Raw genomic sequence first — 72,089 nt, 5'->3', positions numbered from 1 at the left:
GATAAAACAACACAATGTTTGGAAGTTTTAACACCAAAGGACACCATGGTTATATATTTTCTTCAACTTCAGCAACCTTAAAATGTCTGACGGATGAAGAACAGAACAGAAGATAGTAGCATGTGTCGTAAAAAAATCAACAATTTTACCAAATATTCCACTTTAATTTGTGTTGTAGCAATTTAAAAAAGGCTTTAATTATATAAACCTACACAATTTTTGGACGTTTTAAAATCGAATGACACCAGGACCTGTATTCATGAAACCGTTCTCATGCTCAATCTGGATTCTGTGCTCAAATCGACTTTCTTCTAACTGGCTTAAATCATGTCAAACTATCAAAAAGTCAAATGTATAAACATTGAAACAGTATTTGGCTTTAAGTCTCTTCAATTTGTTTTCTAAATCACTGAAAAAAACAAGATTAGCTTATTGATTTATAACCAGAACAAGAAATTAGGTTTGAGCACAAAGTCCACGCATGAACAGAACAGAAAAAGCATTATGTGTCGTATGAAAAAAAACCCGGATGCTTCAAAACATACATGTACAACTAGCTAAACGTTGGAGCAATGTCGAAAAGCTAAGGAATAAAACAACACATTTATGAACTTTTTTTAAACAACGAAGAGGACGAGGAGGGGTTTATATAGAACAGGACAAAAAAGGGTAGCATCAATAGACGACTCCTAACCACCACTCGACAGAACACTGACTTCCGTCAGTGAGATGAAACCCGTAAGGGCGGATTCATGAAGGCGCAAAACCCGTCAACCAACCAACCAACCAACCAACCAAGGGTAGTAGCATTTTTCGTATGAAAAATAGGTTTTTCCAGTTTTTGAACAATTGGGAAAGACTATCACTATGTTCAACTAGCTAAATGAAGGATCAATGTGAAAAAGCTAAGGTGATAAACCAACACAACTGTGATGACGTATAATGACCGGAGGACATCGCTGGTATTTAATTTCTTCACCTTAAGCATCCTTATAATGTCTGACGTATGAACGTGTGTGTATTGCTATATAACACGCTGTTGTAATTCAATACTGTTTAAGGACCTCATCGTTCTGTTTCAGCGTCTTCTCCGTGTTTTAAAGGTCAAATTACACGGTTTGCCGTCTTATGTTTGTCGGGAAGCCATTTGGCAAGATTGGTTTTAAAATCGATCAATGTTTTAATCAGTTTTACAGTAATTTTACTATTGAATATGTCTGTTTACACCACAGCGGGGGTATCTAATACCGGAAAAGTTAGATAGTGTGTTTTAATGAATTCTAGGAAGCCCTAATGGAATAATTTTCAAGTCGGAATTTACGTATTTTCCGGATCAATATTTACATGTTCATGTCTTTCAGTTTATGGGTCGAATTAAAGCCGAGTTATATTTCATATTATACGTTTTGTCTATAATTGGATTTTAATTATGTGATGTATAAATGTTTAATGGCATGACACATTATCAGGGGTTGAACCTGGATGTGTAAATTAAAGGATCCCTGTCACACTGCAGGTAAAACCCTGGAGAATTCCACATTCTTCGTATGAGTAATAGAATAGGTTCAACAATATTACAAATGATTATGTCATCATGCTGATCTAGAAATTGAGGTGTTCCGTTACTGATAATTTCAATATTTTTGTGATTTGTTATTTTCGCGTTCGGAAACCAAATACATACCGCACGCATTTACAACACTACCGCTCAAAATAGGAGAATACGACGGGCAGGATAGTTGGTCAAAGCGCCCGTATAATTCCGGAGGTCCTTGGTTCGAATTCTGGTCTTGTGTCGTCTATGTTTCCTCTCCTGTTGAAGTGGTGCCCTCACGCAATCTTTAACATGCTGTTCATCACAATATCGCATGTTCCTTTTGAAGGAATTATATTATTATAAGCTCTAAAATTGTTTCCGTATCCTGATTATGTTGGTACATCTGTGAATTTGCTCAAATTGTGTGTGAAATGAAAGAAACTAAAAAAAATTTTACACTAAGCAATCTTTCGTGAAGAAAATACGCGCAAGTGGCAAAGTGATATTTGGTTTGTTAGTTAGTGGTTTAACGTTTTTCTTCACTGACGGTAGCCGGTGTTTCGGCCGGTGCAAAGCGGTAAGTTGCCGCTTAACAGACCCTCTTGAGATTCAAATAGTCTCAGGCCCATCCAGGTCACACCCAAAGGTCGGACTGCTTCTCAGATGCGGAGAGACTGTCACAGCGGATTTTGTCCACGGATCCATGACCGCGCGTGGTCCCCATTGTCCTCCGATGGCAAACGGATATCCGAACATGTGCTATAAATAGTGTTGTCTTCTGGTAAAAAAAAGGGAGGGAGGGCGTTGCGGGGTGGAGAGTGCATAAAGGCACAAGGATGGGTCACTGCTTATATACAGTGACGGCGGATCCAGAGACTTTCCAAATATAAAGATTCTTTTGTGCGTGTTTTTGTTATAATAAATATTCATACAATTATCGTTATGTATTTCGTTATCTGTGAATAGATATCGTTTTGAAAAAAAAATCAATCATGTCTGGTTTCGAAACAAAAAATAAAATGTAAAAATGAGGAAAAAATCAATAAATTGATCTCTTTGTCTCTAATCAGATATGAACCACATATTTTTGTTGTTATGTAGGTGTTGGAAAAATAACGTGAGTTATCAGTGCTGGCATTGACGAGAAATTCCATTCGGAATGCTCGGTTACCGAACAGATACATTCTGAACACCTCGGGGATTACATTTCTTTAATTTAATTAGAAAACTAATCCATCGAGAAGATTTCGGATACGGATGACAGATGCTCGTCTGTCCTGAGCGGGCAATTATAACACGGAAGCAGATATAGAATGACCGTAGATCAATCAAAATAAGCTCACGGCAAAACTGAAATTGAATTTTTATTGATAGTTGATACAGATGAAAAAAAAATCTTTCGATGTATACGTTTGGGATTATCTATTGAAGTGGCAAGGAAATTAAGACAGATGAGCGTAATAGATTGTATATAACTTGACTGATATTTAGGCTGATGCAGAAGGACGTACTTGGTCTTATTTTACCCTAGGGGGCTGAACGTTATATATCATATTTCAAAATCATGTGGTCGGTTTTTTTCAGTTCTGTCAATACTGTAATATACATATATCTCAGGGTTAAGGGTGCCACTGCATCAGCTAAATTCACAAAGAAGAGTTCCACTCTGAGTTGTTTTTACTTGGAGTGACCTCCCTTCTGTATAAAAAATGAAGCAAGGAGAGTTTTCAAGCTAAAAGTAATTCCCCTCTGACAAGTAGCAAGGGCGTTGTGACCAATATATTTGACGCTCATTTTATTCCTGTACTTTGATAATTCCTGGACGTCAGCATTGATACGGTGTACTGGATTGGCAGGGGGCCAACAGGTCCAGACACAGCTATTATGTACATTTAACCCATTCACCCCTAAAGTCACATTTGAACCTTACCAAATCAAAGACTGGGCAAGTCCGGTCTAGATATGTAGGGGTGAAAGAGTTTACCAGTGTTATTGGAGGGTAAGTCACACTTCTCCTGAAGCAGCTGAAATTCTGTTTAACTCATTCACTCCTGAAGACACATTTGAACTCTTCCAGTTCAAAGGTTGGAATAGTTCATAATGAAATTTCAGGGGTGAATGAGTTAAGTATTCTGTACACATTTCATAGATCCCTTTGGTATTTACCCGTACCAGGTTTCCGGCTATTATCTCCGTGTTTAACATTAGAAGCGTCTAAGTGAATATAAGGCAGTCACCAGATATTTCCGTTTATGTCTGTCTTTGGACCACCGGTGTATTTGTCCCCATGTCCAGTCTTTCACTTTTAATTCTTTCTCAATCGTCTCCAGGTTTCCTTTGGTCTTCCTCTCTTTCTTTTTCCTTGTGGGGTCCATCTCATTGCTATCCTAGGGATGGAATCTGGGCGCATTCTGGAGACATGTCCAATCTACCTCCATCTCATTGCTACCCTAGGGATGGAATCTGGGCGCATTCTAGAGACATGTCCAATCTACATGTACCTTCATCTCCTTCGTTTGAATTCTTGTAAAAGAGGTTTGTCCTCTGATACAATTCCTCATTCGAGATGGTCTTCGGCCAGAAGATGTGCAAACATTACAAGGATGCATCGAGTTTTGAAGATATTCAGCTTGTTCTTTATAACATTTGTTGTCTTCCAGGATTCTGTACCATACAGAAGGACTTCCTGTACGTTGCGTTTGAAGATCCTTACTTTGGTGTTGGTGCTGGCCTTAGATTTCCAGATGTTCCTTAAATATGCAAATGTTCCTTTGACCTTTGCAATGTGGAAAGCGTCTTAGCACTTTGAAATATATACCTAAAGTGTTCCATCGGCGTTACCCAAAACATTCCTCAATATAGGTCGTACCTCACACAGGCTAGTACATTGCAGTAAGGGGAGGCTGCTCTGTCTTGTTAATAAGACTCACGGTTAGAGGGCATGCATGCAATGTCTGCATATGGCCTAACTGTCGCAAAGTTGTTAAACTAACGTGTCAATGTCGAAAGGTACATATACCGAAGCTTATATCTGTCACTAAGACAGGAGATGGAAATCTAGACCAAAAAGGGCCTCGGGGATTTTTACTTGTTTGAAGTGTATTCATCAATTTCAAAAATATTTTATTGACAATACATATATAATGCATACATATAAGTTAACATTTAAGAAGATATTAGAACAGTATTGACAAAAGAATAAGACAACAGGCTATGCCTATATCAGTCTTCTTCTATTTCCGGTAGCTATGTACAATGCTTAAATATATAAAATGTTGTAATTCGTTTTCCTCTCACACACATGCACATCCACAACCACACCAGCTTATGTCTAATACTCATTATTTAAGGGACAAAACTTACCTGAATAATAATAATAATAACAATACATGAATATTAATTTGGAATTTATCTAGCACGTATAAGTAACGAAACGTTTTGTTGATTTAATATAAAAGTCAACATGTATAAGAATAGTTTTATTTAATTGATCAGATGCATTACTAATACCATATAATAACCAGTGCAGATTTAAATATCCTAATAAATTAAAAATGGTAAAGTGTATTCATCCTTGCAAACTTTAAAAAAAATCCCGCATTCTGTCTTTTGAAGCGGGCAATTACCGACCTCATTAATTAAGGAACATGAAAAGACTTTCATTCAAATTTATTGCGTTCATAAAATGCAATTTAAGATATGAATTGTTAGATAGTGTAAATTTATCGTTGTGAAGATGGCACATCAATTACTCAACTTACATACAACTAATTAGCGAGAACGCTAATCACACTAATTAGCCGTAACAAAGTTGCATAAAACTCAGCCACGGAATAAGCCAATGTATTGGTATGTTTCACGTCACTGCAATCACCGGGACCCGATAACTTGTTACGGTTTGTTTGTATTGAGAATAACATGAGGCGTTTTGAGGGGTTTAGATAAACTCTCGGTTACAAGTTACCGAGTCCCTGTGACTGTAATTAGACGCCGTTCATTAACGAGGCAGTATGACCATATCGCATCGTCCATGTAGGAATTTTCATTTCATGATTAACAGTTTGTTTAAATAATTTAATTATCATAAATAAACTCTCATTTGATTGAGAACAAGACATTTTAAAAGGATAAAAAAACGTTACTAAATAATATTTAACCGTACGTGGTACGGACTATGACAATATCGATTGATTTCAATTGTTGTAAAAAATCATGTACAGCTATTGCACGTGATTGTATTCGAATAAATATTCCTACATAGTCAATTATCGGGATCTAAATTTATTGTATGAATGTCATACTGTTGTGTTGATAACCATTCCGAATCAGTTCCTTTAAGCGTTTGTCATCTAACAAAAATGGTAACCATGTACACATGACTTTGTTGCCATGGAAACGGCTTTTAAAACAATTCCGTAGACCTTTTAAATGTTTAAAAAAATCAAACAAAACCCCACAAAAATGATACGAACGTGTCCTTTGTTGTTCTTGAAAAATACAGGATTGAAATGAATTTTTGTTTTAAAATATTTGTAATGGTGTGAAACCTGGTTGCTTACAAACGTGTACAGACTTATCATCTTTAATAGGAATTTATTCTTACTTTTATATTGATACAAAGTTATCTAATTTTCATTTCTGTAATTCGATTCCTTCCAAATAAACAAGCAGAACAAAATAAAACAATCAAAAACATAGAATTTAAGCAACTTTTAGTTTGCATTTCAGCAAGTTATTACATGTAAGAATAGTCGGAGAATATCTCAAACGTTCGGAAATTTGCCAAAGTCTAATGAGAAAAACCAACTCCGGAACTTTGGATAGAACCGTTTTATTATGACACTATGAAAAGCAATTGCCTCATAAGTTAGAACACGAAGGCTACTTTTATTACCACAGAAGTGGAAGCACTATCAATAAATACATATTTATACTTTTTACCCTGTGTATATATTTCTAAAATATTAATATCGGTGGTGTGAAAACAATAACCAGCTTACTCAACGAAAATACATAGGGATTGAACGGCGTTTTTCTAATTTTCATGCCGGCATGAACGTAAATCGGTGACATCCATATTGCATGAAGCCCATGTTTAATATGGATGTAACCGATTTGCGTTCATACCGGCATGAAAATTAAAATAAAACGCCGTTCAATCCATATATTTACATTTTGTGTCATTTTATTTCTTTTTTCTTAAATAATTAATTAATTTACTGCATTTTCTATATGCGTCGTCCTTTAAACGACATTGGCGAAACAGTCCTATTTAGATAAAATTGGCGCCAATAGTTAACCGTAGTCATTTGAACGTTTGATGAAGGGGCATTCTCCATGTTATCCGAAGCGACGTGGCAAGACTCTCATTGAACAAGGTCAATCTATGACGTCATAAGTAAACCATGTGTTAGGTCACAAGAGTTTATGCTTCCATACTCGAATGAAATGCATTTCTGCTGGTAATGATCATATGGTGTGTTGCAGCGCAAATGTAAATATTTAAGCATTGAACTGCTTTCAGTTGGCGCGCTTCATGTTTGATTTGCCTTTGTCCAGTTGGAATTCATATTGCTTATGAATGACAATTGAAAGCAGTTCAATACTTATATTTACCATTTTTGGAATCTGTTCATCTCATAAAAAATTCCATTACATATATTGCTATTTGACATTTAGTTTAGATAATGTATGTATCGTGTATGCTTGTTCATTGAATATAACAGCCATCGCCCGGGGATGGTCAGTGGTATCCAACGAAACAATTATGACGTCATAATAATGATGACATCAACAATCGGTCCATGGCATTCATAGCCTATATGAATGCCAACTGAATGTGGTAGGGCTATATAGTGGCAATGCCATTCGATGGTAAATATAAACTAATAACTGAAGAAATATATATCAAGGTCGACCATGAAAGCCAATAGAATGTTCGACAAATATCTATACTATTCTCATGTGCTAAAAGCATTGATCACCCCAGTGCACGGCTTATTGGAGGTGTCAGCTGATATGGTCTTACATCTGTAAGATGGTGTCCTTGGTTTTAATTTAACTGTCTGGCTGGTAACCAATCGTTTTATATACTGCACTGGAGCAGAACACACTGTATCTGACAAATGGTGTTTAACTGTATAGATGTTATTGAACGTTATCAATTGACCCTGAGAGCACTTATCATACATCTCTTAGGTCTGTCGGCACGTCCGAGTGCCGTAGAGCTCTATTCTGTCCACAGACTTGTATACAGTGTACCAATAAGGGGCGTAGCTAGCCCTTGCTCGGAGTGTAATGATTTAGGAGCAGGTCCAGGGAAGGGCCTTGGTAGGGGGACCAGGGGGTATAGACTGGTCCCCCGTCTCTAGAATATTGAATAATTTAGAAAAAAATAAACTCTAATTATTTTGATCACTTAGATGTCTGATTCTAAAGTTCTAAAGTAGGGGGAGATAAGCTAGAAGTAAAATGCAGCCAGGAAATTCTTCATAAAAACTTAGGGGCTGGTAGCCAGTCTACAGGGGGTACAACAACAGGCAGTGTTTTTTTCGAAAATTTGGCAAATTCACCTGCGTACCAGTTTTTTTCCTGCACAAAGCTACATATTTTTAAAAACAGATCTGTTAAAAGTCCATAAGAATTGAAGAATATACATGCAAATATATACAACATCTGTCTTCTTATACTTAAGTTGAACTGTACTTCATACTTTCATCCTTAGCTATACATTAAGAAAATAATGTTTATGAACTATTCGTTAAGCTAACTAAACTTTGAGAAGATTGGATCAAGCTTAAGCATGGTCTAAGGGGAACAGCATGATGTACGACAAGCCTTGCGTGCACTATGCAAGAACCGCACCCCCGACTCTTTGACGAGTTAATAGACAGGAAGTGACGTCATATCCACAAGGTCAGGTCAAATCGGGAATAAATAACTATAAACGTCATATTTGGCAAACATGTATTTGTTTTGTGTTTGTTATGGTAAACTGGAAAAATGGTTCGTAAGTCAGCGGCAAAAAGGTCGCTTGCATTCATTTATCGAAGAATGATTATGAAAAATTAAATAAATATAATTTGTATACATGAGTGATCATATGTTTATGGTGATGATGCAATCTAGTAAACATAATCTGAATACAAATTATTCACGTGAACAACACATTATCTTATACCGACATCAACGTCACTCAGTTAACAAAACTGATATTTTGTACATGTAGTACACACGAAAAATGTATTAATGTGATAAAACCGGATCTGTCGTGCGAGATTGACGGATCTCGTCCAGAACGTTTCATTACAGCTCGCGAAAACGACATCTGGACAGATTTTATTAATCTCCCGTGAATTCAAAACATCCTGTTTGTAACTAGGTTCGCCCCGATTTCGAACGAAACACAAAATTGCAAAAGTAATTTCAAACACATGAACTGCCAACGGACCTCAGTTATCAGTTATCACACGAAATAATCGGTTTTGATAAACAGCTTTGCCGACATGATGGCTTTCAACGATTTAAAAGAAGATAACTTGGAAATGAGTGGTCTGTTTGAATATTTTATCGTATACGTACACACAGACGCTATCTAGTACATGTACACTACACGTTTATTTAGATGAACGGGCTATCAAAATGTGTCTATTTCAATGCTTTTGTTGATTCAGTATGGACATAACGAAAAGAGCATCGCACTTTTGCTTATAAAATATGAAATGATTTATAAGTGTGAGCGAGAACGCCTTCTACAACACCAAATACAATGATACTATGGTTAGCACCTGATTGATAAACACATGTAAGAGAGAATTAACAAACAAATTGACGAAATATCTCTCTCACTCACGTTCCCCCCCNTCAATTTGTTTGTTTGTTAATGTATATTAGCTTTCATGCCATCACGTGACCTCAATTGTAAATATTATAAATGTTTAGAAATAAGTAAATATGTTATGTATGTTATTTGGAGAAGTCATCTATTAGTTAGAAAAACTTACTGACTAATCCTATTGTCATATTTTATGTCAATAAAATATGTTTAAACTAAACGGAATATCGAGGTCAGATAAGACATACCTAAATCGTATCAATATTTCGATTTAAAACTGCAGTACATTCTTTTGTTTAATTTAAATTGAAAATAAATTTTATTAAACTCTGTACTCAAATTCTTAAATGTTCAACTTTGTTATTGGAAACAAATTTGTTATAGTATGATAGATTATCAAAGGCCGTCTAACTTTTTATGTCTTTCTCTTAACGCTAAGCCAATTAAATCTATTTAAACTTTAAGAGAATCGCAGAGGGAAAATACGCCGTATTTTACTTGAACACTTATTATGGTATGGTGTTTGTCTAATGTCGCTGGGCACGGATGTGTATCGCTTTGTATAAAATACTGAAAAGTCATCAATTTTTTTCTTATTGATTATTTCTTTGGCGGTCGTAAGTGAAAGAGAGACAGTGCTAATTTGTTAGCATGACAAGTTCGTCCTTTGAAATACGTAATACGTAGCGTTCCGTAGTATGGTGACAAAGTGAGGTCTGTAACCTTGATTTGTCATTGTCTGTACGCATCAACGAGACTTCGGCGCGTCAACGAGATTTCCATCTTTTGCAGACGTGCCACTCATCAATCATTCCTCGTCCATTCATCATCACCATGGCGGACGTCTGTCTACTTCCGCGTGTTCTTCGGTAGAGATAACACTCTGTATTTATACGATTTACTGTAAAGCTTACAAATGTAGCTAGTTTTGTGAATCATTCTGCTCCAAATTCCATGGCACAGAAAAACAACACAATTACATGTATTCAGTCACGAATATAAACAAGTCGAAATTAATACTTTCCCCCCACAATTTTCTTACACTACGTCATGGTCAGGGTTGCAACATACTGTTGTTACATTTTGATTGGTTAAAAACTCGAGTTGTTAGACATTGGCACCTAGACCCGCAACACACAGACTGAATCGAACCCAGAATATTCGGTGATATGTGGTTATATGGACCTGACAAAGTGATAAATAGAAACTTCCTCTACCATGAGGGTGTGACAGAGAAATCTCCAACCCGAGGGATGATGTTCTTGATGTCTTACCCGAGGCTTTGCCGAGGGTAAGAGATCCGAGAATATCATCCCGAGGGTTAGAGATTTCTCTGTGACACGCTCAAGGTAGGGGATGATTGTTTTTCTCCCATCCTGTTTCACTCACAAATCCGCCGACAAACGATGATCGCATGAAATATAAGCGTCGATTGTATGCTTTTCCAACAAATCCAGAGTTGTCTCCCATTGTCTGCTGTCCTGTTGACGTGACGTCGTGGATTGATGACGTGACGTTTAAAAGGGAGACACACCTGTGAAGGGTGGGATAAGTTAACATCGCCTTCTTCTTGATTAATATCACTTTATCATACATGTATTCATATAACCACGTATTCACCTCAACAATTCCGTCTTTGCGTATTGCAGAGTTGTCTTCTCTTGGGAGCAGGGATTGATTGTTACGTCATTGGTCTGTGTGAGAAAATTACGTCATTTTCTCAAAATTTGATGACGTTATTCTCACAAACAAGTGACGTAACAATCAATACCTGCTCCAAAGAGAAGATAACTCTGCAATACGCAAAGACGGAATAGGTTACATGTGAATGCTTATATTGTTTTTTCTCTTGAATTGTTCACGAGAACTTACATTGCGAGTTCACTGTAACGTTCTTTGTTTAAATGTGAATAACAAATCAAATGAGGCTAAACAAATTAGAAAATAATAATTGAATGATAAATAAATAAATAAATAAATAGATAAATAGATAGATAAATAAAAAATAAATAAATAAATAAATAGATAAATAAATAAATGAATAAATAAATAAATAAATAAATGATAAATAAATAAATAAATGATAAATAAATAAATAAATAAATGATAAATAAATAAATAGATAAATAAATAGATAAATAAATAAATAAATAAATAAATAAATAAATAAATGATAAATAAATAGATAACAGCAACATTACAAAAGTAATTGAAAAACTCCAAAAAATTGCTGTCTTTAATGTGGACCTAATCTTACCTTAATTACACTGCTACCATTGGAAGTTAAGAAATAATCTATCAAAATCTCCGCAAATCCTCAAGATCAATTGACCGCGAGTAATTAATTAACAAAATGTTAACAAAATATCATAAAGTCATTATTCAATCATTTTTCTCTGCTAACCCCAATCTCCGGCGGAAGCAACAAATACAAACGATTGTCGACAACGCACAAACGATGTCATTTTATCATAATTCACCATCATGATAAAAAAAACATTCATCTTTTCAAAGTTTACAATCACTTTATAAACCATTCGAATAATACTTCTATATCAAATCATTAATCTTAGTCTCCATTTTCATTATATACAAATTATCAATTCAATCACCGCTTACAAACATGATATAAACTTAACACAAAAGTACCCGACCGGCTCTCACAGATGCGTTGCCTGAACTGGTCCGGCACTGCCCGTACCGCATGCAACCCAGGGTCCGCCACCTGGCGGTCAGACTGGCATAGGAAGTAGATTCCCGATAATTCCTGTTTCATTCGCGTGAAAGATGATTTTTTGTTTGCTAACAATCATTTCAATGTTACTCTATTCCTATATTTAGTTAAGCAAGTGCTGTGTTGAAATTTATGATGCTTGCCTGTCATGCTTTGAAACTGTGTTATATATATACACATGACCTATTGCTATATGAACATACATTTATGCGTGTCTGAGTGAAAATTTAATCTTGGAAATCTTGGATTTGTGTGGAACGGCGAGGGTCAAGGGGTGAGTAACTAGAGGTTCGTATTCGTTAAAAGTAAGCAATGAGTCAACAGACAGGTAAATATGATAAAGGACAGGTAAATGATCAAATTATTACCAGGTCTATATATGTCACAACATTTCATACTGTTCGTAAATGAGGAACAAATAGTTTGTCGGTTTCTAAATGTTTCAAGTATAAACTTTGGCGGACCTGCAAAAATCTATGCAGGCATTAGAAGACTTCATCAAGGCTCGTCTGAAAGCAGCATCAGATTACTAAGTCCGACCTTATTTCATAAACGAACAACTCTGTTCCAACCGGTCAAAGCGTTTGGATCGCGATAAACGAAAGCTGTCCAAGTTACGGAAAGACAGTAAACAGCCATACAACTTAATGTTCCGTTTAAAATTGTTTGCTTTGGAAATCATAATGTTCACAAAACAAAATGTTCAATGCAAAGAAAGTAATAATCATGGATTGGAACGAACCTTCAAACTGGTTAATTTATTGGTGCTACGTTACGTTTCAAACAACTAGAAGATACATATGCAAGACTACACACTTGTGTTTTTCTAACGAATCAGAAAGCACTCATTTAATGCGCGGACGTATATATTCACGAGCGCGCGGAGCTTTTATACCTTCCGTATTTGGTAGAGATCGATACAAAGATTTCATAAATTTTAATATTTTTTGCAAATACCGGGAACTTTTTCAGCTCGCCATGACAAGGGAATTCCCGTTAAAAGTAGTTCCGTCTTGTATGGCGATACAACATCTTGTATCACACATGTATCATTCAAACCGACAGAAAACATCAACAGAAAATTGTTGTATTACTATTGCAAGATTACATAGGTATGTGATAAACCTCGGGCACGATCGTCACGGGACAAATAAATCATTTCGTTTACTTACCGTGCATTTAAAAATGTTATTGTTCAGGGAAAAGAGATCCTTTACGCATTTGTTTTTACAAAAGCATGTGATTCAGAATCTCATATGGTAACAATGCAACAGAAATCGATAAGGCACGGAAAAGAGCACCTGATTCGTTGTATGAATCGCTGATTTATCCGGAATCCGTAAAAATCGCTACAATTGTTTGTCCAACTTCTGTCTCTATAGCTTCGTTTTCTCCACCCTCGATATCCAGGGGTTACGCGCACTTTCGCTCTGTACACCCCGGGGATATGTCATGGCAAAATCCATGAACTCTCTTGTGGATGAGACGTGAAGACTGGTATGGTCCGTTGATGTGCATATAAAGAACATCGCGGTCGCGTAACGGTAACAATTGACAGGCTTTGAATTCGGGCGTCGCTCCTTTCTAATCTTCAAAGGACAAGTACCAGCCTAGTGATTATTCAGGTTTTCTTACCTGACACCAATCAAATAGCTAGCCGCGTGCCTTCAATTTCGCCATGACATATTCCAGAGGTGTAGAGAGCGAAAGTGAGCGTAACCCTTGGATTTTCTTACGAATCAGAAATATAACCTTAATAATTGTTCTTTTTGGTGAACGCGATATAACGATCTGAGAACGTGCGTACCCAGTATACCACATAAAAGGCAGAGACAGACATAACAATGTATGCTGTTTTTCAACGGTTAAGATGAGTTTAGCATAAACGTATGGTTGCTCCGAGAACAATTGTCAATCGCCAGTAACAGAAAATCTCTTCATTTAGATGCTTGAAAAGACAGCACGGTTTATTAACTGTTGATAAAAGTACACAGTCTATTTAGAATCACCAATAATCAAGGTCCTTATAACGTTTGGAAGTCATCATGTTTGGTTATATTGCATTTATATGGAAACAAGCTCAGTAATAACAGTCAGTAAGCGTATTGGAGAACTACATCAACGTTACTGTGACGCTTGACTTGAAGAAGTAATAACTTTTGGTTGTACGAGAACCAAACGCCTTTTTGTATTTAACCGTCTAACAGATGTGAGTACCCCGCTTTACGGCGTGTTTATAAGCAGGGTATAACAATTGTACTATTGTTATGACTGAAGGGGAAATAGGTCCATAGCCCATTAACAGTTAGTAGTTCGAGATAAATCTTTATCTGTTTCTGATGAGCTAACATTAAAAGTGCATAGAGTTTCAAATACTAACAATGAACTGAAACGAATTTTTCAACATTGGGGAGGCTATATACCAATTTCTAAGCATCATATGTGCAAGGGTTCCGCCAATACCCACCCGCCCCAGGTTACCACACTTTGTTATACAACAGGTCTTTTATGTCTGTTTGTATTGACCTTCCCGAATTTGATATTGTTCAGATGGAACGGAAATCTTGTGTTAGATTTTTGGTTTGGTTTGTTTGTGTTTTACGTTTTATTAACAGCTATGGCCATTTCAAGACGTGCCAGGTTTTGATGGTGGAGGAAAGCCGGAGTTCCCGGAGAAAAACCACCGATCTACGGCAAGTACCTCGCGACTGCCAAAAATAGGCATCGAACCCGCGACCCAGTGGTTGAGGGCTAGTGGTGGCAGCATGTCAGACGCCTTAACCACTTGTTCCAGATAAACGGTAATATTTATGCAAACAACTTAATCTGATTTTGAAACATGAATATGATCTAGAATCACTGAAAATACACGATGATATTTATTGTGCATATTTAAAAGGAGTTCTGGTGACAGAATGAATGTTTCTGTCTGCCAAGCTTATTGTTAATATATCAGGTGTTAGAAATATTAACGCGGTATCAAAATCGGAGAACATGCGTACAACAGTTAATATACTCAAATCTCATACAGAGACAGCCAGGATTAATGACAAAAGTCCATAAAATGCTGTTTATAGTATTAAGAATTCTGAGAGATGTTTATGTTCGCTCTGAGGACAATGAAAAGACAGCAATCTGTAATAAAAGACCTAGCTTAATCATTCAGACGCTTGACAAACAGCGCGATGTATTTATTGCTGAGAAAAATACAACAGTCGCTTTGGAATCGCTAATAATCCAGGTCTTTATGACGTTTGGAAGTCATCATCTTCTGTACGATTGCATTATATATAGTTATAACGTAGTAATAACTGTCTCAAAACGGTTCCCCTGTACCACGCACCACGTCTTTGCGTATGTGCTGTGCTGACTTGAAATAGGAGTAACCTTTAGCCGTGCGAGTATAAAACTTACGGAGCGGCACTGACGGGTCGTTATACATGTATTACCGCCTTAAAGAGGAATATAATATAGAATAAGTATCTTAAGCCTCCTCTCTAAGGTATGGCATGGTCTAGTACAGGGCCGCTTTCGTTTATCGAACCGATTGAACTAGAGTTGTTCGTTTATGAAATAAAATTGGACCCAGTAATCTGATTCTGTTTTCAGGCGAGACTTGGCAAAGCCTTGAAAGGCCTGCAAACATATTTTATACTCCAAAATGTTATGTTTAAAAACGGCCGTACCGGTTGTGCCGCATAAACGAACAGGCCCCTATGTGTCAAATATATACAATTAGGTCATACTCCCTAATACATTGCTAAACGAACCACTAAAGCAGTAGTTTAACAGCTATTCACATGTAAATCTTCAGGGTAAAGCTTGAAAAGTGAACCGTTACACGAGTGATACGGATTTATCTCATGCGACTACAGTGTATGGTCAGATTGTCGTGATGCTGTTTCAGAAAAAAATACGGTTGTACGTCTCTCTTAGATATAACTTTTAAGACAACTGCTACTGACAAAAACCGCCATCACTTGACAAATTGAAAGCAAACACGCCAACTCCTTTAGAAACCCAACCAATCCCGACATTAAAGGGCCTATCACACCTAGCCGATTTGGGTCGCCGGAGCTATACCGTAGTTTTTTTATTTAAACATATTTTATTGCTAATAATAGATGTTGCAAACGAATCGGACACAAGTTTTGCCAACTTATTGAAGTCCTCTTCGACAAAAATGATTTTTACATCACATATTACGCAATGTTATAGCTACTTAAATATACATATGAAAAAAAAGTTCAGAAAAGATCAAGTCTGATACTTTAGGTTATTGTCTGATCAGAAAGGATCAAGTCTGATACTTTAGGTTATTGACTGATCATAAATGATCAAGTCTGATACTTTAGGTCGTTGTCTGATCAGAAATGATCAAGTCTGATACTTTAGGTTATTGTCTGATCAGATAGGATCAAGTCTGATACTTTAGGTCGTTGTGTGATCAGAAAGGATAAAGTCTGATACTTTAGGTTATCGTCTGATCAGAAATGATCAAGTCTGATACTCTAGGTTATTGTCTGATCAGAAATGATCAAGTCTGATACTTCAGTTTATTGTCTGATCAGAAATGATCACGTCTGATACTCTAGGTTATTGTCTGATCAGAAAGGATCAAGTCTGATACCTTAGGTTATTGTCTGATCAGAAATGATCAAGTCTGATACTCTAGGTTATTGTCTGATCAGAAATGATCAAGTCTGATACTTCAGGTTATTGTCTGATCAGAAATGATCACGTCTGATACTCTAGGTTATTGTCTGATCAGAAAGGATCAAGTCTGATACCTTATAGGTTATTGTCTGATCAGAAATGATCAAGTCTGACGCTTTAGGTTATTCTGATCAGAAAAGATCAAGTCCGATACTTTAGGTTATTTTCTGATCAGAAATGATAAAGTCCGATACTTCAGGTTATTTTCATGTTGACGTCAACAGCCAATGGTCTCCGAAACTAAAAGAAGCTAACAAGACTTTTTTACGAGGAATTCAGATACGAAATTGACACTTCCCATAAAACAGTTCAATGACAAATCAATACACGTGAGGATTTTATCAATCACGTGACAAGTACTTGTCTGGTATGGTGATTAGGGAGGCACACGTCTCAGAAGTGAGTTAGCGACACCTTAACAGGGTCAAGGTCAAATATTACGATGAAATGGAAAAATATACAGACACAAATTTAGATAAAACTTGCCCTTCTTTCAAGTTCGTACTTATGTACTAAAGGTACGCATTATGACGTCATTGATTAGTATTACACTAATAACGTTTGGTGAAGTCACAATTGATTAAGGCACTTTAAAAGTGTTTTGACGATACTACCGATTAGGTACTGTTTTATGGAGTTTTGAGTGGTGCTATTTATTGTGTGTGTTTGTTTTTAGACTTTTGTACGGCCAATAAGCAGTCTTAATAGTTTTGGACCAATACTGTGATGTCATTACTAATAAAGGTAATACGATACATTTGTATGATGACGTCACAAGGTCACATGACACTAATACGTCACGTGACCCCGACAGAGATATTATCACAGCGCACACGGTCAATTCACACCCAACAAGGTCACATGACACATTATACAGTTACGCAGTCCAACTCTAGGGTCACATGACACTATTTACGTCACATATGACACCCCACAATGATGTAATGACATCACACAGGGTCGCATGGCACCCCCACACGGTCACGTGACACACTGCAAAGTCACGTGACACATCAAACGGTCACAAGACAGTACTTTGACGAAGTTTTAACAAGCCACGTTAACGGATTCGTCAATGAAAATCCAACAGAAGATAATAGGGAAAAGAAAAGATTGAGACCGCATTGTTACGATGACGCATCAAAACTATACATTGCTATCAGGGACATCTATATCTTAAACTTGTCAAAAATTACAATTAAGTTTACAGTAAACCGTAACTTTAAAATCATATTAATTGAATACTTTCTCATCAAAGAACTACCTCAACCTTAAAAAAGTAAGATATCATGATCGATGGACCATAACAATCTGAGCATTTGATAATCAGGTCAAGGATCATGCATTTAAAATTAACTTTTTTGAATGTTTCACTTTGAATCTTATATCAAAATGGGATATTTACATGTTTGATTATGTCCAAAAGGAAAGGTTATTTAATCAACATTTGAACTTTAAATACGATCTAAGATAGCATGAAGTTCTTCTGGTCCTGACACCAGACTTAGAAATTTGGACAGTACATCTATTTGTCGAAATGTCCAAGCATGGTGTCAGGGCCAACAGAAACTAGAGCTAGGTATAAGATTGCTTTAAGATCTCGCGGCTAAGCTCTCTCAAAAAACATTTCGGTAGTACGTTCATATAATGTCGATTGCCATTCAGTAAACATCTTGTATCGATACCAAATAATTCCAGATGCCAGATGGGTCTACATTTGTATAATGTATAAACAAATTGCTTGTCGGAGTATGCTACATTTCTGAGAGTTATATTGCGGTATACTATATATAGACTACAGTATTGAAAATAATTCTGTAATACTTTTCATACACATGCATTTAGAGAGAAAGTACTCACATTTCATATGCCGGATTCAGAGTAATAAATTTTCCCAAAGCGCCGGCAGTCCAATCTACCCTGAAATCTATATTTCTATTTGTTTCCTCCTTGAATGCCAGGCGAACGTGAATATTTTGGTAAAACTGCCCTCCTTAATTTAGAAACTCATCTAATGTGTACACGTTCCACTTTAATTAGTGACCACTAGAGATGTCCAGCCCTTGTTTACGGACTTATAACAAGCTCATCAGATACGCTCAGCTCGTCTTATATGAAACGGTTCCAAAGTAAATCTCATAAAAAAAATATCAGATCGGATTGAAATGAAACGCTTGTGATTAGAAAATGTTTCCCGATGGGATATTTCCGAGCAGTATCGCTATACGTTGGAAAGTCCAAACGGCAATTAGCATACCAACAAAACATTCTCGCCGATAAAACCCCCAATCAATAATATTTCATAGCAGGAATAAAGTAATGAATTAATAAGCAGTGGTGTTGAATTATCTGTGAATGGAGTCAATTGATCGTAAAGTTACGTGTTATCAGAAGCATCTATTGTACCCCGGGGACCGCCATATAGGTTTAAAGCGTGTGTGTTGTGATTGTGTGTGAAGCAGACCGAACGTGTTCGTGGCATAAAGTCGCTGTTGTACATAATGCAATTTCTAGTGAAATGTGTATAAACAATATTCTCGATCGACGTCGCAACTTGATCTATAATTAAACAGTAATGTGTCTTTTAATGTCAGTTATTTTTTATAATTTTATATTGGCAAATTGTTTTTAATTCATAAGTATGTATATATATGTAATACTTTTACAGTCTAGAATGATAGGAGAAGAGAGTGTCGCGTAAGTCTAATATAGACTGGATGTAAGGGTGGATGAGTAGACATATTTTAGACATTGTAATACTTGTACCTTTTACATGTGACACTATAATAAACTAATTTGAATTGAATTTGAAATGGATAATCAGAAGTTTGATCATTCATTTGCGTCAGATACCAAACGAGACTTGCAGGTACGTTCAGGTAATTTTTAATTTTTAATTTTTCAGAGGTCATCGCCCATCACGGGGCTCTTAAGGCGATTTTTTACTTTATTTGTGACGTCATAAATAGAGTATTCATACCTAAGACGTCAAAATAATGACGTCATATATATTTCAGGAGAGAAAATTGCATTGCCAGATCGGAATTCAAACTCGGGACCCTACGAACTCAAGACGGGCGCTCTAACCGGGTTGTCGGCGATCACCAAAGTCCAGTTTCGCTTCATTACCTCCCTCCTTTAACAAAGTCGTAGACCCGAAAGACACACGAAACATTACAGTGTATACCACATTCATTTGGCATATTCCACTGACCGCCAAATGTTACGGGAGAGGGACAATATACTGTCAAATCGGGAATCAAACCCGGGACCCTCCGAAATATAGACGGACTCTCTAACCAATTAAGCTACCTAATTGCCGGCGATCGACCCAGTCCAGTTCATATATACAAGGAAACGACAATGGTGGTTGTTATATTCATGTGGATACAAAACTGTTCAGTAAATAGAAAATTATAATTAATACGTGGAAAATGCATCAGACATTTGTTTATAAGAACTGGCCCAAATCAGGATTGTTATGCTGCATCATAATTCTATACAATTCCAGAAATACAGACTTATTCTTCTGGTTTTATGGTTAGTTCATTGCTACTTTTAACTAGAAGAGTAATTCGTTTCTCTCCAATTTTCTCCAAATTTACATGTAACATTTTGTAAATGATTAACATTTGAAAGGTGTTTGTAGATAATCGAAGACAAAAACAACAACATTTTTCAATGTTAACCTTTAAAGTTTTGACCGAGTTACAAGAAATTCGATTTAATCGCAGAAACTATGCTTGGGTATGATAACGACTGCATGAATACAGACCCGGGAACATCCTCGAAACTACATAAGTTACGTGGGTTTTTTTTTTTAAAGTTCTGTGCAGACAAGTTGACTGAGCGTAACCCTTGGTAATTTAATGATGGCCCGGGAGTTGAAATCACGCTCACCATATCACTAGTATCACTTAATATAACGACAGATTCACAGCAATTTCGAACCTCTGACTTCTGATGCATTCAGAGTCATTCTGATACTTCTCATTATGAGGTCACAATGGCCAATTGAATCAATTCACCATTAACAGAACTAGCGCGTGGTCATCCACGTGAACGGAGACCAGTGTTGCGTAGATAGACAGGTAATGAGATGTAAGAGTAATATAAATTTGATCCTACGGTGGCTGATTGAGGACACCCAAACATTTTTTTTTGTTTCGTTATAACGATAAAGCATCCCGTTATAACAAGTAAGTTTCTCGTTATTACGACTTAATATCTCGTTATAACGAGATACAAAATAATTATTTGGGTGTTTTCAATCAGCCTCCGTATGACACCACGTGTCCAGCTGTAGATTAAAGGTTGTGCACATTGATGTATACTTACATATTCCGTCTTTGCGTATTGCAGAGTTATCTTCTCTTGTGCGCAGGTATTGATTGTTACGTCATTGGTGTGTGTGAGAAAATTACGTCGTTTTCTCAAAAATTGATGACGTTACTCTCACAAACAAATGACGTAACAATCAAGACTTCCTCACAAGAGAAGATAACTCTGCAATACGCAAAGACTACCTATTTCATGCATACTTTGTTAGAGTTAGTTCCCTTTTAACATGTTTTTCAACCAGTTGACCTCTTAATTATTCGTCACGTTAAACGTTGATTTCGAGGGGTCTAGAAGTGCTTAACCGACACTCAAATGCTTGCTATCGCGAGTTCATGATTTCTATTTCAAAAAAAGTCGATAATTCACACTTACATTGGTAACTATTATTAGACATCATATTTTAAGACTTCCGATATCAACAGCCAGAACATGGTTAGGTATTCCTCGTCAAGAAAGAACCTGTACATTATGTAATTCCGACATTGAAGATGAATCTCATTACTTATTTAAATGTGAAAGTCATTCAGTTAAATGTCTAAGAAAGAAATATATACCAAAATATTAGTTTACTTATCACAGTCAAAAAAGAAATGCAAGGATTGTTTAATATATTTAATGTAAGAATTTACACAAAAGTTTGTAGATTCCTAGAAAAGCTTGAAAAAAATATTAACTTAATTTCTGTACAAGGTTGTAGCTCCTTCTCTATGTAACTATGCTTTAGTCCATTGTCATTATTTGCAGAAAATGTTGTAATTTTGTACTAATCACGCCATGTATCATATTTACTATATGTATGTGACCTCTTGTTACACACGTACATTCTGTAAGTGTGTCGGAGTGAATGAATAAAACTTGATACATAATTTCTATTAATGCCTTCCGAAATTGTTTAACATCGAATTCAGTGTGGATTACTATTATTTTCATCTCGTTGTGCCAATTTTGTTTATTCTTACACAAGACTTACTCTTGGTTCGTTACAACGAAAATCTGCCGACATTCAACTTTATCAGACAATATCCCAACAATTAATTAGCACTAACGAATCACCGCCGTCTCTCATGTTGGAAATGTATTCCTCTCCACAAATCTCCCTGCCTGGCCGGTATTACATCATTACATAGCGCCTGATACCGGTACTCTCCCTGACCACTCATCCAGTTTGATAATTTATTTATTCTCGGAATCATTTTCGAAGTAATGCATTTCTACCGAACATCTAAATGAAGACTGCGAGATCTCGTAGGAAATCCGTGACTCTGCATACCCTACAAAAATAATGGTCAATTGGTCCCCGCAGAACTACGATACCATCATATAAACATCTTACTAGAGTTTGGAGGTCCGGGGCTCGATTTCCGGTCTTGTTGTTGAATTCATAACATGAATAGTCATAAGTCGGTCGGGAGAGGGAAATATATTGTATTGTATTATACCCTCGAAATTCCAATATTGCGCACATTTATGTTCTCTGCACAGAACTGGAATTCAAGTACAACGTGACCACGAGAGGGAAATTTGATGTGTTATTCCTAGTTTGTGTGTGTGTGTGTGTGTGTGTGGATACATAGATTTCATAAATCATTTTTATTATTAACTTCATGTCAAGGTTACATAGTGGGGGATGCATACAATTAAATTAAAGGGGGACTTGTCTATGATCGCGCGCCATCACGCGCACCTTTTTTGCACACACATTAAAGTTTAACAACACTGAGCTAGCCCTGTCCCTGTCAATCATTAATCCAATCAGATCCACAGTTAGTTATATGCATTGATTGAATAATCACAGATTTGCACTCCTTTGCAGTCACACTGTGCAAAGTTCAAATAGTCACTTCCGGTTTGCCTGGTCATGTTGCTTAACGTATAATGTTGATCACTCAGTAGTGACACAAATGATAGTAAATCTTTTTTATTTTGTTTACGTGACGTAAATATATGTATTTACCAGTTTTATATGCATACATTATTTTCCCCTATAGCAGTCAAGTTCGCAAGGTCAATTTGGACTTGTTTTTTTTAATTATTATCATTGTCGTCGGTTGGCACCTAATATAAGCGACCGTCGAAGTAATTCTGAACGGTTTGCTGTTCTAAAAACTGCACAACTGCGATGCTAAATAACTTTTCTCGATCACTTGAAATTCTAAAACGTCTAACCACGAAAGTACACAGTCAGATACGATATAGGGCCTATCGTTTGAAGTTATCTGAAAGGCGGAAAATCGGCACTCCGACATGTGTTTCAAGGCGATACTTATACTTTTTAATCAAGCATATCGGACGTATTTGTGCTTACTACGGTACTGGAAAAAGTAAATGAATACCATGTACACTAATTTAAATATACTGAACCCGTAAATTTGTTGGATGCAGTGTTTGAACGAGTTTATTAGATCGGCTTACGGCGCCGTCAAATGTACGTGTGCGAGACCACCTATGTGTGACTCGCTTATCAGACTGTTTTCTCAACGTCAAAGGGTCATCCAATTAACTTGACCCCACAGTCCATTACTGCGCAAGAATTATAACACCTTTTGCCATCTGAAGCTTGATAATCGACTTTACAACTTAAACAAAAGCATTAATTAACTCGCAGTCGTACAGCGCGCGCTGATCTGTGACGGCCCTGATTATGTTTACGCAATCAGTGTCAGCCACAATACACACGTGAGCTCGAGTAGACGGATCGTTTTCGACAAAGATACAGAGTTTCCCCATTTTTAAATTACTTAGTAGTCAATTTAGTAGCCACATCGAATTTTTAGTAGCCAATAAAAAATAAAAGTAGCCAATGGCTACTTTGGCTACCGACAGCGTGAGCCCTGCATTTAAAGAAATGATAAATGCAAGTAAAGTGATATTAAATATATACTTTTTTTAACTAACCAAAGAGACTAAGAATGAGTCAAGTTCATTTTTCAATAAAATGCCCAGTTGGCGTATGAATACGTCAGAAAATTAATACGGGGATTAGTCAAATTAAAATGGTATATACTGCTGTTTTATCTTTTTTTTCATTAAGCAGTTTCCGATTGAAACAAACACATGTTTTATCACATACCTGTTGAATCTTGTTATAGTCATACAAGCAATTTTCAGACCATGAAATACAACGTTCTGTATTGCACATGGGCAATAAGGAATGTTGTATTTACCTACTAGCCGGAACTACTTTTTATGGGAATCCCCTTTTCATGGCGAACTGAAAAGTTCCCGGTATTACCACAAAAATATCAAAGATTATTAAATCTTTGTATCGATCTCTACCAATACGGAAGGTATGTGACAAAAGCAAGACCACACACTTGTTTTTTTCAAACGAATCGGAAAGCATTGATTTATTGCGCGGACGTATACAATCACTCGTGCGCTCCGCGCACTCGTGAATATATTCGTCCGCGCAATAAGCTCTTGCCTTCTGATTCGTTAGAAAAACACAAGTGTGTGGTCTTGCATACAAATGTATATAACGTTTAAAAAATGTATTGATAAAACATAAGCTATTATCCTACCGGGACGACGTACATCACTAGGTAAGTTATGACGTCACATTATTCGCGATATAAGACTTGCACTGCAGTTCATTAAATTTGTCTCTGGACGCATTGAGGTTTATTCCCTATAAACCTCGACAGGATAAGCTTTAATCCTTTAATACAATCTCCAAAATGACAGACGAACAGACAGACAGACGATATTTCTGAACTTCAGAAGAAAAATGAATATTGATAATTAACAAAAAATGAAAACTTCATGTTTCAAAGAATCTTTATTTTAAACGATAGAGATAATAAACTTAACAGGGAAGGAATATTTCGTAAATTAAACAACAGTCGTAGTTCATATTTTACAAAGCAAAACATTTCGAAGCAATTCATATTTCCCCACCGGTAATGATTTCTCTTTTTTCAAAAAAATACACGCTTTTAACGTTAAACAATATGTAAAAAGCATGTTTAAAAAAAAGAATTACAAAAGCATATTTCTGAACTCTGAAAAAATTTGTCTTAAACAAAAAACATCGGCAATAATTTTATGAACGTTCCTTAACTTTGGTAAAATAAATAACTTAAGATAAGGATAATTTTCTTAAAATCTTGTATGCTGATCTATTCCGTCTTTGCGTATTGCAGAGTTATCTTCTCTTGGAAGCAGGGATTGATTGTTACGTCATTGGTTTGTGTGAGAATGCGTCGTTTTCTCAAAAATTGATGACGTTACTCTCACAAACAAGTGACGTAACAATCAATACCTGCTGCCAAGAGAAGATAACTCTACAATACGAAAAGACGGAATAGATGATTTTAAGTTAAAAACTTGCAATGATTGAAGGAACGTTTATGAAACTACAAAAAAGTGTAAGACTTTTTTTCTTTAGCTTCGGTCATTTCGATCGTACAGCTCATATGTCATGGACAAAATATATCAATAATTAGGGCAGGAGGTGAAATTACACTGATCTGCATGTGTATATTGATAATAAATTGCATAGTTCCATGTAAAAAAGTGTGGGATTTATGAATATATTCCGAATAAGCATTCTGGACGGAGAGATGGACGGATTAATGAATAAGAATTACGAAAGGGCGGAGTGTACGCCTATATACAATTGTCACCGTTACAGCCGTTGGGGTAAAAACACCTTAATACACTAGCACATTGTACATGTCACAGTTTGCCTGCAAATTGCGCCAATAACAAAACAAACCCGTGTAATTTACATGATCAACCATTTGGAACTTGAACAGGGCACCGATTTGTAAATACTGCACTGTGTCAAGTTATCTATTTCAAACTTTGCACAGTCATAAACTTGTAAAAAAACCTTAGCCCGCTTAATTAGTAGACATTAAAATATGTAAAAAAGGATATGTCTCTTGTGTGTACACAGAATATGCCTAAATAAATAATAGTATAGTAGATTGTGCAGCTTCGTATGAAATTATTTAAAAAGAAGACTGCACACTACGTTTTGGTTTTTATGTAGCTGTAGGGTGGAGGGTTACAGATTTACTAAACATTTGATACATGATCAAATAGGTTGTTTTCGAAGGATCTTCAAGAAGGTCAGATATATTCTCTTTTTTTTAATTACGTAAACAAATTGCACGATTTCCGTGGGAATGACATCATATGCACAGATATTTACTACACAGGGAAGGTTTTATTTGTGCTATTTACTTCCTTTTTGACAGCAGTGTGGACATGATTTCGGACAGACAATTCTTTTTCTGCTCTTGCGTAATATAGTGAATATAAGTACAAGAAGAAGGAATACAGAATATCTCCCCCGGATCTGCAAATTTTCAAACTTTTAAAGAAAATTATGATTAATTTGAATTAATTGTATTGATTCAGGCCACTTCAAACATCAAAACAGGTGGTTTTTCTTTTGGGTGTGGGTGGAGGGTGGGGTATCTTTTTGTAACTGATAAAAACAAGATGTTTTCTACACATATTCGTGTTTAAAACAGCGAAACACTAGTGACTATTCAATGTTAAAGATACATGAGTTTCATTGTGCAGACCGCGTACATTCGTAATTAAATAACTCATAGTTCGTCATAGTTCGTCTGACAGGTGTGTAAAAAGCGAATTTTTAAATACCTAAAATATTAATAAAAATGAAATAATATTTAAAACAAGTAACAGTTTCCAATGATTTCCATTTAGTATATAAAATAACTAATAAATCACAAAATCAATTAAAACAGTTATAGGGAGCAATGGTTCTAGCTTTAATATTCGATTTACCTCCCTTTGATCTTTGATTTGAAAACAAAGTAACAAAAACAGAAAAATAACTTCGACCAAATTTCATAAATTTAAGATAAAATGATTGTTCACCAACGTATAAAGAATAAATCAAAGACAAAACATCTAACAGCTATATACAATAGTACATTTTTTGTATCAACAATATTTGATTGAAAATAACTTTTCATGGACGGATAATTCTAAAAAAAGTTAAAGTATCATTGCACAAGTAAAATGGTACAAGAATACATATAACACCTTACAATCAGTTGAAATACAAACTAAACACTAAATAGTGAAAATGCTCACAACACTAGAGAAATATAAACTGTCTTGACAGATTAAAATAAAATAACAAGAATAAGAGTTAAATGAAAACTCGCAGCAAGTCAGTAAAAAATAAATCATATTCAAGAACAAAAATTCCTAAAAATATAATTTACAATTAAGAGAGAAAGAATGTCAACTTGAATGTTTTGAATTTCTTTCATCATCACTGGGATAAGAAGAAAAAAGAATAATTATAATTCCACTAACTTGACAATATTAACAACTAAAAAATATTCTGCATAGCAGTTTTTACCCTTATGTTGTAAATGCAACATTAATTATTCCAATATACGAAATATGTCACGTACAGTGTACTCCATATGTTGGTAAATGTAAACATCACTGAAACTGATGGGTGTATATATTGTAAAAACGTGTGCAAGAGAGTGTGAACATGAAAATACTTGTTGTGTATCTATATTATGAAATATCTTTGGAAAAATAAAATGATAAAAAAACAAAATTTCTTGACTAAAAATTTACACCAGAATAAAGGGAGAAATTTAAAAATATTTAACGATGCAAACAAAAAATATTACCAAAAAATTGTATCAGATATATCTAGACACAACACACATACTTTAAATGTTAATTAATAAAAAAAACAATGAGTAACAGATATGAAATAACACGTCACACAAACAGAAGATCACGTCACACAAACAGAAGATCTTAAATATGTTCCCACTATCTGTTGATTTGTCTGAAACGAAATTAAAGCGTGTTGGTGTGGGAACACAGTTGATTAAGATTCGTTGTTTTTATTTATTAAAGAAATGTTCTATATATCTTTAATCGCCTGTTAGGTCTGGAAAAAGAAAGCATTACTATTTTTATTTTTACCATAAAGTTGTGATGTGATCGTGTTTTCCTTTGATATCAAAATGGTTGATAGAACATTAGATATACAATGTATTTATCATACGGCTAAAAACGTTAACAGCTGGCGTATATGATACCCAGTGTATATAATGATATTTATTTAGAAGTACATTTTTTTGCTTGCCTTAATTGTTTCATTTGCTAGGGTTATGTTTTTTCTTTTAGACATAACGGTTACTGTGAAAAATATTTTGACAACATGTACAACTGTATACCAGGACCCTTTTGACCAGTGAAACGATCGCCAATCACATTTATAATATATAGCTATAAGCCAAGTGTTGAATTTGCCCTTCACATGTGATAACTACATGTACGTAAACCTGTGTATTGTAGCCTATATACTAATAATGGCTTTCATGGTCAAATAGCCCTTGTTAATGTCAACACAGAAGGTGAAAGTACATTTCATGGTATATACACCATGGTCATGTAACGCCTGCCTTGTAAACCTCAAACCGTAATTACACAACTTAAAAAAATGCAATTCAAAAGATATAAAAAATGAAAGTCCAACGGTTACGTTTAAAGTACACAAATCTACTCTGCACTTTTAGATTTGTTCATGACAGCTCTGAAGAAACACCGTTAGCTACCGGATTTATTCGATATACAAAAAAAAGATTAATCTCAAGCAAGATAAAAATGGTGCCTGTACTTCAGAAGTTGATCAAAGAATTACTGTAAGACCAAAGCCGGTCAATGTTAAAGTTACATTGCCGCACGATTTAATTTGATCTTGAATCACAGTATTACCCTGAGATCAAAAAGTAATAAGGATTCCGTTAAAGTTTTTTCTGGACAAGTCAACTCGTATTAACGGCGAGGTGGCGCATACGAAGAATTTGCTTCTATAACGAGAAAATCATAGGGCGCAGTGTAGATTTGTTTCTTCGAGAGCGGGCAGTTTAGAATTCAAAATTGATGTTGCAATACAATAAAAAAATGCACCATCGAACTCCGTTTGCACCATTTTGAGTATAAATTTAGATCGAAACACTCAGAAATAATTGAATTAGTGTTCATTCAGTAAACAATATGGTTTTCAAAATGCAAAATTTAAGCAGATTCAATTTAAATATTACAGTACAAACATATTCTTGGAATGTAAATAAAAATACAAATGTCACTTGTTCCCTTTATATTGTTGACCTTTGTACATACTCAACACAACTTGTGAAATAAAAACGAACGATCTGCTAGAGGTATCTTTATGTAACTATAAATCAATACAAAAAAGGCTACTGATATCATCCATGTTAAGTCTTCAAATATACGGTGTAAGTATACTCTTAACATGTAGACAGATGTAGAAGATAGAGAATAGTATTGACCATGTTTCACTAAGTCGTTAATACAAGCAAAATATACAGAATTAGAATAAACAATCCCCGAAATTTACACACAAAAGCATATACACAACACAACACCAAAAAAACATATGCACAAAGTGATATCTACGTAGTGTTATAAAACAAAGTTAATCGAAACGACAGGCTTTCAATATCTTTCATTACTTTTAAAAATACTACCATTCCTATGAATACGTGCTACACGTTTAAATTTATTTCGCATAATAATAAATGTAAACGAAACTTATACACAAAAGCTAATACACAACATGTTTGATTGGAAGCCAAAATATTTCTCGAAGCATTTTGATATCAAAGCATGAACAGTATAAGTATGCAATTATACTAATTATTGCAATGTACACTGATTCTATTTAATCAAAGAGGATAATAAATTGTATCACGTGCAATATACCGTCTAAAGCCCACATATTACTTACACACTAAGACAAGTACTGTAAAATCATAAATTTTCGTTGAACATTAAATTTTCTGATCATATAAAAAAAAAAGCCAAGAACCATATCCCCTCTAAAATGCAGGTAAGTATCCACCGTTGAAACCAAACAATGTGTTCCCGATAAACACATACATTAGGTTCATCATTCAGAAGATGCCATAGAGTCCGATCAAAAAATGCAATGCTGATATCTATATTTTTCTCTTAAACACTCACATATCTTACCTTAACAAAAAGAGGAGAAACAACGAACGTTAGGAACTATTTACATGTAAAGGTTTCTTCACTCCTGTCTTACTGGATAAACCTATTAAGAGTTGGTAAACATTTCTAGTCACCAACTAGTGGGTAGTGCCCTACACGTCATTTAATTTGTTATTATTCTAATTATAACGTCAAGTATCAATTTTTCTCCGTCGTCATCTTCCCTTGTGACGTCATAGTTCATAAAAAATATTTTCTCGATCGGAGACAAGAAAACTGTATTCCCAAGATAAACATATGCTTTTCTAGATTAAGTATCTGAACGGTCCAAAAACTAGAGATAGTTGATAAGCATGTTCATCTAAACTTCGTTAGTTATATATCTATTTGCAAACACACTGGGTAAACCTGGTGTCTTTAAACACTTCGAAAATGAATGAACTCGAGTTAGACAATCATGAATTTTGAGAACCTCTAATTCCTCTTAAAGCACCCATTTACATTACAAACTCGAATAAAAGTGCAGACACAAGTCCTATACCTCTAACAAAATCCCTTATACCCGTGGAATTCTATAATGACATTAATCAAGTCAATTGATAATGTGGGGTTGAACACACGTTCTGGTCATAACGCACGTAAACGTTATTAACAAGGGGATGAAAACGACAAATTAATAAGAATTAATATAAATGATTTAACCTTCAGCTACAACAGAAAAAATGAGAAGACAGTATCTGATTGACAGCAAGAGATGACCCATTAGATGTGACGAAGACGAAACACTCTTCCAAAACGTAGGACCAAGACTTCTCCATATACCCGGTCGACACAACGGAAAATATGGTCAATAATTATCATTCACTGGACAAACATAGACGCACGAAAATATTACACTTTTCCATACACCAAACACAACGTACATGGAATGGAAATTCACAAAACAAGTAGATGAGGACGTCTTCTCAAATATTGGGATATTGGGAAACAGGGAAGACAATAGGAGAATAGGACCCACACAAAGACATCACTCTTCTAAAGCTTGAAGACTGATAGCAGGATATAATATCTTTCTCGTATCTGTGTATTTTACTATAAAAAAGAGTTACCAAATGTCAGAATGCAGTCACATGAGGATTCGTGACGTCACAATGACGACAAGGTAGTAGAATAACACCATACTATGCAATCAGATGACAAGAAGTTTTAACCGTTGCGATCATTGCTATTTTCGTTCAATATTCAAACCTTGGCATCGTGCTTTGGAGCAGTATGATATATTTCTTTTTTGTGTACCAGTGGTCAGGTATTCGCCCCTAGAGGTAACGGATACTCAAATTCAAAACCCCCTTAGATAGAATTTTGCATAAAATCCACATTCCTTACCTTGAACATCTATTTCTTATCTCCAATGACGACGCCAATACCAATGATAAGGCAATGGAGTACTTAAGCTACGCACAGACAAAGGGAGGCATGAAAGCAAGGAAGGTTTATGACTGAAATCGTTTTAGAATACATGTATTAGTATTTGGTATAAGGACACTTATAGGGACAGTGATGTGAAGAAACATAATAGTACTTTAAATAATCTTAAAAGTCGTGCCAATGCTCGTTTGCCTTCATCTGTTATTATTATAGTTAAATGAAGTTGCCTTTGTTCGTTTGTCTTTTTTTCAAAAACATTCTTATTCTTTTGCTTTGAGGTTTTCGGATCAGGCGGAAATAGGAATTTGCTTTTATTATTGAAATAAATAGATATGAGCAATCATTGATGATTTTTTATCTTACGGAACGTTAATTTGAGGTCGGATCTAATTACTAGGTTCAGGGGAACATATATACACGATTTCTTTGTGGGACCAATGGAGTCTACATAGATAGTGGGATCTCTTAAGAGGCCTTTAAATATAAGTGTTATAACTAGCCTTGAACACGCAATGGGTTTTTAATGAGTCAAATTAACACTATTATTTAAAAATACAAAAAACGACCTACAGGGTGTATTTGAAGTAGAACATGTTCTAATATGACGTCACATGTGTGAAAACCGAATTTACAATCTACTACATATGCTAAGATACATGCGCGCACGAGTACAACAAAAATGCAAGAAACACACGTGTATGTATAAAGCGATTGAGCACGTACGTGCATTTTACACGTGTCGAATCTAGGACTTAATATAAACAGATACAAATTCAAATGCACAGACGATTAATCACTTCTTCTTTACAACACATGTGTAATAACAAAAAACACATGTTAATACCGAACAAAACGTGTGTAAATACGAAAAACACGTGTTACTACGGAACAACACGTGTGTAAATACGAAAAACACATGTTACTACGGAACAACACGTGTGCAAATACGAAAAACACGTGTTACTACGGAACAACACGTGTGTAAATACGAAAAACACATGTGCACAGAAGAAATAATACTTGTATAAAAAGATGTAAAAAGGTTGCCAGACTAAAATACAAATGTGTACAAAATAGAATACAGAGATCCAGAAGCATAAGCTTACACACATATGCAAGGTGTAAACAGACGATACATACTCGGTCTGCGGCTAATAGAAGCTCTTATTGACAGATCATACGAAACATGCATACTATAAAACGAAAGCAGGAACATGTATACATGTATGGCTACCAGAAAAAACCACCGACCTACGGCCAGTTCCTGACGACTGCCCTTGGTAGCAATAGTAGGGACTCATAGTCCACCAGTAGAGTTAACAAGCGCATGACGTAAAATAATTACTAAGTACAATTGATGTATTTAGATATATATTTGCTTATCGTGACCGCAGTAATTGTTTATATATAACAAAAGATAAAAAGAATATTTAGAACAAAAAAACAATGAAGGGATAATACATCAATAATAAAATATTAAAAAAATAGTTAAGCATCATTTCGTTATCATACCAAAAACTCACAATGAATAGTTTTCCTTTTAAGACAGAATTACACCTATAAATATATGATATAACTATATATAAAAAAAAACATTTACAAAATACTCAAAATATATATACCGATTGCTATCAGTCAGGTTTACTTCACGAAATTATTTTAAAAAAATGAAAATAAAAGATAAAGACAAGATTATAGATGATATTTCCAAAGACGCAAACATGCTAAACTGTTCGTGAATACTCGGCAGTTTGCTGAAAAGTGATATTTAAAATTATATCCTAACGACCCTAAGCGACTTCGGTTTTTCACAAACTGAAACCTAATTTAAGTCCTAAATATTTTTTAATTAAATTTATATCAAAAGCTAATCGGTGATTTTTCATAGTTATTTAACAAAATTAAAAAGATATTTATATACATGTCTCACTATACTACCAGAATAACCGTCACATAATAAACAATTAAAAAAGTGTGTTTCTACATGTATCTAACAAAATAAAAATTGTATTTAAATCATTAAATTTCAGCTTAAATAAAACTTTGTTTAACTATCTATTTCTGATCAAAATGTGATTTAATATTTTTTCACAATGGTATTCATAAACATATTTTGATATTGACAGTTTATATTATTCTAAACTGATTTTCGAAGAAAAAAGTTTACTGTAAATGTGTTATATTTCACAGTACCTACTTTTCGCGGATTTACTAAAAAGGCCATTTTTTGCATAATTTATGTTAAGTAGATCTCAGGTCTAGTGTCCATGAGAAAATAATCTCCGGTAAAAATGTATTCATTTCACATCAATTTTGTGGGTTTCATTTTTCGCGGAAAGTTTGTTTTCGCAAAAATTGCGAGAATACCAGTACATGCTCAACTTTTGTAATAAAGGTTTACGTCTGTTTCGTTTCGGGGGTGTATGAACTAAGCGTAGGGTTGTTATATGAAGAGTCAGACTATACCAGTTAGGACCTACTCGACACTACTGAGAGAATATAATGCTAGCTATATCTTGTCATCCACCGGCCACGGGTAGACCTGTCAAATAATCATCGATATTTGCACTTTTAGGTACAAAAATACACAGAGGGATGCCTCTAGGTCAGATTTAATCAGATCTTATTCAACGTGATATGAACGGGATATTATTTATGATGTCAATGCCTAGCAGTTATAAGCACAAACATTTAAAAGAATACACTAAACAAACCTTAAATCCCAATAGTGGCTGCCATCCTATTACTGCCGCGGTAGGGAAAAAACATTTTGTTTAGATCCCTTTAAATATGATTTAAGCACTGATATCGTAGCATTGACTGTGACAAATATAATTAAAGACGATAACGATGTAAAAGGGAAAATAAGGAGATCAGTGAATTTTACAATTTTAAATACAGTTTCACGTCGACTTTATTTCATGTTTATCAAAAACGTTCCCTTTAAAACTAAAGTAAACAGCGCATATCTTTGTGTTATATTCACAAATTGAAATTCTCGTTAAACAGATGTTGATTGCACGACTTTGAAATATGTGTTTCCACAACTACAGTGAGTTATGTCAGAGTTAGTAAACTATTATAACTTTAATGATTTACAGTAGAAAAATGACTAAAAGAATATTTATTTATGGCAAATTGAATGAATACCTTGATAGTATTGAAGCTATTTCACTATTTAGAAATTCATGATAATGAATTGCATGACTCAAGTATTTAACGCTGTTCCCTTAAAATATTTAGACTGGTGTTATTGATTTAAAATAATAAAACATTGTCTTACCTATGTAGTCAAATTAAGTTGCGAATGTAGTTTAAAGGAATTTTAAAACACTGCATATCAAAGTACAGCAAATACACAGCACTGATACCACAAAGTTATTGGAGAGTGTACGACTCCCGGCATTCTCCAGACTCGCCTCCACTTGTGACTTAGATTGTGCAACTGCTGTAGAAGCGGATATTGTTGATGTTATAGTTGTCGGTGTTGTAGTTGCTGTGGTTGTTGTTGATGCTGAAACTGAAGTCGGTGATGCTGATGTTGTAACTGTTGTTGCAGTTGCTGATGCTGACGTTAAGGAGGTTGTTGAAGAAGTTGTTGAAGTCGGTGATGCCGAAGTTGAAGAAGTTGTTGAAGTCGGTGATGCTGTTGTTGAAGCCGTTGCAGATGTTGAACTCGGTACTTCTGACGTGGAAAATGTGGAAAAAGTTGAAGTCGGTGATGCTGAAGTAGAAGAAGTTGATGAAGTCGGTGATGCCGATGTTGAAGAAGTTGTTGAAGTCGGTGATGCTGATGTTGAAGAAGTTGTTGAAGTCGGTGATGCTGATGTTGAAGAAGTTGCAGATGTTGAACTCGGTACTTCTGACGTGGAAAATGTGGAAGAAGTTGAAGTCGGTGAGGCTGAAGTAGAAGAAGTTGTTGAAGTCGGTGATGCTGATGTTGAAGAAGTTGCAGATGTTGAACTCGGTACTTCTGACGTGGAGAATGTGGAAGAAGTTGAAGTCGGTGATGCTGAAGTAGAAGAAGTTGATGAAGTCGGTGATGCCGATGTTGAAGAAGTTGTTGAAGTCGGTGATGCCGATGTTGAAGAAGTTGTTGAAGTCGGTGATGCTGATGTTGAAGAAGTTGCAGATGTTGAACTCGGTACTTCTGACGTGGAAAAAGTGGAAGAAGTTGAAGTCGGTGATGCTGAAGCTGAAGAAGATGTTGAAGGCTGTGATGCTGATGTTGAAGAAGTTGCAGATGTTGAACTCGGTACTTCTGACGTGGAAAATGTGGAAAAAGTTGAAGTCGGTGATGCTGAAGTAGAAGAAGTTGTTGAAGTCGGTGATGCTGATGTTGAAGAAGTTGTTGAAGTCGGTGATGCTGATGTTGAGGCCGTTGAAGATGTTGAACTCGGTACTTCTGGCGTGGAAGTTGTGGAGGAAGTTGAAGTCGGTGATGCTGAAGTAGAAGAAGTTGTTGAAGTCGGTGATGTCGATGTTGAAGAAGTTGTTGAAGTCGGTGATGCCGATGTTGAGGCCGTTGAAGATGTTGAACTCGGTACTTCTGGCGTGGAAGTTGGGGAGGAAGTTGAAGTCGGTGATGCTGAAGTAGAAGAAGTTCTTGAAGTCGGTGATGTCGATGTTGAAGAAGTTGTTGAAGTCGGGGATGCTGATGTTGAAGAAGTTGCAGATGTTGAACTCGGTACTTCTGACGTGGATGGTGTGGAAAAAGTTGAGGTCGGTGATGCTGAAGCTGAAGAAGATGTTGAAGGCTGTGATGCTGATGTTGATGTATGAACATCAGTAGCTCCTGTAGGCATTGAGAGATTTCCGCCGGTAGGCATTGATGAATCCGTAAATGGAGTCATTGTTTCACCAGTATAGCCATCAGTGGCTCCTGTAGGCATTGACAGATCAGCACCTGTAGGCATTGATGAATCCGTAAATGGAGTCACTGTTTCACCAGTATAGCCATCAGTGGCTCCTGTAGGCATTGACGGATCAGCACCTGTAGGCATTGATGAATCCGTAAATGGGGTCATTGTTTCACCAGTATAGCCATCAGTGGCTCCTGTAGGCATTGAAGGATCAGCACCTGTAGGCACTGATGAATCAGTAGATGAAGGCATTGTTTCACCATTATAACCATCAGTAGCTCCTGTAGGCATTGACGGATCAGCACCTGTAGACATTGATGAATCAGTAGATGAAGGCATCGTTTCACCAGTATAACCATCAGTAGCTCCTGTAGGCATTGACGGATCAGCACCTGTAGGCATTGATGAATCCGTAAATGGAGTCATTGTTTCACCAGTATAACCATCAGTGGCTCCTGTAGGCATTGAAGGATATCCACCTGTAGGCATTGATGAATCCGTAAATGGAAACATTGTTTCACCGGTATTGCCATCAGTGGCTCCTGTAGGCATTGATGGATATCCACCTGTAGGCATTGATGAATCCGTAAATGGAGACATTGTTTCACCTGTATAACCATCAGTAGCTCCTGTAGGCATTGACGGATCAGCACCTGTAGGCATTGATGAATCCGTAAATGGAGACATTGTTTCACCAGTATAGTCATCAGTGGCTCCTGTAGGCATTGAAGGATCAGCACCTGTAGGCACTGATGAATCCGTAAATGGAGTCACTGTTTCACCAGTATAGCCATCAGTGGCTCCTGTAGGCATTGAAGGATATCCCCCTGTAGGCATTGATGAATCCGTAAATGGAGACATTGTTTCACCAGTATAGCCATCATTAGCTCCAGTAGGCAGTGATGTATATCCACCTGTAAGCATTGATGAATCCGTAAATGGAGACATTGTTTCACCGGTATAGCCATCAGTGGCTCCTGTAGGCATTGAAGGATATCCATCAGTAGGCATTGATGAATCCGTAAATGGAGACATTGTTTCAACGGTATTGCCATCAGTGGCTCCTGTAGGCATTGACGGATCAGCACCTGTAGGCATTAATGAATCCGTAAATGGCGACATTGTTTCACCAGTATAGTCATCAGTGGCTCCTGTAGGCATTGAAGTATATCCACCTGTAGGCATTGATGAATCCGTAAATGGAGACATTGTTTGACCAGTATAGCCATCAGAAGCTCCTGTAGGCATTGACGGATCAGCACCTGTAGGCATTAATGAATCCGTAAATGGAGACATTAGTCATTGTTTCACCAGTATAGCCATCAGTGGCTCCTGTAGGCATTGAAGGATATCCACCTGTAGGCATTGATGAATCCGTAAATGGAGTCATTGTTTCACCGGTATAGCCATCAGTGGCTCCTGTAGGCATTGACGGATATCCACCTGTAGGCATTGATGAATCCGTAACCAGTATAGCCATCAGTGGCTCCTGTAGGCATTGAAGTATATCCACCTGTAGGCATTGATGAATCCGTAACCAGTATAGCCATCAGTGGCTCCTGTAGGCATTGACGGATATCCACCTGTAGGCATCGATGAATCCGTAAATGGAGACATTGTTTCACTAGTATAGTCATCAGTGGCTCCTGTAGGCATTGAATGATATCCACCTGTTGGCATTGATGAATCCGTAAATGGAGACATTGTTTCCCCGGTATAGCCATCAGTGGCTCCTGTAGGCATTGACGGATATCCACCTGTAGGCATCGATGAATCCGTAAATGGAGACATTGTTTCACCTGTATAGTCATCAGTGGCTCCTGTAGGCATTGAATGATATCCACCTGTTGGCATTGATGAATCCGTAAATGGAGACATTGTCTCACCTGTATAGTCATCAGTGGCTCCTGTAGGCATTGAACGATATCCACCTGTAGGCATTGATGAATCCGTAACCAGTATAGCCATCAGTGGCTCCTGTAGGCATTGACGGATCAGCACCAGTAGGCATTGATGAATCCGTAAATGGAGACATTGTTTCACCGGTATAGCCATCAGTGGCTCCTGTAGGCATTGAAGGATAACCACCTGTAGGCATTAATGAATCCGTAAATGGCGACATTGTTTCACCAGTATAGTCATCAGTGGCTCCTGTAGGCATTTACTGATATCCCCCTGTAGGCATTGATGAATCCGTAAATCGAGACATTGTTTCAACTGTATAGTCACCAGTGGCTCCTGTAGGCATTGACGGATATCGACCTGTAGGCATTGATGAATCCGTAAATGGCGACATTGTTTCACCAGTATAGTCATCAGTAGCTCCTGAAGGCATTGACGGATCAGCACCTGTAGGCATTGATGAATCCGTAAATCGAGACATTGTTTCAACTGTATAGTCACCAGTGGCTCCTGTAGGCATTGACGGATCAGCACCGTTAGGCATTGATGAATCCGTAAATGGATACATTGTTTCACCTGTATAACCATCAGTAGTTCCTGTAGGCATTAGTCATTGTTTCACCAGTATAGCCATCAGTAGCTCCTGTAGGCATTGATGGATCAGCACCTGTAGGCATTGATGAATCCGTAACTGGAGACATTGTTTCACCATTATAACCATCAGTGGCTCCTGGAGGCATTGACGGATATCCACCTGTACGCATTGATAAATCCGTAAATGGAGACATTGTTTCACCAGGATCAGCACCGGTAGGCATTGATGGATCCGTAAATGGAGACATTGTTTCACTCCTGTAGGCATTGACGGATATCCCCCTGTAGGCATTGATGAATCCGTAAATGGAGACCTTGTTTCACCATTATAACCATCAGTGGCTCCTGGAGGCATTGACGGATATCCACCTGTAGGCCTTGATGAATCCGTAAATGGAGACATTCTTTCACCATTATAACCATCAGTGGCTCCTGGAGGCATTGACGGATATCCACCTGTACGCATTGATAAATCCGTAAATGGAGACATTGTTTCTCCTGTATAACCATCAGTAGCTCCTGAAGGCATTAGTCATTGTTTCACCAGTATAGCCATCATTAGCTCCAGTAGGCAGTGATGTATATCCACCTGTAAGCATTGATGAATCCGTAAATGGAGATATTGTTTCACCGGTATAGCCATCAGTAGCAGTAGGCAGTGATGTATATCCACCTGTAAGCATTGATGAATCCGTAAATGGAGATATTGTTTCACCGGTATAGCCATCAGTGGCTCCTGTAGGAATTGACGGATATCCACCTGTAGGCATTGATGAATCCGTAACCAGTATAGCCATCAGTGGCTCCTGGAGGCATTGACGGATATCCACCTGTACGCATTGATAAATCCGTAAATGGAGACATTGTTTCAACTGTATAGTCACCAGTGGCTCCTGTAGGCATTGACGGATCAGCACCTGTAGGCATTAATGAATCCGTCAATGGCGACATTGTTTCACCAGTATAGTCATCAGAGGCTCCTGTAGGCATTGATTGATATCCACCTGTAGGCATTGATGAATCCGTAAATGGATACATTGTTTCACCTGTATAACCATCAGTAGCTCCTGTAGGCATTGACGAGGCAGTGATGTATATCCACCTGTAAGCATTGATGAATCCGTAAATGGAGACCTTGTTTCACCAGTATAGTCATCAGTAGCTCCTGAAGGCATTGAAGTATATCCATCTGTAGGCATTGATGAATCCGTAAATTGAGATATTGTTTGACCGGTATAGCCATCAGTGGCTCCTGTAGGAATTGACGGATATCCACCTGTAGGCATTGATTAATCCGTAAATGGAGACATTGTTTCCCCGGTATAGCCATCAGTGGCTCCTGTATGCATTGAAGGATAACCACCTGTAGGAATTAATGAAACCGTAAATGGCGACATTGTTTCACCAGTATAGTCATCAGTTGCTCCTGTAGGCATTGAAGGATAACCACCTGTAGGAATTAATGAAACCGTAAATGGCGACATTGTTTCACCAGTATAGTCATCAGAGGCTCCTGTAGGCATTGATTGATATCCACCTGAAGGCATTGATGAATCCGTAAATGGATACATTGTTTCACCTGTATAACCATCAGTAGTTCCTGTAGGCATTAGTCATTGTTTCACCAGTATAGCCATCATTAGCTCCAGTAGGCAGTGATGTATATCCACCTGTAAGCATTGATGAATCCGTAAATGGAGACATTCTTTCACCATTATAACCATCAGTGGCTCCTGGAGGCATTGACGGATATCCACCTGTACGCATTGATAAATCCGTAAATGGAGACATTGTTTCAACTGTATAGTCACCAGTGGCTCCTGTAGGCATTGACGGATATCGACCTGTAGGCATTGATGAATCCGTAACCAGTATAGCCATCAGTGGCTCCTGGAGGCATTGACGGATATCCACCTGTAGGCATTGATGAATCCGTAAATGGAGACATTGTTTGACCAGTATAGTCATCAGTAGCTCCTGAAGGCATTGAAGTATATCCACCTGTAGGCATTGATGAATCCGTAAATGGAGGCATTGTTTGACCAGTATAGCCATCAGTAGCTCCTGTAGGCATTGACGGATCAGCACCTGTAGGCATTGATGAATCCGTAAATGGAGACATTGTTTCACCGGTATAATCGTTTGTTGAACTTTCTGAATATAAAGACGTGTCAGTAGAGGCTGTGGTGTGGATAGTTATGTTTGTTGGTATCTCGGTCGTAATGGCGTCAAGTGTTGTTCCTCCCGAATCTTGTGTTTCTGTCGGCAGAGGCTCGCTAGTTGTGTCAAATGTCGATGAAGTTGGGTCATAGCTCTGTGCGGCTATTCCTGTGATCACAAATCCTGAAACAGAAAATGGTATTTTTTTAGTAACGTTGATCTTGAAGTGTAAAAACTATGGGAGAGATATCTCCAAAACGAGATATTACATAGGCATGATGAATTAACGGGCTTATGCATCGAGGGAAACATATACAGTTTTGTTTCTTCGACGACCCAAATAAGAGCGGAAAGAATTGCTCCTTGAATCATGTATTAGTCGGAAAATGTCATTATTCATTGGATACAGACGGGGTGTATTCCTAAACTATATGACGCACATTTTTCCTCAATTCTCATTGGTTGGATCATATTCACGTGGAGGTCGGTGATTTTTGATATTAACTCGATGTTACTATTTTTAGAAACAGCAGGTTAATTTTAACGTCACTCTTTACTCTATCCATCGCAGTACCCGCCTCCGTACAATTTTCATACGTTTCATCTCTGTAATTATTTAAGCCTTATTTACCATATGACGTAACAATTTAAGACATTTTATTTCGGTAAATAAATGGTTATATGAACGTGAGAAGTGATATTGACCGGGATGAGAGTCTATTATTGATGCATGTGTCCCTACACCTACAGGGGTTGGTTTTGCTAAATAGTGTTAATAAACTATTAATGAAATAGCTTAATTAGAACTATGCTTTTCAATGTTTGAGACCACAAGTTTTCTGCAAAATTTGCTTTAAAGACAATGCTTTCGCATAATAATAAAGATTTGTGCAATGTAAATAGTGTTTTTTTTCTTAATTCGAATGTTTATAGGCTAAACTGCATTTGGTATAACGGGGTTGTTGCGAAATGTATACAATCTGAAGGTGTCGTAAAAACAGGAGCTTAATGTGAAATATGTAAAATTTGTGTCCCTGGGCTATAATTCCGTCTTTGCGTATTGTAGAGTTATCTTGTCTTGGGAGCATGTATTGATTGCTACATCATTGGTTTGTGCGAGAAAATTACGTCTTTTTCTCAAAAATTGATGACGTAACTCTCACAAACGAGTGACGTAACAATCAATACCTGCTCCCAAGAGAAGATAACTCTGCGATACGCAAAGACGGAATATGTCGTTACTCCAATTTTTTTAGTTAGTTTGTCCTTGACGAAAGGTATATAAGGAAGGTTATTATCGCGTAATTACTATTTAAATCGTTATAATGGCATGTTGCCCCGGTTGATATCGATCATATCAGCGAATGTTTCACAAATTATTTCACAAGTTATAGTATAAGTATAAGGTAGATACCTAGAAAAAGGTCGATTATTTATGAAACGAGAAACATCATCATCATTAGGGATTGGCCATTTTGACTTCTCACTTCTGACGGGGTTAAGTAGAAATGGGTCTACCAATAAGCCGCATGAGAAGTAGGACAAAGTGTTATAACAAATATGAAATGTACACGAATTGTAGAAGTGTAAGGAGAATTAGACCAGGGCCCGATTCATGAAACAGTTATATGTATCATGCTCAAACACGGATTCTCTACTCAAACCAACTTTCTTGTATTATATATGCAAACTTATATTTATTTGACAACAATAATGAAACAACTTATTGCTATTTTACGAATACAAACAAAAATAGCATTTGGTTCTAAATAACTTTATATTTATAAACTTTATTCATTTAACAACATTATGAAACAAGTTATTTCAACTTGTATTAATCACTTTTGTTGGCCTGGATGCTAGCGCGTGGGGGGTCTAAGTGTTGGAGGAAACCGGAGTACCCGGAGAAAACTACGTAATTAGGTGACCCCATACCTTTTCACTTTTTGTAACTCGTTTAAATCAAAGAACATGGTAAAAAGTCAGACGAAACTCTGAACAAAATATTCTGCTTCAAGTCTCTCCCGAATTCTTCCAAACTATTGTCAAAAAGTGAAGTATTTTTTTTATTTTTCACTGAATCAAGAATTCGGTTTGAGCATGAAAACGGTTTTATGCTCATAGTAAGGTTTCATGCTGAAGCCCAAAATCGTATTCCAGTGATAAATAAATAAAAAAAAATCATTTCGTCAATACTGGCAGTATTAAATACACATATCGCACATAGATCGTGGCATTAGAAGGCGGGGCTATCAAAAAACTAAAGTAAAACAGAGTAAGTTTGAAAAAAAATAAGTTTTCAGTGATTGTATTGGTTGTTTGAGGCATGTTATGTATGTTCATCTTGTGCATAAAGAATAGATCTTTCGATCCATGTGCGACATGGGTGTGAAAGTGACGATTTGTTTCTAAAATATCAGTTTGAAGTGCGCTCCGGGCGTGGGTCGCATATTTCCCGCATATTATAGAGGGCCGGAGTTCTGACGTTAATCGAAGACAGACCGATATGAAAAAAGTCGATAAAACGTCAGAATAATTCGGACTAGCATCGAACCCGCCACCCAGTGGTGGAGGGCTAGTGGAAGCAGATTAGCAGACGCATTAACCACGTGACCACCACGTGTTTACTTCCAACGTTTAACCAACGTCCAGTATATTCTTGATGTAAAACACTCCTGTTGGCCCGAATGTTATCGCGCAGGAGGGGTTGGATTGTCTGATGTGGGAGGAAACCAAAGTACCCGGCGCAAACCTTTCGCGTCCGATCGGGAAATCGACCACGACCGTCTAGGTGAAAGGGGTTTTATATCATCCCATACAGGAAATGTTGATACTGTAAAAATATTAATTATCTTAAAGTGTGTGTCTGTGCGACGTTTTAACATACCGGGTATTTAAATATATTTGGTTTGACGCTTTGTTATTTTGTTGATTGATCCAGAAACTCAAAGGATTATTATATATCATCAAAAAAAAATTATTGCTGTAAATCCATTTAAGCGTTTAATATGTGGTACTGATAAACTTATGTCGATTTGATTTATACGAGTATACTAATTATATTTTAACATTTTATTTATTACATTTGTAAAAAATTGAACTATTCGGTTTATTTTTAAATTAACTGGTGAAGAAATTAAACACAAAGAACAAAAGTATTCGATAGCTTTAGCGACATTGTGTTGACAAGCTTGGTGTTTAAATAATTGTACTACAATACAACAAGAACCTACAGTTGAATTAGGGGTGAAAATAAATATAATAAATGTGCTACCCCACCTTTTTAACTTTCCTTTATATCCCAGACATTATAATTTGCCCTAGTTTCTAAATATAGAAACGACATTGATAACTTAACACGACCAGTCGAAATACGGGACAGGTGTTATTGATTTCAATGCGTTCAGCGAAAAACTATTGATGAAAAACATTGAATCGTCAAGAGCTACGAGAAAAATATGCGTTGTGACGCACAATAATATGTCTTTCATTGTCAGCTTTTCTTTACCTGATTAAATTTGTATTGCAATTTTGTAAGGATACTTGTCCAACTGATTGTAGTTTTCCGTATATACATCAATACCCTTCTCCCTGCATTTTGTTTTAGATGTTACTGAAGCAAAGTTTGGCCAGGACACTTCCGTTGTTTGGGTAACTGACCGGGAAATCGAACCCCGGCCGTCTCGGTGAAAGGCCAGTCCGTTATCCACTGCACCACCCGTCCATTGAAGTAGAGTAGATTAAAAGGGGCTGGTAGAAACACTTATTACCTAAGCAAGGCAAAATTTAAAATTTTATCAGACTTTTTTATTTACACCTTCATGAATATATTGTAGTCACAATACGGCCGTATAAGTGATTCGAACAAGATTATGATCCTAAATAATAATCCATTTTATTGTATAAAATTGTTAGTATTGATAAGTAAATACTGTAACAGCCTGCAACTGACTTTCTTCATTTTTCGTTTTAAAAAGCTGCTATCTGCATTTCCCAGTGTATCCAATCCATTTTATAAATGTGATAGGCAAACTATGTAATGTACTTCCACGTGTATTCTATACAGCGATTTGATTCCTAGAGGTCTTTGTATCCGGTTGGTTACCAAAGCTGATATCGAGATTAAAATTTCTAGCACGAAACAAAATAAATCTCTTCCGAACGGCCGACTCTCCTACCGTGCTTCTGTTTAGTGTGTTTGTTTAGGCGGCAGATGCAGCGAAAATAAAACCTCCGCGAATTTTAAACTTTGTCCAGAAATCAGCCACACCTTGAGATAACGAATACAAAAAATACTAGCATTTGGTTCTAAATAACTTTATTTAAACCTCACCGTAGCGATGTCTTTAAATGACATGGGTCTATTGTGGGTAGTCTTTTGAAATAAATACACTCCGGATCATGCGATATCATGTTCTGCAGAGATTATTCGGCAAGGTAAACACTTAATACTTTCTATGTGTGCTGTATGAGCTTCAGAATTCCCCATTACCGGTGAATTATCAGAGGGATCTTAGATTCACATTGTAGATAGGAACAATGCTTGGTTACAGAAGTAAACAACTGTAAATAAAATTAAGGATCCCTGTCCCACTGTTCTGCATGTTTAAAGATGTTCCTCTTTACAGCTAAGACTAAAACTTTTGTTTACCATATTTCACAACTTTTTAACAAATCTCCTTCGTTGTGTAAGCTATTGTTGATCAATAATTGGAAATATAGATACATATAAATAAAAATATATAAATGTCTTTAATAATATTGAGTGTCAGTTGTTGGTAGCATGTTTACCATACATATATATTAACCATACATACTGTACACACATACTCTCACATACAGACATACAGTACACACATACTCTCACATACAAACATACAGTACATACATACTCTCACGTACAGACATACAGTACACACATACTCTCACGTACAGACAAACAGTACACACATACTCTCACATACATACATACAGTACACACATACTCTTACGTACAGACATACAGTATACACATACCCTCACGTACAGACAAACAGTACACACATACTCTCACATACATACATACAGTACACATATACTCTCAAGTGCAGACAGACAGTACACACATACTCTCACATACAGACGTACAGTACACACACACTCTCACCTACAGACGTACAGTACACACATACGCTCACATACAGACATACAGTAAACACATACTCTCACATACAGACATATAGTACACACATACTCTCACATACAAACATACAGTCCATACATACTCTCACGTACAGACATACAGTAAACACATACTCTCACATACAGACATATAGTACACACATACTCTCACATACAGCCATACAGGACACACATACTCTCACGTACAGACAAACAGTACACACATACTCTCACATACAAACATACAGTCCATACATACTCTCACGTACAGACATACAGGACACACATACTCTCACATACAAACATACAGTCCATACATACTCTCACGTACAGACATACAATACACACATACTCTCACATACAGACAGACAGTACACACAGACTCTCACGTACAGACATACAGTACTCACATACACTCACATACAGACATACAGTACACACATTTACCATACATATATATTAACCATAAATACTGTACACACATACTCTCACATACAGACACACAGTACACACATACTCTCACATACAGACAAACATTACACACATACTCTCACATACAGACAGACAGTACACACAGACTCTCACGTACAGACATACAGTACGCACATACTCTCACGTACAGACATACGGTACGCACATACTCTCACATACAGACATACAGAACACACATACTCTCACATACCGACATACAGTACACACATACTCTCACACACAGACATACAGTATACACATACTCTCACATACAGACAAACAGTATACACATACTCTCACATACATAAATACAGTACACACATACTCTCACGTACAGACAAACAGTACACACATACTCTCACATACATACATACAGTACACATATACTCTCAAGTGCAGACAGACAGTACACACATACTCTCACATACAAACATACAGTACAGACATACTCTCACTTACAGACATACATTACACACATACTCTCATCATCATCATCATCATCATCGTATACAGTACACACATACTCTCACATACATACATACAGTACACACATCCTCTCACGTACAGACATACAGTATACACATACCCTCACGTACAGACAAACAGTACACACATACTCTCACATACAAACATACAGTACATACATACTCTCACATACAGACATACAGTACACACATACTCTCACATACAGACGTACAGTACACACATACTCTCACCTACAGACGTACAGTACACACATACTCTCACATACAGACATACAGTACACACATACTCTCACTTACAGACATACATTATACACATACTCTCATCATCATCATCATCATCATCGTCATCACCGTCGTCATCATTACATATACACACTGACATCAGTTAATGACTATCTTCAAGAGAACATCACATTGTTATCGGTCTCTTCGGTGTATTTTAAGGAATATAAGAAGGCCCTCAATTCTATAGATATCCTCGTATCTGTGCGAACCGTGTTATAGAACAGGTCAACTATTTTTCTGACGTCACCAAACCAGCAAAAGTGATTATTTTTTGGGCCAATACGTCCAAATAAAAAATCTTATCTTGTAATCGTATATAGCGATACCTCACGAAGAGTGAGTAACGTGAATTTGCATATCGGATTTTATCATTAAACCGCCTTGACAAAGACATCTAGCTGTTATATAAAACCGCAAAAAAGTGAATTCAATGTTGTCAAACGTTTGATACCTTCTAGATCAGTAGTTATCAAATATAGCAATTATTGTAATCAAAGCTACAAAACTCTTTGAAGAATGAATACGTGTATCGGCAGTGTATTTTTCTTTCTCAAATTTCAGATATTGTAACAAAGCTAAAAGAAACAGACCTGTGTTTAATTGTCTTCGTCAATACCTTATGTCAAAGTGATGAGATATAAAATTACATTTCATATATACAAATAAAGAAAATTTGAGTACTAACGAAAGTCGTCCCGCGGTTTTCATTTCATGATCATATGACCTAGTTGACGAACTCGGGGATAAGTTTCACTTTTTAGACCGTATCACGTCAAATATCTCATGATCAGGAATAATAGAAAGAGGAGGGACTCGACCTGACAATGTGTTTAATATTTGGAGCAGTGAGAACTAATACCTATATGTTATCTGGCATGGGGAATTGTTACTCATAAACATATATAAAATCTACTTATGTATACATGTACCCTTTAGTTAATTTCATAGTTTTGAAAATTTGAAAATATAAAAAGGTTGTTCTAATTAGCGTTCTACTTAAGGAGTTTCGTGCCACTGACAAAAACTGCCATTATGCACAGGAAAGTTTTCCCGACATTATTATAGCGTTGATGAATTAATTCTGAAAGGAAATTCATTCTTTGTTGAACTTTTATGGGAAAAAAATCATAATGATGTTTCATACAAAGCTTAATGAATGAGCAACAGTGTTTTGAGTGTAAGAAGGCGAGGCGGCCAGACAAGATATACGGCCTGTTTACTATTGAAGTAGGATACTTAAGTCAATACGTTCACGGTATTATTAAAAACGGTAATGATTTTTATATCTTGCACCAATGGATAATGCGCATTTTTTTAATATAAAAATCCGCTAACTCTTGAGAATCTTAAACTGAAACAGAGAGTGGACACTTTTCTGTTGTATAAGTGAACTCAAAAAGATAATTTCTATTAAAAAGTGTAAATTTTATTACAAATGAACTTATGAGTAATGGTAAAAGTATTATACAAATATGACCAGTGGCTCCCTTTTTTATAGGCAGGGGATCAGGTGTTCGATTCCCATCAGCGGAATATTTGTTTTCTTCTTTTTTTAATTGTGAAAACTAAAATTATAATGAATACATTTTTATGCTATAGTTGATGGGCTAACAACTAGAACTCAGGACAAAATAATAATAATAATAATAATTCGAGGTTCTTATATACTGCTTTATCACAACCTAGTTAGTAGGTAGTCTCAAAGCGGTTCACAAATTATTATCCGTGGTTATTGGGCCTTTGCAACCAGCCAATACCTTTCTCAACTCCCCGGGGAGCATACAGCCGGAGCTGCCATTTCGGCACTCACAGTTAGCATTCTACAATTCTAGCGCTGCCCAACCACGTACTCATTTACAGCTGAGTAGACTGGATCAAGCGGAGTAAAAGATACAACGCAGTGCCGTGCCGTGACTCGAACTCGCAACCCTTCGGTCACGAGCCCGGCGTCCTACCACTAGACTACCGTTCCTCCTAAAATGCCGAAATAATCTGGAACTCTTCTTCATTGGAGATGCAATAAATGTATTGCGAATATCTACTTTCACTAATTGAACCAAAAGAGAAGGTGTACCAAGAAGTAAGTTGGCTACCCTCATACTAATTTACTTTAAACTTCCACCTTTCAATGTGTTGAGCTTAAAATAACCCATTAAATTCGACCCTTTAACATGTTAAACATATACACATACTATAAGAAATATAATTTGATGGTAAATGACATGATGTTGACACTGTGTAAGCTGTGTGGCGAGTGTTCTTCTATTATTACTGGTTTCTATATCGGCTGATAATTTGACACGATTATAACGTCTACAATATAATAGAAATACACCCCCTACCGTTGGTATTCACAAGCCCATTATCAGCCGAAGCATATTGTCTGAAATTGTACATGTAGTTGACGGGTCAGGATGACACCACTGTGTCTAATGACATACAATTTGTATTAACCTGCATACACACGTCGGAATTCTTCCACCAATAAAGATCGTTTTAAGAGTTAACAATTTATAATGCAAACACGGAATCCTGTTCATAATGGTTTGCAAGAAATCGAAAGAAAATGAAACCGAAAAGTTTTACATTTTTTTTTTCACGGAATGATTGTAAAATGATAATGAATATATCGTTTTAACTGATATACTATTTAAATACCAACAATAAACAATATTAAACAGACATTTACACTTTTAAAAGATCACGCTAGCATATCGTTACACAGCTTCTATTTATTATGCCTGGCTAAGTTTAAAACCTGAACCTGAACCTCGAAACTAAATCAAATAAAAAATGGCTTCTATTTATCCTGCCTTACTACGTTTATAAAAGGAATTCATTTACTAAAATTAAATCAAGAATATCAGTTACTCCTTTATTTATTTTCAATGTGAAATACAAGACTTGTTTATCACTACAGGTTACTAGACTTGTTTATAACTACATGTTACTAGATTTGTTTATAACTACAGGTTACCAGCCTTGTTTATAATTACAGGTTACCAGATTTGTTTATAACTACAGGTTACTAGACTTGTTTATCACTACAGGTTACTAGACTTGTCTATCACTACATGCTACTAGATTTGTTTATAACTACATGTTACTAGATTTGTTTATAACTACATGTTACTAGACTTGTTTATAACTACAGGTTACCAGACTTGTTTATAACTACAGGTTACTAGATTTGTTTATAACTACAGGTTAGTAGATTTGTTTATAACTACAGGTTACTAGACTTGTTTATAACTACAGGTTACCAGATTTGTTTATAACTACAGGTTACTAGACTTGTTTATAACTATAGGCAACCAGACTTGTTAATAACTACAGGTTACTAGACTTGTTTATAACTACAGGTTACCAGACTTGTTTATGACTACAGGTTACCAGAATTGTTTAAAACTTCAGGTTACCAGACTTGTTTATAACTACAGGTTACTAGATTTGTTTATAACTACAGGTTACTAGACTTGTTTATAACTACAGGTTACCATAATTGTTTAAAACTACAGGTTACTAGACATGTTTAAAACTACAGGTTACTAGACTTCTTTATAACTACAGGTTACAAGACTTGTTGATAACAACAGGTTACCAGACTTATTTATCACTACATGTATTAACAGGCTACCAGACTTGTTTATAACTACAGGTTACCAGACTTGTTTATAACTACTTGTTACTAAACTCTTTTGCCTAACTGATAAGGACAGCCACACATAAATAGGGGGAAAAAACAATAAGTCACAATATGAAATCCCCTATTCTTAGAAATGAAACAGGTAAAAAAATATTATAATAAATGACAATCAAAACAAAACTTCGATATAAACGGGTAAAGTAAGGAACGAATTGACTCCGAACCAAAACAGAAGACAACACTGACCTCTTCAGAGAAACGAAGGCACGATTAATAGACCAATATGGGAATCGTTTTTCCCAAAACATGTGAAACACGTACATGTAGCTCGCTCTGTCGTTCGTCTGATCAATGAAAATAATATGTTTATATTTTAGATTTAAAACTTGCAGAATATAGTCATGGGTTTAAGGTCATCGGAGACAAAAATATTCGATGAATAAACGCACTTGTTTACATTGATTTTTGAAAACCAAAATTTTGCCACTTTCACACTCAAAATGTGAAACTTCAGGTCAGAAAGTAACGCGTTCTATGTTCAGAAGTAAAATGTAGTTCATATAGTGATAAATGACACAACGAGGTAGGAAACACGCTTAACGGTCCGCAAGTCTCGGTGTACTATTATGCGTGGAGTCTAGAGCAGGTCATTACGTCTCAATAATGCAAATAAAATGAGAAAGTCGAACGTTAACAATAATTGTTTGTTTAGAATGAATGTGTATGCTTTCAAGATCAAACCGTCCAATTTAATAAGCATAATAGGGCTAGGACAATCGCCGTGGAAGTTGTTAGAGAGAAATATTTACTTTGACCTCAGTGCCCGTGGATGTTTTGTAAGCTCTTCAAGGGATTCTTATGCAAATACACTTCTGTTGACCGGGCCCATGCTCGTTAAACATTAAAATATTTCAAAGAATAAAACTGCTTAATATGCACAGGAGTTTTTTTTAATATAAAATGATACACGATCTCTTCGTACAAATATATACGAGGGGACAGAACCACTTAAACCATTTCAAAATGCCACCATGTTGAGAAGTCAACACTTATATATGTAGGAGTTTGTACGTTCTGTTGGTAATAACCAAACAAGCATTATCACTAATAGGTAGTCATTGTACAAAAAAAATCCTTCAAGTCCATTTACCGTTCGTTCATGAGGGATATCTGAAGACTGAACTACAGTCTACATTATTCCTTATAATTTCTCTTTATAAAGCGGCTTAACTGGTCCATACGTCATATACATGTATCATTGCCGGTATATGTATATGTTTGGTGTTCCCATAACAGCTAAGATCATATTAAGACGATAATTACAAAAAGTAATGTTACTCTAAATTCGCAAACAAGCCAAAAAATATTCAAAGTGACAACAAATTCGTAATTCAGACTCAAAATCGTTAAAACTTGGGGTAAATATGCACGAATGGAAATATTTAGACGGAAACCTCGAGAAAGTATGTAAGGAAAGTAGGACGAGGTGTTCCGGAGTGGTAAGCGTCTTACGCTCTATCGACGACATCCGCCGTGTAAATCATGATACAAGCCAAGTGATGGCACGTTCTCATAGCGAGAACTAGGGTAGCGATAACAAAAGAACAGTGCAAACTAATGAGCGCAATCAAAACCATTGACAACGTCTCAACGTCGACACAGTAGCGTGAGTTCTTACAGTCGAATTCCTCCTGCTGCATATAAACCAGAAACAGCACCGAACAGAGAGAGAAGTAAGAACAAAACGAGTTCCCTACTTGTCTGGGTCGTTAACAAATTACTATGCTATATCACAATGGAGGATCATTAGGGCATCCTCGATATCCAGGGGTAACGTTCACTTTCCCTCTCTACAGAGCGCGAAAGTGAGCGTAACCCCTGGATATCGAGGATGATTCCTGTGGTGCAGAGCGAGAAAGTGAGCGTAACCCCTGAGAGAAAACCTTCTTCTCCCATTGCAAAACCTAGAATCTCAGTTGTTTGTAATACATTTTAACATCATCTTCGTGGATACAGATTTATGTTTTATGTTCCAAACAATATATGTAAGTTTTCATAGTTTTGTTTTTGTTTTTGTTTGAGATGCACCTGCAGGGAGAGAGCTTGTATAGGCTTTGCCTGTTGCCCAATTCCAATTAAATCGGATCGATTAAATTGAAATGAGAAAAAAATATATCGGCATAGTCCCAAATCCCAAGAAAACCTGTTTAATGTTGTTTTGGAAGATTTGTTGTTCATGATTTAACGTCCTAAACCAGCTAGGGTCATTTAAAGACGTGTCTCCATGTGTGCCGGAGACAGGATTATTGGTGTATTGCGCGGATCGAATACCCAAAACGTCTTTCTTAGGGTCTCTTAGAGTAAGGATTCGGGGAACAATTCAACGTCCGTTTTCCTGTATACCTGTATTTGTATAAGCAAATCTGCACTTTGTACTTACGTAAGGATTCCCAGTATGTATAGGGTAAACCACTCAACCTGAAACTGACCCCAGCGGTGGGATTATGGGTATTCCAGACGTTTTATTAAGTCTTTAAAGGGATATTGCAATGTACATGTATCTGTATTCTTTTCAAACACATCAAAGAAACAACTTGACCATTGTATTTCATTAGCTAAGTTTTGCATTTTTTTCTTAAAATTGGTGGATGACAAACATGGCTTATTTGAAGCAATTCAATAATTTTTGAATTATCCATGTTATAATATGAGTTATAATATTTGATTGAAAATATTTGAATTTCAATAATATTTGAATTACATTAACATTTGAATTACAATGATATTTGAATTACAATAATTACAATAATATTTGAATCACAATAATATTTGAATCACAATAATATTTGAATTACAATGATATTTGCATCGCAATATTTCTATATCAATTTTTGAGTTATATTTTTTTTAATTTTAATATTCGAATCATAATATTTGAATGACAATAATTTGATTATAATTTTTGAATCATATTATTTGAATAACAATATTTAAATTATAATATTTGAATCATAATATTTGAATTATAATATTTGAATTACAATATATGAATTACAATATTTGAATAATAATATTTACATCGGGGCTTAATATAGGGATTTGTACTATTATGTCTAGCGATTGATTTACTTTGTACATTTGGATCCAAAGAAATAAAATATTCAATTCAACCTGATTACCGATGTGTTTTTTTCAGGAAAGCGTCGTTGATGCTCCCTAGCTGTTTTAAGGCTTAATAAAAGAGACAAATATGGCTATTCAATTTTGAAAAATTAAGATATTTAAAACTGGATTATATGGACTTTTTTGTCATTCATTATGTATAATAACTAATTTCTTTGTGTTTTGTTGAAACGTGAAAAGACGAGACAGGGTCGACGAACTTCTTTTTTTATCATGCTTAGAGCACATATACCCCAAGTGTCGAATTAAACCGTAACATTCTGTACAAAATTAGGATTTAAAATGTAGGTTATTTTCAAGTTGCAATAGTTTTATAAATTACCTAGCTGACATAATCTACAACAATTTAATATGACCATAAAACATGTATAAAAGTGAAAATTGAAGATGATGATGATGATGATGATGATGATGATGATAATGATAATGATGATAATGATGATGATGATGATAATGATGATGATGGTGATGATGGTGATGATGATGATGATGATGATGATGATGATGATGATGATGATGATGATGATGATCGTTTATCAATTTTAAGCTCGACCGGAAATGTTCACATTATATTACAGAGAGAGTTAAACGTGAGGAAACTGGTTTTTCAAATGTTGAAATCATGAATAAAATGTCATTCTTAATTTCACAACGATTACTTTGCTTACAATGTAAAAGGAAGTAGAAATGAATAAGTAAATAAAATAAATTAATCATGAATCATAAAGATACCATGCTCGAAATATTTCCCTCAATACAGTTATCAAAATTTCTCTAACGTTATGAAGGCACTAATCCATTTTTTACTCAACGAGAGCCCTCAGTCCTATCGTACCTCCATTATAATGGTGTTTTAATAAATATTTGAAAAAAAAAGTAATCACGGAATTATTTATTTTTATCGTTAACGCCAGACTGCATTCAGATATATTTCACAGATATCGAAACCTAAAATAAACTTTTGAGCTTTAAATAGCACATAGTTTGTGTCCCCGCCCAAGAATCCTTTATTTTCACAAGCACCCCATGGTTTGTTGATTTGTTTATTACGGCGGCTCGTCCTCGCAACCCATTGAGTCAAGCACTGTTGGGAGTCGGGGTCCCCTCGGGATCAAATTAAAGATGTACCTGATGCTAGTACCCTGTACCCTGTAAACTGTATTTTCACAGTACATGTTATGACAACAAATTATCCGGGTGACTTACAATTACTGCCAAACCGATGGAGAAGATAAAAGAAAAAACCCACATAGGTCCAAAGGCTAGGGTTGCAAGCTAGTGCTGTAGATATCAGATTGGTTTCTTGGTTTTGTTTGTTTGTGTTTTACGTCCTATTAACAGCTATGGTCATTTGAGGACGTGTCAGGTTTTGGTGGTTGAGGAAAGTCCGGAGTTCCCGGAGAAAATACACCGACCTACGGCCAGAACCTGGCGACTGCTTTCTTCGTTTAAAGAATCATCCGATACTGCAAAATAAAACCCCCAATTGGTCGCCTCTTGTTATCATGCAATAAGATATAGGTTGGTCCTTTTGTAACGTCCCGGACATGCGGGGACAAAGCTCTATTGATCGATATGCAGGGCCTGTGCATGTTTTAAACGATCTAACATGAACTCGCGCGTTAGGACATAGCTCGAGTTTTCCGCGGAATTGAAGTTGTACTTTAACAAGTGACGGATTTTTTATTTTTATTTTAAACAAATTTGCTATAGCTTGAGTTGGCTAAAAATAAACATGTTTAAAATATTTCAAATAATGACCTTGCAATTAGCATTGACCGCGACGGAATGTATAATTATTAATTTGCAAGTCATAATGGACCCCTCTGTTTGTGTGTCGTTATAAAATATTCAAATTAGACTTTCAAAACATTTAAATATTTACAACCTATATCGTTTAAAGCTAGATTTTGATAGTGGAACAGCGGACAATACAGCGTGTGTGACAACATTGACCGATTTGAATGACCTTGGTGTATAGTTATAGAACATTTAACGTTTTTAGTGGTAGGAAGATGAATTAAGCACATTTATAACTGATCTCTAAGGACTCGTTGGGATAGGTTATTTTTAAACATTTATCAATTATCACACTATGTTTTCAGGGTTTGAACAATTTTCTCACTGCTCGCACGTGGATATATTCTCGAGTCCACCTGCGATCGCCTCTTGATCTTATCCACATGCGAGCATTCTGCTTTTATATATTTCTCCTGATATGTGACAAGAGAGAGAAAAAAGCACGGCTAACCCGGGATTCGAACCCAAATTGAGCTACCTGGTCTCCGGCGACCAACCAAGTCCAGTTCCACTTAGATACATATCAACATTCAATAGAATCATTTAAAGAATAAAAGGTAGAAAAAACGATGATAAGTTTCCAAGACTCATGATATTCCTGTAACAGCAGGTCATTTGACACTGTTCGCTGGTTATAAGCAGGAAAAAACCTCATATAAGTAATTCGCACAAAGCACATTGTTAATATGAGTGCGAAACTGCTTACCATTGTTTTTACCCTGCTTAAAGTTCAGAATTAAGGGTAATGGCAACAACTGGTTCACCCGTTGACAGTACATGTATAATGCATCCTGGGTTACGTCTCCCTATCGCTCTCGGTACCACAAGAATATGACATACCAAAAGTGAAGGCGCAGTATGCGCCACCTCGTGTATGAGACACGAAGACCAGTTTGATCCTTTTATGTAAATCAAAGGAATCCCGCGGTCGCGTAACGGTAAAAATTGACTGGCTTCGAAACCGGGTGTCGTTCTTCTTTAATAATCAAAGAACAGGTATCACCATAGCGATTGGTCAATTTGTTTTACCTTAGACAAATCAAATAGCTAACCGCATGCCTTCAATTTCGCTATGACATATTTCAGGGGTGCAGAGAGCGATAGTTAGTGTTAAACCTAGAATATAGCGGATGGTATGCACTGACCAAGCAGAATGCTGTGCTGGGTGCTTTTGGTAAAGTATTTCAGTGAGATAGCACTATAAAGTCGGCATCAGATATGCGCTATCACAAGGAGGAAATACTCCAACATACCCTGTCTGCTGCACACATGCATGCGTGCACAACACACATGGAGGCACGTCCTTAAAGACCTTGGCTGTTGCTAGGATGTTAAGTCCTGTACAACCAACCGCCAGCCAGTGAATACAGCCACAGCAGAAAGCCATGGGAGATTTTACGATGTTTTTAATACGAAGGTGGTCGATATATGATATTGACCAGTGGGTGTTTGCAGGAGGTCTTGCAGTCGCTATCATATGGTATTGTATCAGTTTTTACAGGGGTCGTAATACATTATGGTTATACAAAGATAGTCGCCATAGACAGGGGTCATATAACTAATTAGTTTTATAATGATGGTCGCTTTAGACAGGGCCCATAATGGTTGGTAGTAATACTCAAATTGTCTCAATAGGCAGTAGTCATGATAATTATACACATATCGCCGCTCTCAACAAGGGCCGTAATAAATGACGGTTATACACAGATCGCCGCTATAGACAGGTGCCTTAATATTTTGGGTTCCAATACACAAATGGTCGCTTAATACAGGGGCCATAACACTTGGTAGTTATACACAGATTGCCGCAATAGACAAGCATAGTAATAATGATAGTTAGTTTTACACTGATCATCGCTGAAGACAGGGGTCTTGATAATTGGTAGTTATACTCAGATTGTCGCGACAGAAGGAGATAAAGGGGTCGGTAGTTGTAGACAAAAATCATCGCTATAGACAGGGTATATTTTAGCCAGTAATTAGACAATGTTTTTCGTTATAGACAGGGATCTTATTACTGGTAGTTATACACAGATGGTCGCACATGAGGCATTGTACAATTGTATTAATATGATCAACATACACAGATGGTCGTTATAGACAGGATGTCACATTTCGGTTAATATCAACAGAAGGTTCAATAGCCAGGTCCAACTGCAAAAATCATTGTTATCATGAACTAGCATTCGATTTTTAAGATATTTTCAAAAAGTGTTTAAACCAATTTAGTTTATTTTGGGTATATTTTAGATATTTATTACTATGTATATATAGAAATTGTTTTGTTAAATATACAATGGGTTCAGTACATTATGTACCCTTGTTCATGTTTAAATTATAAACAGTATCTAACGACATCTTACCACACGAGTTTCTTTGTAACTTTTCAACCCGTGGAATTAGAATTTAGAGACGAAGCGAATTACCTACAGATATCCTCGATAGACAGGTGTAACACTCACTTTCGCTCTCTGCACCCCTGGAATATGTCATAGCAAAATTAAAGGCTCAGTGTGCGCCACCTTGTGGATGAGAAAAGAAGACTTGATCGATCCTATGATATTCATCAAGAGAATCTCGCGGTCACGTAACGGTAAAAGTTGACAGGCCTTGAAAACGGAGGTATCAGCCCAGCGATTGGTCAGGTGTTTTTTTTACCTGAGACCAATAAAACAGCTGTCTTCGTGCCTTCAATTTTGCTATGACATATTCCAGGGGTGCAGAGAGCGAAAGTGAGCGTAATCCCTGGATATAGAGGATATCATTCTTTATGGTCAAGGAAAACACAATGTCAGTAGTTGAGATAATATCAGACCTCCTAAACCAGGATTTCAGACATGCTGTAATGTTATTTCATGAGGTATTTATATCCTTATCCTATAATGGACAAACATGGATTTTTACAAACAAAGTAACAGCCAGTGGCTTCACTCAATGATTGATTAGAATCATTATAATTAGATGCTAAAGCCGATGTATCGATACCAAATAGAACAAATATGACGAATCTAAATATTTTATTTGTACATGATTTTTTTTTTTTTGTAGAATATGAGATAAATAGAAAAATATATTTCCTAATCATAGTTTGATCATTGTTTATTACAAAGGTTCGGCTAAGGCATCGTTTAGATAAAAAAAAAATGATATGAAGAAATGTCTACCTTTAAACTAAAATAAGTTCTTTTTCTGAAACATTACTTATGTATATGACATACAAGTAGTCACGCTAAGAGTGATCCCTCGTAACCAAATAGTTTAAAGACATATCTTTCAAACTCTGGTATCATGATATTGCTTAAATCCATGACCTCCGACTAAAAACTACATGGTATTCATTGCTAAAAAGAAAGACTTTTGTATAAACCAGCAAAATATCGAAACACGAAAACAAAGTGGCGTTTTAGTACTAAGTATTATACCCATTCTTGTATATCAATTATTCACGTTATTGTTCGGAGTAACAAATGTCAAAGGTTTGAACAGATATGTATCGAACGGTCGGGATACTTTTCAAGTACGGCACAGAACAATTTAAAATGTACATGTCATATTGTCCTTTTCAAATAAAGTTGTACTGGTACGTTTTGGGATGTTTGGTTGACAAATGGTTACGCGCTGAATCAATACTTTGTAGTTAATTAATACTTTGTAGTTAATGAATACGGTTATTAATACGGTCAATATCATGTTTAAATCAATCAATACTTTGTAGTTAATTAATACTTTGTATTGATTTAAACATGATATTGACTGTATGAATTGAATGGATGAATCGTGCACTATACAACGAAAAAAACGTTCGCCCTTTCATCGGCAAATACATATTCGTCCAATGTGAATTTCGCCCTTCGCATGTAATTTAATGTATACATCCAATGCTCTGAAACAAGAAACGTTCGCCCAGCTAGCCTTTTCCCCTCGTCATTTGCAACATTCATATGAGCCCAGTGTTAATTTCGGACTTCACACCTAGTTAATGTACTAATTTTAAAAATGCTGTACAACAGGAAAATTTCGCCCCGCAAAACTGTTTGCCGACAAAACTCATATTCGCCCGGTGTTAATTTCGCCCTTCCCATTTAGTTAGATGTACTCGTTAAAAAAAATTGTGTATTTGACATCAACCAATAGTTACGCTTGATCAATACTTTTTTTGTTATTCTCTTCGTAACCACTTTCTTTCATTTCCTAATGCACCCCTTCTGCCCTCCCTGATTTCTTCTTCTTCTCACTGTCTGTTATACTATCAAAATATATGTAAAAGAGCCGTCTAACTGCCAGGTTTATAATAAGGAGACGTATTTATATAAGTACTACTTGTTTTCGAATCCTCTTTGTTGATTTTTGTATTATTTTGTCACTGCCATATTGAATAAAATACTGTTTAAACTAATACTTTGTATTAATCCATATTCATCCATTATTGACTTGGCCCTTCACATGCTATTGAATAAAAAAGTGATAATATTGTGTAATCATATTCACTGTCATATTCATTTCGCCATCATTATCAATTGCAAAACAGGCAAAAGTGAAAATGCGGCGAAAATTTCCTGGTATACAGTTTTTCTGTGTCGTAACACGCGTATCAGTGTATTTTTTTTAAACATTATATATGCATACATTGTTGTAAAATAAAAGTTACATAAGTAAGTAATGTTAAAACTTACCTGCAGTGTGTATTATAAGTGTAACAACAGTTAGTTTGTATCCTGCCATCTTTCTGATGAAGTAAGTACGTTTTATGACCAACCCCTTACGCACGTGCTCCCAAAGTAAGTATTTCACGAGTATGGTATAAGTAACTGGAAGAGCTGACTATATAAGTAATTATATTTAAAGGCCAATGCTTCATACGTCACTAATGTTTGATCTGTTTGGAATACCAAAAATAGGACTCATTCAAATCAAGCTTTGTTAGATTAATATCGCAAATTCAAATTAGATTATTTTGAAAAGTATGTATCTAAATAGAACTTTTTTTTTAAATGAAACATCTAAATATTACTATTTTGTATCTCATGATGTGCATATTTTATTTACACCTTTAATAATCGTGAAATATCATATCAAATTAAGATTTATTTAATATACCGTTAAGCTTAAAAGACTTGATAAATTTGAATAAACATTTTCATATTGTGTGTAATATTTACATATCCAGGTATATGAATAGCACCTTTTTGTTATTTTAGTGTAAATAAAAAAGAGCTCAAACCATGCACAACACTCGATGTGTTCTGAAGATATATCTGAAACAAGATTTACATTGCAAATATGTATATATTTGTATTTCTCGCCTACAATTTAAAGGTATCTATGGTGAAATAGTGAAAAAATAAAATTTGCATCGTTATTGTCCGTTTCCGAGAAATAGCCAGTATTGGTTTGTTATAATTTGTATGTAAGATAAAAAAAACAATTTTGCATAATAACTGACGCCTGAAGACTTTGTATTGACACGAACACGAAAGTTCATTTAAATACCTAGTTTGCGCGTCTGCATAAAACGACCACACCTGCCTTTGCTGTAGTTTCACGGGTTTAACGGTTATTTCAGGACAGAAGCAATAAAATGTATTTAATAAAACATGAACAGCTCTTTATTACAACGAGTAAGTACGCGGCCAAACAATGGAACATCCACGTAACACACACACACAGGGAATTGCACCTTTCAAAAAAAAAAAAAAAAAAAAAAAATTNATTCGAGGTTCTTATATACCGCTTTATTACAAACTACTTCGTTGGTCGTCTCAAAGCGGTTAACAAAATATTATACTTGAATATAGGGCCTTTGCAACCAGCCAATATCTTTCTCAACTCCCTGGGGTAGCATACAGCCGGTGCTGCTATTTCGGCGCTAACAGCTAGCATTCAACAATTCTAGCACTGCCCAACCAGGTACTCATTTACAGCTGAGTAGACTAGAACAAGCAGAGTAAAGTATCTTGCTCGAAGATACAACACGGTGCCGTGCCGTAACTCGAACACGCAACCCTTCGGTCACGAGTCCTGCGTCCTACCACTAGACTACAGTGCCTCCAAAATATCGGAATTGAAACAATATGCTAAAAGGTAATCATACTGCTACTTTATGCTGTTTCGCTCTTCTAGGACTCATCGGTGATGTTTGGGGAAAAAAATGGAAATCCAAAATTGTCTCAACTACTGCTGAAAAAGAGGGTCAGGTACGTAAAACCCATCAATTTACGAATTCGAAAAAAAAAAAGGAGTACTGGTGAACTCCGAATTAAACAAGTACTAATTGTTATGGGGACCATTACAGAAGTCCCCCAAACGACCCCTTTACTAGGAAATGATTGTTAAAACCAGGTATTGACGTTACGGTTGTATTCGTGGTGTAATAAAGTACCCATATACCAATTTTCATGAAAATCGGACGATATTTTAATTTGGACCAATCAGAGGCCAGGAAATGGCGGCCATTTTGTTGAAACCGGAAATGGACGTTACAGATGTATATGTGGTGCCATATATAGTACCTATATACCAATTTTCATGAAAATCGGACAACATTTAAATTTTGACCAATTTGTTGCCTCCCCTTGGCGGCCATTTTGTTTTAAGAATCAGAAATCAAGTGTGCCTCTCATACACGAACACACATGTTAAGTTTCGTTCAATTCCTTTCGGTAGTTTTCGAGAAAAAATGGTGGAAATTTCCCTGGCGGAAGAAAGTGAAAGAAATAAGAATACTACTACTAATAATAATAAGAAGAAATGGAGCAAAAACAATATGTCCCCCCCACTTCGTTTGGGGGACTTAATTATCTGTAAAATTTGTATAGTAAGAGCCGTGCCACTACTCGAACGAGATCACTGTGACAATCAATGTGTCCACAAGAAAAAGCGTTAAATGTTTTCCCTATGAGGAACCAGAACTGTACAGAGAGGGAAAAAGGAGTAAAAAGAAAAAAAACCACCAAGATATCGCAATATCTGAAGTATTTAAATCGTTTCTTTAGTGACGATAGGAGGTAAATCCTTGATTTTTCATACAGTAATTAAAGTAATCAAGTCATGACATCATGCAGTGGCATGCCGAAGGGCATTTATTTCCGCAAATTTTGAAGGGGGGGGGGGGGTTGATGGNCTGTAAACTCTCAAGTATTATATAAGTAAAGCTTAGATAAGTTGTATATAAACCGGGATGTCTGGGTAAAGGATTCATATCAATACATATCAGTGGCGGATCCAGAGACCTTTCTGGGGGGGGTTTCCAAATTTCCTGAGGGGGTTTCCATGTGGGGAAAACTTGAGGAAAATGGTGAAAATACATGATTTTTAAAGAAAATTCTCAGGGTGGGGGGGTTTCCTGAAGCCCAAAAAACCCTTCTGGATCCGCCACTGATATAGGGTGTAAGAGTTTGCAGACGTCTGTTTACATATACTCAGCCAGGACAAATGCATCCTTGTGCAAAACAGACGTCATTTCTTTATCACTACACACACTTGTGACAACGGTTCAGGGTGTTGCTTAAGCAGTGTAAATAAATGGTGATATTTTAGTCAATATAAAATTCATGCTGATGTTATATCTAATCATATTTGTGTGGAAATATCTATTGGGATGAGTTTTTGCTCGACGTCAAACCAAATATTGGTGGTTGAATAGATCTTAACCTAGAACTCCGAATATTAAAACGGGGACACTTTTATTTTTCTCTTCAAGTTGTGAAAAATGTTTAACGTGTTTTTGATAACATGAAGAATATTTTAATGAATAAATATAAAATGACATTAGTATAATGATATAATCTCATTGCGAGAACGAGACTTCTAGAAAAAGTGAAAACCACTGGTCTGCTTGATTCTTCCAGCTAAGCAAAGCACCCGTTAGACGGTCGGTCTTTCGGGTGGCGGGTGTTTCGAATGCCGGGTTAGTGAGAATCGAGCCGGCCTGCTGTGTCTTCTCGTCCCTAAGTTCACTTTCTCTATCAGTACGATTTCCGTTGTTTGCTAAGATATTTTTTTCGGGAATTCCTTCAATTGAAAAATCATGGATTAAAAAAAAAAAAAAAAGCTTACCAAAATTAATCTCTTAGACATAGAAACCTCATTCCAATATTAATTTCAACAAAATCTAAAATATAAGGAAACGTCGCCTTAATTTAGATCTAAATGACAGAGAAAAAAAATTCTCCAGGGGACATCGTGGAGGTAAAGGGAGGAACGCAGCAACTACACGAAAGTGAATATTTTAAACTCGCAATAGACGATATTTTTATTCATATGTTGGATAAAATATCGTGACCAGTGTGAGGTTCTAAGTCATGTCTTGAGATATCAATGACAGCCAGCTAAATCAGGTATATGCTTTTTTTTATATAACTTTTATAAAACGATATTTAATTATCGATAATAGCAACAGTTGGTATGGCCAGCTGGTTTCTTAAACATGCTAAATATGAACATGACAACATGTACATATTATGAAAATCATATCGTGATGTCGCTGGCGTTATCGCCCCTTTAGAAATATTAACCTTCGTATACTAATTTGGCACTCATTGAACTTGGGACAAAAAGAAACATGGTGTTTCGTGCTAATTAATAAAGACATAATGATATCATTAAGGCTATCTTTTTATTCAGCAATATTTTTTATTTTATCTCTTTTGAAATAAGAGTTGCCCTAATTACAAATGATCTGTTTGTACCACTAACACATTTAAATAGCATGCGTGTGTCTTATATTCATTTTTCAGACACCAAGGTACGTAGACTCTGTTCGTTGATTTAAGAATAATAATAATAATTTGAGGTTCTTATATACCGCTTTATCACAACCTAGTTCGTAGGTCGTCTCAAAGCGGTTCACAAATTATTATCCGTGGTTATAGGGCCTTTGCAACCAGCCAATATCTTTCTCAACTCCCTTGGGAGCATACAACCGGTGCTGTCATTTCGGCGCTAACAGCTAACATTCAACAATTCTAGCTCTTTCCAACTAAGTACTCATGTACAGCTGAGAAGATTGGAAGAAGCGGAGTAAAGTATCTTGCTTAAAGATACAACACAGTGCTGACCCGTAACTCGAACCAACAACCCTTCGGTCACGAGCCCGGCACCTTGATGGCCACAAAACGTACATTTTGAGTAGTGGTAGGGTTAAATAAAAGCACACTTTATCCATTATTAACTTAAGCTAACCAGTACTCGTCTTAGTTTTGATGTAGATAAACGAAAGGGTGTTACACATTTCCCCTTCTATTTCAACAGTAGTTTAGACTAATTTGGATTGCTCTCTTGTTGCCCCTGCACTCAACGTTGAGTTACATAAGAACAAAACAGCTGTTTGGTGTAGTGTGACTCAATTTGATACACTGTATCTATTACCAAGTTTTATAGATGCAGTCCTATAATGTATGTGTCTTACGTTCATCCGTACATTTATAAATATTTAGTATTTCATTTTAGAGGACCATGTGTTTGTTTACCCCTAATAGATAATTGTGAATGTCCACTTTTTTAACAAAGTATAAAATGATGAATTACTTTTAACAAGGAAGCCTGAAGTTGGTTCCTAGTTCGTAGTTTCGTTTATGTTAAACAGAACTAGGAACTAGGAACGGAACTAGGAACGGAACTAGGAACTAGGAACGGAATTAGGACCTGGGAACGGAACTAGGAACGGAACTAGGAACTAGGAACTAGGAACTAGGAACGGAACTAGGAACGGAACTAGGAACTAGGAACGGAACTAGGAACTAGGAACTAGGAACGGAACTAGGAACGGAACTAGGAACTAGGAACGGAACTAGGAACTAGGAACCAACTTTAGGTTCCTTTTTAACAAACTGTTTAAGTATTTACGTCTACCCTTATACCATACTTTTCCCTGCTCTTTTCAAACAGGGTCTTAGTCAGCAGTATCAATAGCATCTACTGTATGTATTGTTTCATTCACAAGGTCAAATTCATCAAATTATCAAATTCCCAAATCCCGAATATTAAAACGGGGACACTTTTATTTTTCTCTTCAAGTTGTGAAAAAATGTTAAACGTGTTTTTGATAACATGAAGAATATTTTAATGAATACATATAAAATGACATTAGTATAATGATATAATCTCATTGCGAGAACGAGACTTCTAGAAAAAGTGAAAACCACTGGTCTGCTTGATTCTTCCAGCTAAGCAAAGCACCCGTTAAACGGTCGGTCTTTCGGGTGGCGGGTGTTTCGAATGCCGGGTTAGTGAGAATCGAGCCGGCCTGCTGTGTCTTCTCGTCCCTAAGTTCACTTTCTCTATAAGTACGATTTCCGTTGTTTGCTAAGATATTTTTTTCGGGAATTCCTTAAATTGAAAAATCATGGATTTAAAAAAAAAAAAAAAAGTTTACCAAAATTTATCTCTTAGACATAGAAACCTCATTCCAATATTAATTTCAACAAAATCTAAAATATAAGGAAACGTCGCCTTAATTTAGATCTAAATGACAGAGAAAAAAAATTCTCCAGGAGACATCGTGGAGGTAAAGGGAGGAACGCAGCAACTACACGAAAGTGAATATTTTAAACTCGCAATAGACGATATTTTTATTCATATGTTGGATAAAATATCGTGACCAGTGTGAGGTTCTAAGTCATGTCTTGAGATATCAATGACAGCCAGCTAAATCAGGTATATGCTTTTTTTTTATATAACTTTTATAAAACGATATTTAATTATCGATAATAGCAACAGTTGGTACGGCCAACTGGTTTCTTAAACATGCTAAATATGAAGATGACAACATGTACATATTATGAAAATCATAACGTGATGTCGCTGGCGTTATCGCCCCTTTAGAAATATTAACCTTCGTATACTAATTTGGCACTCATCTGACTTGGGACAAAAAGAAACATGGTGTTTCGTGCCAATTAATAAAGACATAATGATATCACTTAGGCTATCTTTTTATTCAGCAATATTTTTTATTTTATCTCTTTTGAAATAAGAGTTGCCCTAATTACAAATTATCTGTCTGTACCACTAACACATTTAAATAGCATGCGTGTGTCTTATATTCATTTTTCAGACCCCAAGGTACGTAGACTCTGTTCGTTGATTTAAGAATAATAATAATAATTTGAGGTTCTTATATACCGCTTTATCACAACCTAGTTCGTAGGTCGTCTCAAAGCGGTTCACAAATTATTATCCGTGGTTATAGGGCCTTTGCAATCAGCCAATATCTTTCTCAACTCCCTGGGGAGCATACAACCGGTGCTGTCATTTCGGCGCTAACAGCTAGCATTCAACAATTCTAGCGCTTCCCAACTAAGTACTCATTTACAGCTGAGTAGACTGACACAAGCGGAGTAAAGTATCTTGCTCAAAGATACAACACAGTGCTGACCCGTGACTCGAACCAACAACCCTTCGGTCACGAGCCCGGCGTCTTACCACTAGACTACCGTGCTTTTTTTAGTTTCTTAGATTTTCTATAACCTTGATGGCCACAAAACGTATCTTTTGAGTAGTGGTAGGGTTAAATAAAAGCACACTTTATCCATTATTAACTTAACTAAACCAGTACTCGTCTTAGTTTTGATATAAATAAACGAAAGGGTGTTACACATTTCCCCTTCTATTTCAACAGAAGTTTAGACTAATTTGGATTTCTACCTTGTTGCCCCTGCACTCAACGATGAGTTGCATAAGAACAAAACAGCTGTTTGGTGTAGTGTGACTCAGTTTGATACACTGTATCTATTACCAAGTTTTATAGATGCAGTCCTATAATGTATGTGTCTTACGTTCATCCGTACATTTATAAATATTTAGTATTTCATTTTAGAGGAACATGTGTTTATTTCATCCTAATAGATAATTGTGAATGTCTACTTTTTTAACAAAGTATAAAATGATGCATTAGTTTTAACAAGGGAGCCTGAAGTTGGTTCCTAGTTCCGTTTATGTTAAACGGAACCAGGAACTAGGAACTATAACTAGGAACTAGGAACTATAACTAGGAACTAGAAACTATAACTAGGAACTATAACTAGGAACTAGGAACTAGGAACTTAAACTAGGAACTAGGATCTATAACTAGGAACTAGGAACTAGGAACTAAAACTAGGAACTAGGAACTAGAACTAGGAACTAGGAACTAGGAACTATAACTAGGAACTAGGAACTAGGAACTTTAACAAGGAACTATAACTAGGAACTAGGAACTAGGAACCAACTTCAGGCTTCTTTGGAACAAACTGTTTAAGTATTTATGTCTACCCTTATAGCATACTTTTCCCTGCTCTTTTTAAACAGGGTCTTAGTCAGCAGTATCAATAGCATCTACTATATGTATTGTTTCATTCACAAGGTCAAATTCATCAAATTATCAAATTCCCAAATCACTTGTGAAGAGGTTATTATGGTGTAGATACGGGGATAAGGGAAACACCTCGCGGGTAGAATACCTCAATTTTAACACCTACATATGGTGGATAATATGTATCAAAGTACTTATTAAATGGCAATGCATAGTTGGAAAACGAAACTTTCCCTCGTCAAATGATATTGGTCAAATAACGTTTGAAATTCTATTTTTTATGTCTTGAATAAAATAATTGCGTTGCAACAACAAATGCCTCTGAAAACGAACGGTTCTTATTCGTATTGCGGTCTCTGGCAGATCGTCGATCAGGCGATATTTGAAGACACCGTTCCGGCCTTTCTGGCCAATGCAATTGGTTCAGTTAAGATAGCATTGGTGTCTGGTGGTATTGGATGTATTATTAAAATCTTATTTTGTTGAAAGATAAACGCAAAACGCAACACACTGAATATAGCGTTACTTCGTTTAAATTCACATAATCACGAAAGCCAACCGGTACAGAAGTTGTAAAGAACTCTGCGTCATCAGATTGTATCACAACAGCAACAATGCAATTTGTGCACGAGATAAACATCTGAAAACGTATGCGAGTACATGTAACCCTCGTTAGGACAATCCAAACCCTTTAACTTCATGTGATACATATCACAAATACGTGTACAGTAAATAACAGTTACAGCACGTAGAACAATCTGCTTTAAAATAAATGATCACGGACAGCAGTAACAGGATCAAACTCAACATTTTTTAACATTTTTATCGACGATAATCAATTTGTAACCAATACTAACTTTAGGCGTTTATTTATTCAAAGATAAAATTTTAAACAAAAAAACATTGGCAAATTAAAAATAAAACACATCTTTTAGTTTATAAGCTTCTAAAAATTTAAACTTATCTGATACGCAAGTTGATACTAATACCACTTCAGACGGACGATTTGAATAGTATTTAATCAGATTTACATATCCTTTTAATGATATGCATTCATAAGGAAATATTACATTCAGAAAGGGGTACGCTAAAGCAGTACTGACTAATTTATGTATGGAGCTAACATTAGAATAACGACGTCCCATAATTAGATTATGCTAAATAGAGTATGCTTATTAGATAATGCAAATTAGAGTATGCTAATAAGATTATGCAAATTAGATTATACGAATTTGGTTATGCTCATTCAAACACATTTTTTTGAAAGAAAACAATCAAAGGAATAGGGCACAAGTTCTGACAACTTACTAGGCCCTCTCCCGACAATACAACATACAGTAACAATAAAGATATTACACGTGATGAAAAAATTGTCAGCATATATACATAGACAATCTACTAGCTACTTGACATGAAAACAGCAAGGAGAAAGGGAAGGAGTCGGGGAAAAGGTGAAAGAAGGACAGGAGGGGAAATGTTCTGGTTGCATTAGTTGTCCACTAGTTGGTTTCAAACTTCTTCGTTGATTTTATAAATGATTGTTCAGTAAGTATGATGTTAGGTTAAGCTAATTATATATTATGCTAATTAGATTATGCTAATTAGATTAGGATAATGGTTTGTTTGCATTCACTGAAGTTGAATTCAGGATATATCTACAATATAACAGAGTACTATGAGAAAATGTGAAATAATTTAAACACGCGTTTAGACACGAGAACAACTCCACCTGTGTTGCAGTTCCATAGGCCGTGCCATAATATAGGGGTTTATCATTCGGAACACCTCGCCTATGCTACCTTTTGTAGAAAATGACGGAAAGGGTATTCCGAATGATCGGTTTACGTCAGTATTTCACTACCAACCCTTCAGAGGCTTCCAAGTGTCAATCTAATGGTCTAAATGAGACATCAGTTACTGATTTTTTAATGTCCAGGAGGAATGGAAAAGGAAGAAGAAACAATTAATCTGACAATATGCTAAACATATATACCTAAGCCAAACCAATCGGTGTTTACAGGTGAAGTACACCTGGCCTTTGACCATTGGGAATCTATTCTCTGGCGGCTTTTTATGATATGTACTCAAGAGTTAAAAGTTTCATGTACATTATATGTATGAGGCTATTATTTGTTCAATAAAGGTCACACTGACCTATTTTTGATACACAACACTCTACCGTTAATAACTGAACGAACAGAACTGGTTTTTTGAACACGCCTGAAAGAGTTTATATATATACAACATATGTATGCTGCGTAAGTTATTCAAGGTCCTTATATATACTAGTGACCACGTTTTGGTATTGACATTCCTGCGTGCAATGCTCCAGTCATCAATAGGTGGAAATGTCTGATATTCGAGGCCAAAGTTCATGAGATAAGCTCCAATTATCTATTTTTGTCACCCACATGTAATACTCCACCTTAGTTCCGAGATTTGAAAAGCAGATTAAAAGTTAAACACGGGTACAAAACGTATACCGGAGGCGCGGTAGTCTAGTGGTAGGACACCGGGCTCGTGACCGAAGGGTTTCTGGTTCGAGGCACGGCACGGCTCTGTGTTGTATCCTTGGGCAAGATACTTTACTTCGCTTGAGTACGTGGTTGGGCAGTGCTAGAATTGTTGAATGCTAGCTGTGAGCGCCTAAATGGCAGCACCGGCTGTATGCTCCCCAGGGAGATGAGAACGATATCGGCAGGTTGCAAAGGCCCTATAACCACGGATAATAATTTGTGAACCGCTTTGGGACGACCTTCGAACTAAGTTGTGATAAAGCGGTATATAAGAACCTCGAATTATTATTATTGTATAAACGGACGGACGGACGGTCGGACAACGGTTTTACCGTAATGCGCGTATACCATAACGTGTACGCTTCTTACACGTAATAGCGCCAAATATTTTTGTTATTTTCGTACTTATTCTCGTGCTACTTACAAATTTCATATTTAAAAGTTGTCCCACAATCTTGCTTCGTTCCAGTGAAAGAAAAAGTTCTAAATTAATAAATGTCGTTGTTTTGCAGAAAACTAATACGACATCGTCATTGTTGTGTCCACGGCGAATAGGGCCACTCGGTGGCCACTCTAAAGTATGGCATGTCCGTGAATGCTACAAGCTTGATACTGTAGAGTAACAATTTACCTGATGATTGGCTTACCAGTAGTAGTTATAGAGACGCAGTCCAACCTATAACAGTAAATGTAAGTAATATATGTGAAGACGACATTTTTCTTAAGGGTTGCAATGGGTGTCGCACTTCAATTTGTGTTCCTCCAATATCTTCTTTTCATGACATAATGAAAAACAAATCTGCAGGTTCACCAAAATAAGTCGCCTCTCACAATCATACCCTGGTATACAGCAGCAGGTCTGCGTCTTCGCTGTACAAACACAAGCAATGATGACATGGATCAGCTATTATAAAACTATAATCAAATATCTACTTACGTGTTCTGTGTTTGGGATTGCCGCCGTGGGGAAATCCGCATGTTTTCAAACCACACATGACGAAAATGTCGACAGGTTATTGGGCCACACAAAAATAATTCTAAGGAATACTCTCTTTCTGTCTGTCTGTCTGTTTCTCTCTGTCTCTGTCTCTCTCTCTTTGTCTCTGTCTCTGTCTCTGTCTCCCCACATTTCTGTCTGTCTGTCTGTCTGTC

At 36.2% G+C, this 72,089-nt stretch overlaps 3 protein-coding genes across 3 annotated transcripts in view; all 3 read right to left on the bottom strand.

The window, feature by feature from the left end:
* Window positions 1-18,757, bottom strand: part of LOC110465679 — a 128,650-nt gene extending 109,893 nt beyond the window's left edge. Inside the window, exon 1 of the mRNA XM_021521647.1 lies at window positions 18,682-18,757. The gene's annotated coding sequence lies outside the window, so the exon portion shown is untranslated. The remainder of the gene's footprint in view (window positions 1-18,681) is intronic.
* A 16,259-nt stretch (window positions 18,758-35,016) lies between these two features.
* On the bottom strand, window positions 35,017-37,701 carry LOC110465664 (mucin-5AC-like). Its single transcript, XM_021521622.1, has 2 exons — window positions 36,139-37,701; window positions 35,017-36,028 (listed from the first exon to the last, which is right to left on the bottom strand). Exons 1-2 carry the CDS (start codon window positions 37,692-37,694, stop codon window positions 35,017-35,019), a joined length of 2,568 nt encoding a protein of 855 aa, XP_021377297.1. The 5' UTR covers window positions 37,695-37,701.
* Window positions 37,702-39,668: 1,967 nt separating this feature from the next.
* LOC110465663 (mucin-3A-like) lies at window positions 39,669-60,920 on the bottom strand. The gene is made up of 3 exons (XM_021521621.1): window positions 60,806-60,920; window positions 40,754-41,285; window positions 39,669-40,044 (listed from the first exon to the last, which is right to left on the bottom strand). The coding sequence occupies exons 1-3, from the start codon at window positions 60,852-60,854 to the stop codon at window positions 39,669-39,671; spliced, it is 957 nt and encodes a 318-aa protein (XP_021377296.1). The 5' UTR covers window positions 60,855-60,920.
* Between the last annotated feature and the right edge of the window lie 11,169 nt (window positions 60,921-72,089).

Source organism: Mizuhopecten yessoensis, unplaced genomic scaffold (genome assembly GCF_002113885.1).
Source record: "Mizuhopecten yessoensis strain PY_sf001 unplaced genomic scaffold, ASM211388v2 scaffold11097, whole genome shotgun sequence".
Taxonomy (NCBI): Eukaryota; Metazoa; Mollusca; class Bivalvia; order Pectinida; family Pectinidae; genus Mizuhopecten; species Mizuhopecten yessoensis.
The sequence above is the reverse complement of the archived record's forward strand: the minus strand, read 5'-3'. Positions and strand labels throughout refer to the sequence as shown.

Excerpts from the sequence above, each read along its gene's own strand:
- LOC110465664 (XM_021521622.1), bottom strand. The coding sequence starts at position 37,694 with ATGCCTACAGGAGCTTCTGATGGCTATACTGGTCAAACAATGTCTCCA. Across the intron at positions 36,029-36,138 it reads ACTTCCTCCCCAACTTCCAC|CATCACCGACTTCAACTTCC; the intron begins GCCAGAAGTACC and ends CTTCTACTTCAG.
- LOC110465663 (XM_021521621.1), bottom strand. The coding sequence starts at position 60,854 with ATGGCAGGATACAAACTAACTGTTGTTACACTTATAATACACACTGCA. Across the intron at positions 41,286-60,805 it reads ACTTATAATACACACTGCAG|GATTTGTGATCACAGGAATA; the intron begins GTAAGTTTTAAC and ends TTTCTGTTTCAG. Across the intron at positions 40,045-40,753 it reads AATGCCTACAGGAGCCACTG|GTGGATATACATCACTGCCT; the intron begins GTGACTATACAG and ends CAATGCTTACAG.